This window comes from Eleutherodactylus coqui, chromosome 2, assembly GCF_035609145.1.
Source record: "Eleutherodactylus coqui strain aEleCoq1 chromosome 2, aEleCoq1.hap1, whole genome shotgun sequence".
In the NCBI taxonomy this organism is placed as follows: Eukaryota; Metazoa; Chordata; class Amphibia; order Anura; family Eleutherodactylidae; genus Eleutherodactylus; species Eleutherodactylus coqui.
Window position 1 is genome coordinate 172,578,046 of NC_089838.1, and position 72,089 is coordinate 172,650,134.

Genomic DNA, 72,089 nt, shown 5'->3' on the forward strand with positions numbered 1-72,089 from the left:
GTTATCAATAGCATTTAAGTAAAAAACCCTTTTAAGGGTGTGTCATGAAGACATTGGACACTAACTACTAAAGTTCAGAAACTAAAAGGCATAATAATGTACTGGTAAAGAATATACCAAATTACTGTGGTAACTACATTTTCATTTTATAATCTAAGAATGTTCTAGTATAAAGTATAATAGAACCGCCGATGCTTTTCCTAATGTGCCCCAACCACAACATTTTATATTAGCCCGCCACCTCATTTTATATGGCCCGCCGGCCGTGCAGCAAACCTAACAGGGATTCTACTCACCCAACCTGCAGGTCCGATCCGGTGGTGGCAGTGCAGTCTGTGGCTGCTGACTTGTCCCCCTGGTGTCTGTGTGCACAATCCCGTATGCAGTGCAGACGCCAGAGGGAATGATCAACATCAGAGCTGAAGGTGGGTTGAGCAGAATGCCTGTAGGGGTGGTGCCATGTAGGGGGTCGCTATTACTACTGGGACTACTATGGTGGCCATTGATACTACTAGGGCCAACATAGAGGACACTATTACTACTGGTGCATCTATGGGGGACAATAACTAATAGGGCCTAAGAAACAGCAGAGTGCCTAACGAAGCTGTGGGGGACTGGGAGGCGGGGTTTTAGAATGGAGAGGAAGGAAGCGACCAGGGAGGGGGTTTGGAGTGATAGGAAAGAGAAGGGGAGGAAGAGGAGGAGTCAGTTTGCAGAAGGAGAAGAAGAAGGAAGACGTCTGCAAGCAAGAGGTCTGCAAGCAAGATTGAACATGGAGCAGTTGGTGCAGCAGATTCGAGAAGCGGTGGCCAGCCAGGGTCCCCAGTGGCTCATGAAGATGGCCGAAGAGTTCGGAACGGCGGCGGCGGCGGTACCGGAGGTGAGAGCAGAGGAAGAGCCACCAGCGGAGAGCAGCGGCGCAGAACCACGTGGGAGACCGCAAAGAAGAAGACAACCACCAACAAGATTGAGCCCCAGCCCAGCAGCAAAGAAGGGGGGCAGAAGCAGTCCGAGAGTAGCGGGAGCGTGCGGGAGTGGAGCGGCGCGGACGCAGCCAGGCGGGGGGATTGCAGGAGTGGAGTCGCAATGGGACCGGAGGCCGGAGGTACACTCACCAGGAGCGGAGGAGCGGTGCAGAGGTCGGGTAAGTCCGGCGCGGGCAAGGGGAGGCCCGCGGCTGTGCAGGTGTGCAGGGAGATGGAGACCGGGACACGTGTCTCCCTCAACAGGCGGAGGGATCCGCGAGCCGGAAGTAGTCCCGGCAGGAGGCCTGCACTACTGAAAGAGGCCACAGGGGGCTACGGGAGCGAGCCCCTTTTCAGCCCGGATGAAGTTAGTGGTGGTGAGGGAGAGCAAAGTGGAGGTAGCGCAGGGGGAAGGGGGGGGGTCGCACTACAAAGAGAGTCTTTAGGAGTGTAGGGGGAAGGGAGTGTAGGGACAGTGAAGATTGTGTAGACAGCGGAGCATCTGTAAGGAGTGCGCATGGGGCGTTGGCAACAGCCCCTTTGCCCGAGGGTGGGAGGGTGGGGGAGGGGCGAGGGGTTTTTGTACAGCGGCAGGCGCTAGCAGCAGTAAGGACACCCGGAAGAGGGCAGGGCGAGCGGTACGAGCGGCGCACAGGCGGGCGCTCACCGGGCAGCTCGGCAGCAGAGCGAGCAAGTTGGCGCGGTATGGAGGAACATGCAGCAGGGCGAGGTAAGTATTATGAGACGGGGGAGCGAAGGCGCGAAAAGGGGGCGCAGCGGGTTAGGCCAAGTAGGAGAGCGCGTGTAGCTACTAGCTCTTCGGCATCTCCAGAGGATCGTGGTTGGAAAGGAAGGACCCCCGTATTGGACGCGCAGAGAAGGGCAGAAGCGGCGGTTGCATACGATAGGCGCAGTGGCCGCGAGCGGGGCGCTCGGGTTTCACGTGATACTTCATCTCTCTCGCCGGCTTCTTCCACAGATAATAGGTACGCTGCCCGCAACATCAGGCATAATTTAGCATCTTCGGCCGGTACGGCCTCCAGTGCACAAAGCCAGAGGAGCCGTGGTGTCACCCATGAATTGGGATCGGAACGACACGCAGGCCAGAGGCGGGATCGTACATCAACGCCACCCGGCCCGAGCTTCCTCATGGCGGGACCAGGGAGGAACAAGGCGGGTGAGTCACACTATAAGAATGTCTGGGATGTCTCTTTAACATCAAGTGATAAGAGTAACGAAGAGTTTATGGGTGCGCTTAAAGCGCTGGTACATCGTTTTGATGTGGAAAAAGGTTTGGCTCACGCACCCGAGAGCTCGCAAGGGGCGAGTCGTAGGGGCGAAGAGTCAGGAAGTGATGGTTTGAAGTTCGCAGACACTCTATTCTGCGGGGTAGCCCCTCTGGGGGTGGGTTTGACAGAAGAGTTGACGGAAAAGATTAAGAATGGTTTATATGTTGACATATGGTCACTACTGTCGGTGGAGCATATTGCCGTCGACAAGGAGCGGTTCTCGGAGCGCGGGACCGATAAAAAAGCAAAAGTGGCTAAGACGTTTGGTAATTGGCTACAGGCGTTTTTGATTCTGGCGCACGTAGCGTGTCAAAATAGTCCTCAAAAAGGTCCCGAATTATTGGTGTATATAAACACCATTCACAGTGCGTATAAACTACACGGAGGGTCGGCGTGGTGGCGGTACGACGAGGATTTTCGTCGTCGTATTTCGGGTATGAAGAACATAAGCTGGGCCACGAAGGCAACGGATGTATGGATCCAGCTTATTCTATCGCAAAAGCCGGTGAAGCTGTTTTTTCAGGGGACCGCCACAGGGGCCAGTGGACAGCAGGCACCTGTGGCCCCAAAACCCTCCGGGTCGTGTTGGGCCTTTAACGAAGGTCATTGCCGATTCTACGCCTCGTGCAAATTTCGTCACGAGTGCTCAGTATGCGGAGGAGCGCACTCCGCAGTACGGTGCTTTAGACGACAGAGAGCAACAGCTACACCAGGGGTGCCCGGCGCAGGAGCGAACCCCGGTGAACGTCAGGTACCTGGAGCAGTGGCTCGTCAGGTACCGCAGGACGCAGGAGTCAAAACTAATTAGAGCGGGTTTTACAGAGGGCTTCCGGATACCGCATAACCCGTCTTGTTCCCTTAGGCTCAGCGGCAATCTAAAATCGGCCCGCGAAAATAAAGAATTAGTGATGGAGAAGTTACTGAAGGAGGTGGAATTGGGTCGGATGGCGGGCCCATTTCGGGAACCCCCATTCGGGAACTTGCGGGTTTCGCCTTTGGGTCTGGTCCCGAAGAAGGAACCGGGCAAGTTCCGGCTTATCCATCATTTATCGTTTCCGGCAGGAGATTCAGTCAACGATGGGATTACGAAAGAGCAAGCGGCAGTGTCGTACGCGTCTTTCGATCGGGCTGTGTATCTAGTTCGACGGGCCGGAGCTGGCGCAATGTTAGCCAAGGCTGACATTGAATCAGCGTTCCGTTTGCTGCCGGTACACCCCGATTGTTTCCATCATTTGGGGTGTAGAATAGAAGGTTACTATTTTGTCGACATGTGTTTACCGATGGGATGCTCGATTTCGTGCTATTATTTTGAGGTTTTCAGCTCGTTCTTAGAGTGGATGCTTAGATTCGAGACGGGCATCCCTTCGGTCTTACATTATCTTGATGATTTTTTATTCGTGGGGCCCCCCGAAGCAGGCGTATGTGGTTTTTTGTTGGCATCTTTTCAGAAGCTGATGAGAAGAGCAGGCGTCCCCCTGTCGGCGGAAAAAACGGTCGGGCCAGTGACATCTTTGGAGTTTTTAGGTATCGAGATCGATACGAGGGAAATGGTTTTTCGTTTACCGGAAGAAAAAATCGCGCGGTTGCGTCAAATGGTGGAGACGGTTAGTACGGCGCGGAAAGTCACACTGCATCAAATGCAGGTGCTTCTGGGTCTACTAAATTTTGCGTGTCGGGTCATCCCCATGGGTCGCGCGTTTTCAAGGCGATTGTCTTTGGCAACGAAAGGGGCAAGGGAGCCTCATCATTTTGTCAGGGTGACAAAGGAAATGAAGGCGGATCTGCACATTTGGAAGGTTTTCCTCGAAACTTTCAATGGGCAGGTCATTTGCCAACGGGAGGAAGTGGACAACGAAGAGTTAGGGTTAGTATCTGACGCATCCGGAGCCTGCGGTTTTGGTGTGATCTTTGGTAACAGGTGGTGTAACTCTGGGTGGCCGGAGGCCTGGGTTGAAAGAGGATGGACAAGAGATATAGCACTGCTGGAAATTTTTCCCATCATGGTCGCCATTGAACTATGGGGCCCGGTTTTGGCCAACAGAAGTATATGTTTTTGGTCGGATAACCAGACGGTGGTGAGAGCGGTGAATAAACAGTCTTCGGCTTCCAAACTGGTATTGGCGGCGTTACGCCATTTGGTTTTGTGTTGCTTACAGCATAACATAAAGTTCAAAGCGAACCATGTCCCAGGACACTTGAATACCAAAGCTGACGCTCTTTCTCGATTCCAGATGTCGAAATTCAGGGAGCTTCACCCGACGGCGGACGTCGAGGGGGTATGTTGCCCTGCTTTCTTATGGCAAATAATAGAAAGGAGCTCCTGAATCTGGTTCGTAAGTCGGTAACCGAGGCCACTTGGAGACGGTATAACGCAATTTGGAAACAGTGGTTTGAGGTCGCCGGGGAGGTTTTTCCGAACTCGGAACAGGCTAGAGCGGTAACGTTGGATATATTGGCGAACCTGCGTGGGCTTGGAGCGTCGGCGGATGCGGCGAAAAAACACGTATCGGCGATCGCGTTTTTGTTACGCCTACACGGGAGTCGCGACGTGACAAAAGATTTCGTTTTTACACAGATACTGAAAGGATGGAGAAAAGAGAAGTTTTCTCGGGATGGGAGACGCCCGATCACTTTCGAGCTGCTTTGCGTGATGATGAAAACCATGGGGTCAGTATGCGTGAACGTGGAAGAAGCGACGCTTTTTAGAGCGGCTTTTTCCTTGGCCTTTTTTGCGGCTTTACGGCTGGGGGAACTGGTCTCGGCGAGTAGAAATAAGCCGGGAGGTCTTCAATTTTCGGATGTTTTGGTCGGGAGCGACGATGTTAAAATTCGTATAAGAAAATCGAAAACGGACGTGTACGGAGCGGGGGAATGGTTGCGAATAGGAGCGCTGGGGACAGAGTGGTGCCCAGTAAGGTTAGTAAGGGACTTTATGGTACACCACAGCGGGGACGGCCCGCTGTTGGTGCACGCGGCGGGTGCTCCATTAACAAGGTACCAGTTCACAGCGGTAATGAGGTCATGCCTAAAAAGTCTGGGTTTTGCGCCGAACGATTTTGGTTCTCATTCATTTAGAATTGGGGCGGCCACGTCGGCTTTTGTATGCGGTTTACGGAGTGAGGAAGTAAAAAGGGACGGTAGGTGGAAGTCGGAGGCATACCGGTCCTATGTAAGGCCGGATTTGAGGGTATTGTAAAAAATGGTTATGAGGTTGATGTTGGGGACATTTCTTCCCTGTGTTCTTGATTTATTCTACAGGTTCAAACTGGACAGTGTGGGTATTGGGCCACTCATACATATATTGGGCCGAGAAGAGGGCCAGAGCAAGGCCGATGGGTGCCCATCTGGGACAAATGGACGTATGCGTGCAATGGCACGGCATACGAGGGTTAAAATGGACCGGGCTGCTCCACGAGGTACTGCAAGTCAGCAGGCGGTCTCCGGACAGAGTTGTTTTGGTAATCCACGCGGGTGGAAACGATTTGGGGAAGATGAAAGTGGGAGAATTGTTGACGTTAATGAAAGAAGATTTATGTCGTTTTAAAAAATTTTTTAATAAAGTTATTTTAGTTTGGTCAGATATTGTGGCCAGAAGGTTCTGGAGAGAAGCGCGGGATATGGAAGCGATAGAAAGAGCAAGGAGAAATGTTAATTTTAAAATGTCGAGGTTTGTTCAGTCTATAGGGGGGGTAGCTATTAGACACTGGGAGTTAGAGAAGAGAGAGATAGGTATGTTCAGAGGTGACGGTGTACACCTTAGCGATATTGGCACCGACACATTTCTGTCAGGATTGCAGGACGGGGTAGAGGAGGCGTTGTGGCTGGCATGTGGGGGGCGGAGTGCAGTATAGGGTTATACTGCATCCTTCATGGCGGTAAATTTCTTTCCATGCCAGCAATGGATGGAAGGGCTGTACAGGCCCATTATGGGGCTTTCTTATGCCTGGTTCTTTCGCGTTTAAAGTTAAAAAAGTTACGAAGCAGTTTAAGCGGCATGGAAGAGGGAAAGTTATAAAGTTGTTTGGTTGAAAGAGAAAATCAATAAAGCTGTGGCCTACCCACGTAAAACGCCAGCAAGTTGTTGTGTTGATTTATTTTATAAGATAGTGGGGAGCTAAGGTGGGAAAAGGGGAGTCCTCCCAGTCTAAGAAACAGCAGAGTGCCTAACGAAGCTGTGGGGGACTGGGAGGCGGGGTTTTAGAATGGAGAGGAAGGAAGCGACCAGGGAGGGGGTTTGGAGTGATAGGAAAGAGAAGGGGAGGAAGAGGAGGAGTCAGTTTGCAGAAGGAGAAGAAGAAGGAAGACGCCCACCCACCCGCCCTTTATGACAAAGGGGAGGTGAGACAGGCATTATGGTAGGAGTTAGGTCTGTTATGAAGTTGTCACAGCTTAAGTTTAGGCGGTAAATTTCTTTCCATGCCAGCAATGGATGGAAGGGCTGTACAGGCCCATTATGGGGCTTTCTTATGCCTGGTTCTTTCGCGTTTAAAGTTAAAAAAGTTACGAAGCAGTTTAAGCGGCATGGAAGAGGGAAAGTTATAAAGTTGTTTGGTTGAAAGAGAAAATCAATAAAGCTGTGGCCTACCCACGTAAAACGCCAGCAAGTTGTTGTGTTGATTTATTTTATAAGATAGTGGGGAGCTAAGGTGGGAAAAGGGGAGTCCTCCCAGTCCCTATGGGAATCACTGTTACTACTGCAATCACTATGAGGGTCACTATTACAAATATGTAAGTGCATTTTGTCGTGCAAATACGCTGTATATTTGCGCAACTGCAAATCACTTATGCCCACGTTTTTTGCACAAAAGAACGCAGGTGTGCCCATTGAAATGTTGCACAAATACGCTTTTGCACAGTATCTTCTGTGTATTTGATTTTCTAAATTATTTTTGTGTCTCCATATTTCTTGTGTATGGGATAATGCATTGTGGGATATGTCATGTGGTCCTCCTACCTCCTTTGTCCGCCTGTCAATATTAATTAAATGCTTGCCAAAATTGCTCTTGTTTGCTGCTATAAGTTGAAACCCAATTTTCGGAGGGTTCAAACACGTAAGTTGAAATTTTTCATGTTTTGATTATGACTTTTTAATGCATATCAATAAATTGGAGTTTTAATCTTTATATATTTTTTGGTGCTGGATACTATTGTCTGTAGCTCCTTCTTTGCTATAGATGCTGGAGGAGCCCAGGATGGCATGCCAGTGTGGCACACTTATTAATGCAGGGCAATCCACTGCTTAGTCAGTGTGGGTTGTATGCCTGTATGTGTGGTCCACCCATCTATGGCAGTCATCTTGGTATCAGTTCATATTGTGCAGACTGGGTTTGTTGGCAGTCACCCCTTCCCTACCCTGGGTTGAGTTGAGTGGCTGCCCAATTAGTCTGCACATGAACACTTTTGCTCCTCTATATTGCAATCTGGCTTGCTGCATGCTACCAGGTTAAACAGCCATTGAGCTTTTCCTGTAGTATATATATATCCTGTATCTGGTTTCTTTTTCCTGTGAGTTATATCTGCTCTCCTTAGAAGTGCAATTACAATTGTCGCTGTTGAAATTTATCTGCAAAGCATCTGCAATAAAGAAAGAGTTGACCCCATGGAGTGTTTAGTATATGAAGGGGTACCCAAAAGAAACAGGACTCTCCTTCTGGTGGCTTCTGTTGCTAGGTGAATATCTGCAGAACCCTTCTGAGGCGGTATGCCACCCAATGTTGTTGGGGAAGGTTGTGTTCGGCTCTAGTAATTTTTTTCTTTTCAACATGTTTTTTTATTTTTTATTATTTCATGAAGACTAATCCATACAAATAACATGTAGCTGTGAAATTTGATTTCCTTTACCACTGAGCAAAGCACTCAAAAAAGGTCACACAAAGCAAGATCAGGTGAATACAGGAAGTGAGACAAGGGTGTCATGCCGTTTTCAGCAAAAATTGCTTAACATTCAGACAGTTAACTGGTTCTTTCATTATGAGAATGCGCCTTTCAGAGTATTTCGACATCATAGAGGTGGGTATCCTGCAATGGACCCCCTCTGTGATCAAGAAATGAGAGACCCTTTAGCTCCAGCTCTGGCGGACTTGAAGCAATCAACTAAGCTCCCAGCCAAACTCTTTTAAAAGGCTATAGACATCTTTTTAATAGAAAAAGATTAGTATGTTTCTGTATATGAAGTTGGTGCATCCAGGCTGCTGCATTGTTCACGAGTTTTTTGTATACAAACACAGCTTCATCCCTGTAATGCCTTCCCCTTCTGTAAGATGGCCAAGGTGGCGATACGACACACAGGTGAGTGGTACAGCAGAAATCATCCTGTAGAGAAAAGGTGCAATAATGCATTGGCAGGAGACATTTGACTGAAATGCAAACAATTCAACTTTATTCACAAAGGTCACTGAAGTTTAGTAGTTTGAGAAGGAAGTACAGATGCTTGACAGTTACACACAAGAGTATATAGGTGCTTGGCAGTTATGGCAGGCACATTTCTTAGCTGCAAAATATACAGTAAAGCTTATATACATTTGGACTCAATGGTTGGATCATATGGTGTTAATGGCTTTAAACCTTCCAGGTCACTACAGCTCTTATTAGGCGGTCACATTTTAGTTCTGATGCAATTCCCTCACTAGGTCACAAATGCAAAGAGGCAGCTTCCTGAACCATCCAAGTCCCTCAGTCACCTTGCTGCGTGTTCTACAGCAAGTTCTCAGTCTCTCAGAGACTATTGTCAAACCACTGTCCTACACCGAGACCCTTTAGTGTCTCTCCAATACTACTTCCCTCACTGCAGCCTCTTCAGAGCAATATATTGTCTGTTTTCAACAGCAATCACCACCCACCAAAGTGTGTAACTGTAGAGCATTAACAATATGTATAGTATAGTTCTGGGCATCTCAAAGGGCACCGTACACAGAATAATATATCTTTAAGACATAAATGCAAATTTACAGTGCAACAATGTCGCAATAGCTCACGGACAGCATAGAACGCACCTTCTCACATCAGGATCATCCAGCAGTCTACTGTCGAGGCTTAACACAGGCCTTTTATGTAACCTGCAATAAAGCAGAATATGCACAACTATGCAAATACTTGTATTCCGTGGAACATACAATAACAAAGAAGAATAGATACATTTTGTGTGATTTGAGCACACTCTATAATTCTACAGCTCATAGGGGTTTTACTTTCACTTGCTTTGAGAGAAACTGAAGCTGAGGAGTGTATGATTTTCCCCACAGTGTCCGCTGTGGGTTTTCTTCTTCCTCTCTACATTTATAGTTTGTGTGATCTGTTCCCACTTCCCATGGGTGTACTTTCCTCTATGTCTATATTTCTCAATAAAATACACTTTGTGTGATCTGCCTTCCCCGAATATTTGGATGCTCTTCTCCCTCTCCACACTCTGATCTGCTATGTACTACCCTCTCTACTTCTTTGCTGTTTTCTACAACACTGAGAGAAGGGAGAGAGCAGAGATGACACAGCAAGGATCAATTTGCTGTCAGATTTAGGCCGGCTGCACATGGCCGTGACGGGCTCGGCCGCGAAATTCCATGGCGGAGCCCGTCACGGCGCCCCCCCAGGAGACCCCATACTTACCTGCGGATCCGGCGTCCTCGCTCCCGCATGACGCTTCCCCGCCCACCTCCGCCGCGTCATGTGACACGCCTATCACATGACGCGGCTGGCCGTGTCATATGGCGCGCCGGCCTCGTCATATGATGCGGCGGCGGTGGGCGAGGAAGCGTTTTCACGCTATCTTCCACTGTGCTACAGCGGACGATAGCGTGAACGGACGGCTTCCATTGACTGCAATGGAAGCCGTCCGCGCGTACACCTGCGGCAAATAGAGCATGCTGTGGGTGAGGACGGGTGAATTCACGGTGCAGAATTCCACGGCGGAGCCCGTTACGGCGCCCCCAGGAGACTCCATACTTACCTGCGGATCCGGCGTCCTCGCTCCCGCATGACGCTTCCCCGCCCACCTCCGCAGTGGAATTCTGCACCGTGAGCACTGAGCTATTAGGTTCAATAGAACCTAATAGCTGCGGGCAATGCAGTGGATTTCCGCCGCGAATTACGCGGCAGAAATCCGTTTGTGGGAAGGAGGCCTTATATCAGAAGCAGCAAGACAACCTACTATATGAAGGTATTACGTAGACTCTACAGTAGCAAAATAGTAGGCAACTTTTAGTGAAGGCTATTTAGTAAATTGCTTACATTTTACATTTAGAAAGTAAAGAACAATTAAAAAAATCAGTGCAAAGGTGTACATATTCTTTTAAAGAGAGAATACCCTATAATGACTACGTTTGAGATAATTCAGTTTCTGTTGTTGACCATTTGCTCTGATCTTTTCCTTATTTTGGATCTCAACAGGGGGACATACCTACAGATGAGTAGCAGAAGAATCTGATCAAAGGTAATCCTTTGTAGTTTCCTGGAAAACTGAACATACAGTAGATGATTTAAGCCAATATACTCCCATAAAAATGATTGATAAAATAATGATCATAAAATAATTTTTGCGTCAAGGTTGATACTTAAGTATAGAAGATTGCAGAATATTTTATGACTAAATTACTCACGCAGAATGTAATTAAGATTTCAATTTTATGATCTATAAACAAGTAAAGGGATTGTCTACTTTCTACCGTTTTTATTTCTTTAGTTATAGAATAGGAAATCATACAGTTTTCTAATATGCACGCAGTTAAAATACTGCTCACGTCCCTTTCTTACACCAGCACAGTGGCACCTATTTGCACAGTAGAATCGTATAGTCCATAGTAATGGATGCCAGTCATGTGACCCACCAAACATGTCATGTGACTCCTGCTGTTTAACTGTCACAGATCAGGTATCTAATAGGTAACTACCGTATTTCCCCGAAAATAAGACAGTGTCTTATATTAATTTTTGTTCAGAAAGGTTTAACTTTTTTACATGTATAGCTGCCTGGACACTATTTAAATTGACTTTTTTAAATAACTGTTGGCAGGGCTTAATTTTGGAGTAGGGCTTATATTTCAAGCATCCTCAAAATGCCTGAAAAATCATTTTGCATCCTCAAAAATTCTGGAAAATCATGCTATGTCTTATTTTCAGGGTATGTCTTATTTTCAGGGAAACGGGGTAGTAGTGTAGTAAGGTTCAGACATTTTACAGTATTACTTACTACCGCAGTGTCTTATCATGTCTGTCAGTGTCTGTGTAGAAGCAGCTCTTATATTCTTGCCTCTTTCTCCTCTATTTGGAGTTTTCTTTTCAGTTCATGTTATTAACAACCATGTGGCAACATCACCTGGAAACAGGTGCGTGTGTTTAGTAGTTAACTTTATTAACAACTGTTAAAATGACACACGCAACTGTCTACAGGTGATGTTCTCCACAGAAAAATTTAGAACTTATGTCACTATAATGAACAAATATTTTTCCTTGATATATAAACCATATTGGGTGTTTGCAAATTAACATTCTGCTGATTTACTATTTTTGCACTTATCCCAATGCTCATACTATTTCAGCACAGTTTACAAACTTGCTAGAAATATTCTAACACTATCACAAGCTTCACATATTGCATATTCTGGTAAAACAGTACCGGAAATAGCCACTAGGGCTCTATGATGGTACATGCAGCACAGAAAAAGTGCCTCTGGGCACCAATTAGGAGGCACCTGGCTGAGTTTAGTAAAAGGACATGTAAAAGGCCCTCACATTCACTATTGTCATTAAGTCAGGGCTAAGGAGCAGCCTACACTAAAGCTTGTGTGCTCCTGCGTCTGGGGCACCCAGACTGCATGAAAGAGATGCCCTATTTGCAGTCCAAGAGTGGGCAATAGATTGTGATTCTGTTGAGATGAACTGTTTATGAGAGTTATGTTTAGGCATAAGACATGTTAGTGAGAGACAAATATTATGTATAGTTTGTGGCCAGATGGCCAGGGTTTATTTATGTACCAAACTGATATACAGTGGAAGTGCTGTGATGGAAATAAAACTGTCAGGTGCCAGACTTTATAGAATTTCTGGTTGTAAAGTGTATTCCTGGGAGTTGTGCCAACCATCTTGAGTGAAGAAGATGATGCTCCCACGACTTGACTAATCCCTTATATATAAGGTGTGTGTATTTTTCCTGTACTGTTTGTTGAATTGTGTATTACTTTTAAGACTTTGTTCACCCAGAATTGCTGATGAAAAATTAGCAATAATTCTACAACAAGATCTGCATGGAAAATCTGTATGGGTTTTGATGTAGATTTGACCGGCAATATCACTTTTATGGCAAGTATGACATTCCCCACATATTCTGCAACAGAACAGACTATGCCCTAAATCTATGCTCATTTTTACTACAATCTGTGAACACAATTCACTTGCATTTCACTGTAGTTTTCTGTTCATTTTGATGCAGAGTAGTCTGCACAGAACCTACTTAGCAAATCAACCCAGTGTGAACATTAACATGGGTGGAATGCTCACGGACTTGCGACGCAGATCCCACACCACAAATCTGCAACAATTTACTGTATATATGAATGTAGTTTTCAAAACCCTTTCCACATGTAGTGGAAAAAATATGTATGCAAATATAAACAATCTGCAGCATCCTCATTATATTGTAGAAAAGCGTTGAATTTTGACTGCAGATTTCAGTCTTTCAATGCATAAGGTAAAATCCATGGCAAGTACACAGCACAGTCTATGGTCAAATCCACATGTAAGATGTGGGTGTACTGTGGATTTGAAGGAAAATATACACTATATGTTGATTTACCATTTGAAATGCTAATGTATTTATTGTTTGTTACAATCATAGCTTTCAGTCCATGGACTGCACGTCCAGATTGATACAAAAACTCTTTAATTCTCATGGGATCTTATGCATTATTGACAAATTAAACCATCTTCATTGGCTAAAAACACAAGGCACCATTTTTGGAGATAAAAGGCCACGGTGTTTAATTAAATGGTTCAGTTGGGGAGTTTTCCTGCCATAAACCAAAATCAATTACCATGTAATACTTCAGACCAATACTTGGTCACCACGACACAAGTAACCATATAACTTATGAGGACCTCGTCCTACCAACTCCAGCCCCAATACCACCATTGACTTTGTGATAACTTAAATTAGGTAGTTCTACTAACTCAAGTTAAACCAAAAGGGGAGGGAGGGCGAAGGGGCTTTAACTTGGATTTTTTTAACTGCTGCTGTATCACTGATCTTTAGGGTTCTTATAGAACAGCTCCTTCACACAGTTTTATAGCCAGCCAATAAGTCCTTGTCAATAGGCCAGCAGTTCTGCTCCTCTTCTTGCCTCCATTTGAGAAAGACTGCTTGTCGATCACATTTTTTAATTGATGGAGGAATAAAACTTTACTGATTTTACATGCACCAAATCTTTGCTGCCACTGAATCTAACTTTTTAAAGTACTGTCTTTTTGGAATTTGGGTCCATAACTCTGCAGTGGCTTTGCAATATATGTGGCTCACCAAGGAAGGTTTTTAACTGGAGTGCTGCTGGTAACCTGATTATACTGTGCTTGAAATGAACTCAAGCACAAGGTGAGACACCTAACTCTTACTGAGGGTATATATAGTATACTTACCATTAAATGCGCAGATCCAATTGTGCTTTTCTGCCTAATAGTTATTAAGCTTACATTGATTACTTAGTAGTGTCCTACTAACTGTTTTTGACAATTCTAGATGGTTGTAGTCCTTTTACATTGGCCAAATTCCTGATGTAACAAGTGCCGATCGCCAAGCAGGTTGATCGGCATTTTATACTTTAGCTTAACACAGGCTGAGTATCTCTGGTATGAAGATGATCATTAGCTCAATCATTCGTCCGCTCACACAGGGAGATGTACAGATGACCAGTGAGCAATGTTATGCTTACTGAAAGGCAACGATCAGCTGACAAATGAACATTCACTTGTTTGTTGGCTGATTGTTGTACTTCTTAAGGGCCTTTTAGACGGGACAAGTGTTGGGTAAACGATGCCCGACACTCGTACCCACACATACTAGCTCCTGTGCACCTGAACGGGAGCTAGTATCATTAGCTCTTAGCGGGGAGGCTGCAGGAGATTTCTCTCCTCACGCTCCCCCACCCCTCTCCATTGACATAACACAGCGGACGTTCAATACTGATCGGCCGCTATTTACTCTGAACGATGAGCGATCCGCTCACCGTCTATGCAGCATAAACGATGGCCGAAGAGCTGATCGCTTATCATTCAGTGTATATAGCGGCCATTCAGTATTGTACAGCCGCTGGGTTATGTCAATGGAGAGGGGTTAGGAGCGCGAGGCAAGAAATCTCCTGCAACCTCCTTGCTTCCTTGCTGGCCGCTCTGTGAGCGAGCCAGCACTACTATCTCCTGTGTAGAAGCACGGAGCAAGGACACACAGGGACGAGTGTGGGCATCATTTGCCTGACATTCGTCCCATGTAAATCCACCTTTACATGGCCCAATTGTTAGACAAGTCATGTAAAAGTACTTTAATTGCTTGGAAGGTAAGAATTGCTGTGTGCTCAGCAGTAAGCAGTTGGGTCCTCCTGGAAATGTGAGTATATCTGTGCCAGCATAGATAGCCACTGGAGGACTAACTTTTATACACACACACACGATGTGCTGTGGACAGATATAGTATTGGGGGTTGTGATTGTGAAGACTTTTTGTTTTCTCTTTTAGGTACAAGCTTACAGAATCCCTGCAGACCAATGTACAGAGACTGCAAACTGATCATCTTCCCACGCATATTCACCGCTCCCAAGAAATGTTCTGTTGGTCTGGTTGGTTATAATATACATGTTTGTACCCGCTGCTCTATGGGGCTCATGTAACACCCACTCAAACTGCACTTTATGGCCATAGCAAACAGAGTTCAGATATTTGGTTGCTATAAACAACAAGATCATTTTTTCTGAGACTGATGAGCTAATATGCCGAGGTGGAAGAGTATTGATCCCAGGCCGCTGTCCCAGCTGACTGCTCCAATTCCTTCCAACCCCACTTCTATCTACAGTCAGAGGATTACAACTTTTTCAGAATCTCTGAATAGCTATGATTATTTGTTTGAACCCTTTGAAGCTAATTATCCCCCCCTCCCTATGTGTAGTCTCTACAACACAGCATATACTAACGTATTTCTTTCCTATTCTAGGCTGAAGAGTTGACGATGGCCGCCCAATTTAGGGCCACTGTCATGCGAATTCACTGTGTAAGTGCTTACAATTTTTGCTACATAAAGAAGCCTTCCCAGAAATTTTAATTTTTGGGTCTGTTTGTAATCTCCATCCAGTAAATAGATTTTTAGCTACATTTTCTTACTGATTTGCTTTCTTCTTGAACTATCAGCTTCCTTCCTGTTCCCTCAGTTGTACCATAGGACTACACACCGAATCAAACCATCTCATGACTGTGGACTGGAAGTCACTCCATGTTAGCCTATTAGATTCACGCCAATATAGTAAAGAGGATGCTTGATTAAGGGAGTACCAGAAAATACAACTAAGTTTTGAACTGACATTCATCTTTTTTAGCACGCTTAGCAGAAAAATGTAGGTATCACCTGTCTCACTGCCAGGAGAAAGAACTTAAGAAGCCCTTTCTTGATCGAGGCCATAGGACCTGGTATGATAAAGAGGAGGGCGATCCCTGGGGAAAAAGGGACCTCCACAGCGGTAAGGGTCGAGTACGCACTTGCTCAGTGCCGCAAGGTCCGGGAGCCCCACTCCCCCCCATCTCCTTTCCTTGCGTTAAAATTTTGTAACTCAGTCTGGGTCTCGTTCCTTCCATACATATTTCACCACGGCTCTCCTAAGCCATGTGAAAAAGCTTTTTGGTAGCTGGATTGGTAGGGTCTGGAACAGATAAAGAAACCTGGGAAGGGCGTTCATTTTTATCGCATTAATCCTGCCGAACCACAACAAGGTCAAGGATCACCACCTCTCCAGGTCAGATTCTTATATATTTTATTAATGCACGAAAGATATCAACTGCGATTTTCCACTCGCAGGGAAGAATCACAGCATGTTCTAATTTGTGTGGAAACACGCACGAGCGGCTTCCATTGCAGTCGATGGAAGCCGTCCGTCCCGCGATGCTTCCGCTGTGAGCACAGCAGAAGTATTGCAGGAAATTGTGTCATCGCCTAGTGCGGGCACTTCATACGCTACACTGCGCATGCGTGCCAGCAGAGACTCTCGCCGTGGATCCGGACAGGTTAGTATGGGAGCTCTGGGGGCGCCGGGTCTGATTCCGCTACGATATTCCGCAGTCAGAATCCGAGTTGGCCGTGGGCATTAGGTCTAAGGGCTTATTCAGATGAGGGTGTTTATGTGCATACAATCATGTGTACATAACCACGCATCTATTAAAACCATTGGTTCCCTATGCTGTGTTCACATTTCCGGCTTGCAAACGCGCGTACCTGATAAACATAGAATATGCGTGCACCATAGGTCCGTGCTGCATGTCAATATTCCCCGTGGGGAGTCCCCTTGTCACTGAAGACTGTGACAGCACTGTTACAGGATTCAGTGATAAGGGTTCTCCTTGCAAGAAGTAAAGAATCCTTTGCCATAGCTGTGGCAGAGGTTTGCAATGTTCTCCCATTGCTTTCAATGGGGCTGCCAGCAATTGAAAGCAATGGCATGCAGGCAACCACTTCAGTGATTTTCAAGGAAGGGCTTTAAATATAAGCCCTTCCCTGAAAATCATCTCTGGCTTGTGTAAAAAAAATATATACTCATCTCTCCACTGCTGTCGGGGCTCAGGCACATCTTCTTTGCTTGGCCCCCGGCAGTGTAGTGACGTTCTTTCAACAGGCAGGGAGTTAAAATCCCCACCTACTGAAAGGACTGTATTTGATTGGCTGAGCACTCAACCAATCACAGGCAGCGCTCAGCCATTCATTGAATGACAGCTGAGCACTGCCTGTGATTGGTCACAGCGCTCAAACATTACAGGCAGCGCTAGGCCATTCATTGAACGAGGCCTAAGGCTGTAGATTAGGGACTTCAGAATCTAGTGGAGTTCAAACCATCCACATACAAAGGCAAACACTAAATGTCCCCAGGAGCAATGGATATCACTAGTAGTCCTCATTTTGGATTCAGTCATAAAGAATTGTATTCCTCATTACAATCATCCCATATGAACCATAACCATAAGGATAAAGATTTTTATTTTGTTTCTTAGAACATAATGTAACACTATTTTATCCATATACTTGCTTTACATACTCATAAATAATGCATACAAATCATAAATGTAATGTAATAACCATGCCCCTGTACAAGTGTATATGCCTATACCCCAGAACAGTTGGAAAACACAGCTTAAACTCTATTACGGAGCCTCATAAAACTGCTTTGCTGCTAATCTACTGGTTTATATGCCAAGCAGTGCAGTGCTAAAGGCAAGAAGAGAATCCACCATAGCCAAACTGATGTTTCCAGTAGTAATAATTGCATTAACTGTTGTCACTTTTGGAAAGCAGAAAATAAACAAACTTCTATATAAAACAGTGGAATAATTTTTTCATTACTTGGTGGAAAAGAACAGAGGCGGAATTGATTCTCCAGCTTCAAAATCCCTAGCGAATCAGATTGATTTGTATTTTGCAGAAGCCATGGAGAATAGAATTTCAACTCATTCTGGTTTTATTAACTGGATTTAGTAACTGAAGTACTAATCAAAAGCAGGTGCAAAAAGTTGGTGCTTGATGGAATGGGTTATCAGATCCTATTATTGACTTTCCTTTTGATTTGTTTGTTTTCAGATTATTATGACTATGAAGCAACAAGTCAAAGACATCATAAATCATAGTGTGCAAATTTTTCCGTTTTATACAATCTTTTGGTATCAAATAGGTAATAAAGACACTGTGTCATTAAAAAGAAGTACACTAATTTCCTAAAAAAAAAATACTACCTGATTACTAGTTTAAAGACATTTTTCACGCAATTATTATTGATGACCTCTCCTTGGGACAAGTCATCAATAGTTGCCCAGCTTGGGTCTGCCACTTAGGACCCCAGCTGATCAGCTAATTGTAGGCTTGCTATCAGTGCCACAATATGCAAGACTTGCAGCAGAAGCAGTTAGCCCTGACCCCTGTGTAGTGACCGGCACTTGTAATTACAGGCACAGCTCTCATTTATTTCAATAAGAGCTGTGCCTACAATTTACAAGTGCCCCCCTCCACACAGTGGTTGAAGCCATTAGCTTCTGCTCCGACTTCTCTGTGTTAGGGCACTGACCACGAGCGCCCATTCAGCTGATCGTCTGAGGTCCCAAGAAGCAGACCCAAGTTGGGCAACTATTGATGACTTATCCTGAGGAGAGCTCATCAATATTATCAATAGTATGTGGAAAACCCCTTCAATGCTGGAAAGCAATTTCCATTTATTGCCCACTGATGATTTTCTGTTAAAGCATACCTTAACTTTTCAGATGGTTTTTCAGAGTAAGTTGCAGGGTGTGTAGATGAAGAGTAACACTATTTCTGCTCATTATATGACTTGCATCCTTTATTTTTCCTCATTTTCCCCTTGTGCATATCTGATTAACAGTTCTCTCAGAATTGGTGGGAGGAGTCTACTGTTATGTGGTCTTTTATACATTGCACACAGAAGTGCAGATTCTGCTCCTCCTTTGCAACCTGTATAAGAATAAGAAGAAGAATGTAAATTTGAATGTTTCCATTAACAACCAGGACAAAACACAAAGTATGTTAGAACGTTACTGGGGGGGTGGGGGGTTGTACCAACAAAATAGCTCATATAAAGTGGTTACCAAGTCAAGTGGCATCCTTTTTTAGGGTAGAATCATTTTATAGTGTTGGTAAGTGACTATAGGATTCAGAGTTCTGCTCCCTTTCTACAGAATTCTACTAGCTCTTCTCAAGTCCCATAAATGTTACAGTTTTTGGCCAGTAAGCTGATTTTTTTATATTTAACTACTATTGATATCAAAATGAGGTATGGTAAGTAAGGACAAGTCTTCTTAATGGTATCCTTGAGCAGCTGTGATGTTAACAATTTAGTCAGGAACAGGGGATTGTAGAAAGAGGTAATCTTATTACAGAATTACATGTGTGTTTTTTGTATATGAAGTACTTCACTTCAATTTTAGGACTGTTATAAATAATATATATATATAAATAAATTACCTGAAAGCACTGCAGAATAAGTTGGTGCTATACAAATAACAAGATTTATTTGCTATGATCTTGATTCACAAATTTCATCTGTTTTAGTTTCCTTCAGAAAATGCGGCATGAAAAAGTGAGACAAGATTAGAGTAATTTTGTCTAGAATGTTAAAGGGAACCTGTCATGTCCACACAGCACCATAAACTCAGTTATGGTGCCTCCCATGATCCAACAGTGTCACCCACTCTAGTCCCCGCACAACAATCTGACTCTTACATAGACTTGTAAGATTAGTAGTAGTAATAGTGGTAGTGTCCTTCACACATCATATATAGAGATAATGTTGCAAAATTGTACATTTATTATATCAAGTTTATTTAAATTTTTATATCACCACTATCTCACCCGTAAAGCCACCAGCACTGGCTGACTGATGAAAAGTGACTTCTACTAATGAGCCCATGGACATCCCGAATTCAAATTCAAAAATATCTAGTGCTGTATGCAAATCAGTAGAGTCATCTGGCTGAGAAGATGACTGATGCTGCTATATGACCCGCAGAGCTAACTGCACTCCCTTTCTCTTGATATATAAGATTTCCTATGTAATGGAGGATTCAACAGGAGAAAGCGGGTGTGGCTAGATTGGCAGCTCAAGAATCATGTATGACTCTTCTCTACCAGATGACTCTTGTCTGATGATTTGCATATGAGGTGTGGTAACTTTGGAACCTAAATGTAAAGGTATATGGGTTCATTGTGAAAAGAGAGGGCATTGTAAGTGATCGATTTCTTTCATGTCCTGATGGCCCGTGAAGTTAGTTCTAGGGTACAGTTTTATACCTTTCAGATAATAAATACATATTTCACTTAAAGGAGTATTACCCTCTTAGCCCATTATACCTGAGATGGATATACCACTGCGAACACCTCTGGCATAGTGGTTAGCAATATGGAAACTACGGAGTGGGTTGCACTATGCTGTTTCCGTAACTCCAATAAAAGTGAATGGGACTTGCAGAAACCGTGAAGCTCCCTGTGTTATACTGTTTCCATAACTCAGGAGCTGTGTAAACAACATAGTTCAACATGCTATGCCGTTTCCATAACTCCCATTTAGTTCTATGGCAGTTATGGAAATAGAGAAAAACAGCCCCCTTGGCTATTGCAATAACTCAGAGGCACTGTGGATGTTGCTTACATACAATCCAGTGGTGGTTGGACTGAGATCTCAAGATAGATGTTGATCCCAGTGGTAAGAACCACATATATAAGACTTTTATGGCATATCATGTGGATATGCCATAAAAGTCCGAAATGGAAATACTCTTTTAACTTTATTAAGATAATTCTGTTTTCAATTTTAAGATGACTTTTTTACACTTTCTGGCATTCTTTCATTTTCTATTGATTTTACTGTCAATGGTCAAGGCCATTTGAAATCTAAGAGATCTTGTAAAAGTTAATACATGTTAATTATTACAAAGGGGTGATAAGACGTCCTACTGCCGCATCCTCAGTGAATAAATGTCAAAGATTTCATTCATTTTACGCACTTAAAGAACTAAGACATCACAAAGAATAAAGGGCAAATCCAGACGAAGTAATTCAATACATGGGTAAGTTTTAGAGGAAGAAGTAAATACATAGAAATGTACTATAAGGAAAGAGGCTTTACAATATGGTTTCTTATTAGCATCAGCGCTTAACAATATATGGAGTATGTGTTTTATAAATGCACGTTATAGCAACATATCAATCTAAAAGCATTTTTAAACATTCTTGTAAGTGCATCTGTTAACATGTAACAACTGTGAGAGTCATTTTATAAAAAAAACCAGATTTATTCCCTATCTCATGCTTGTAAGACGTTTAACAAGCTTGCACATTACAATATTGCTATGTTGCACATACTCTTGTGATTCTCTCATCTTTCTGAACGGCAGATTTGAATTATAAGTAAGTTATAGCAGTGAATTTAAGACCTATACATTAATTTCAAAAAATGATTTGTGAACTTCCTCCATCCTTCCCTCAATTAGGATCTGACCCAATTTTTATTATAGTCGTAACTCCTTTTTTTTCCTTTTTAAAAGCAATTTAAATTAATTCAGGAATTCAGTAGTTCAAGCAGGACAATTCTTTAAAATGCACAGCAAACCCCAATGTGCAAACGCTTGGCTATCTCAGGCAGTCCTACAGAAATAAATGGAGCTGTAGTGTGCACATGTTATCACCGTTTCATTCATTTGAAAAACACTTGGTAACACTATTCTTGTGGTTGGGGAGCACCCAGCAGTTAACCACCACTGATCAGACGCTTATTATCTATCCTGTAGATAGGTGGTAGGTTATTTTTATGGGAATATGCCGCAAAAGCTTTTTATGGATTTATTCAAGTTAAATGTAATCACTCTATAATAAAAAGTTATACAAGCTTTTAATATACTTTGTGTTTCAATTTCTCCCCATTTACAAGAAGCTTTTCCAAGAGCCCTACTCTTTTATAAGAAGTGGACCCAATGTTATCCAGTCTAGTGTTCTGTGAGGTTTCCCTGCAGACATAGTATGTCAGCAAACACAGCCTGTTTTACGAGATTATGTAGTTTGAAGTCTACCTATAGTATAAAGCTTAAATGTAATTTTAATAGTCTTCAGATGAGCCTCTCATGAAAGGGAAGTGCCGTGCTTGAGACCCCCATCGTTGAGCCACATTGAAGAGCTACTAGCAAGTTGTGGCTCTGATCCTAGCGGACTAAAGACATGGATGGCAAATCACTTGAATAGCTAGCATTTAATACTGCCGAGTAATTATATAGCCGTGGGCAACTTTCCTTGTTTGCCAGGAGTATGAGAAGCAGAACAGTACACTGGTGATCAGTAGCTTCTATATTCCTTATTCAAAACCTTTAAGTGACTTAGAAATATAAAGTGTTTCTTTAAAAAGTATTACAAAGTTCTTGAGTTGTTTAATACAACATTGCAAACAATCTACAATAATCTAAAAATTGTTATTCTAAGCATTAATAGATTTTGTTTCGTTACTGTTTAGGTAATTTCCTTGTATTTTTATGTTATCTATAATTTACAAATTACTTGGAAGATCAAGTTCAATAATTCACAATGTATGAGGCATTGGGAAACCAGTATGTAGTGTCCAGAACTATATACTCTGAAAATATCTTCAAGGCTGAGAATGAAAAAGTGCACAGACACCATAAAACCTTCCTGGATCATCTCCGTATATTTTTTGGGTAAGTCATATGTCCTTATTTTTTTACAATTGAATTGGAAGCCTAACTAATACATATATGTACAAGGTTGTATATAATTATTGAATTCAGGTAATTTTTAAATGAATTCATATACATATCTCAATGGAAAATTAAAGGCAGAATAAAAGAAATATATTTATTATGAAAATCCATGATTAGGAAGGATTTTTAGCATGGGTCCCTCATCATTGTTCTAATTCAAGTAGACTGTTACTTTGGCGTGGAATGGCTTTACAGCAGCTGTTTCCACAAAATGTACTCATACATCCTCCCAATTCTCACACATACATGCATGTTTAGTTTATTCTCAATACGGAGAAGGGAATAAACCAAGCTTCTGCCAGACACCTTAGAGAGTGGCTTATGTCCCATGAGAAGAAAGATTCAGGTATCTAACATGCCCAATCCTTTGTTCTTCTGACTTCCACCATCAAGGGAGAGGTGGGACATCCCCATATATATTACATGGTCAACTTGTCCTACCAAAATTGCGAGATTTAGTCAAAGAGCATACAGTTTACACACAATCACTGTATTTTGCCTTTATGTTTGTTAGGATCTAATTTAAGTAAGACAATGTTTAAGGTTTTTAGAAACAGACCCCAATAAAATTCCCTAGTAAGAAAACCTCCTTTGGTATATTATAAAGAAAAGAAGGGGCCAAATCTGAAAACATCTTGTTAACCTTATGTATTACAGTGGTTTTAATGGTTGGTGTACATACAATGTAGATACTTCTCATTGGACTTAAGAAGAATATAGCAAATATGCCAATGACGCTACTGTTCTCTTCTGTATGCAAAATCATTGCAACCAACTAGGGAGCTAATAATGGAAATAACATAATTTTTTCCAATGATCAAAGTTACAGGGAGGTAAGAGAGTGGGAAAAAGTAAAAAAGAAGTCAAATTAATTAAAATTAATACGATAAAACCACCATATTGCTATTTATTTTATATATTAACATGTATATTAAAAGTTTATTGACTGTATGCAAATAGTGAAAAGCAGTTAAAGGGAATTTGTAAGGCTGTATTTACACGGGTGAGAATTAGGTGCAAGTTCTGTGCGATTTTGAGATACACTAAACTTGTGTGTCATACTTTCATGCGAGTTTCACACAAGAATAGGACACATCACATAGAACACAGATGGGGGTCCGTGTGCTGTGAAATGCAAGTTGCGCCAGAGAATCTCGGGAACAACTTGTTCTTGGCCATGTAAATACGGCATAAATATCATGTCTATGAATAAGCAGCTTACCTAGACATCTGTGTACTTCCTAGAAATGGGCTGCTTAATTTCACTGTTCATTGCTCTTCTGCACTCATAATCTCTTTAAATCTTATCAGGGTTCTCATTACATGCTAATTATAATACATGTTATAAACATTTGTAACACTCTGTGTGACAGGTCAATAAATCAAAACAGTCAATATTTCTCAATTACTCAACCTAAAATATACTCAATGCAAACAAAGTCATTGATACATTGTTAAAGAGGAGTTCCTATCTTTGACTTTTATGGCATATCCACAGGATCTTCCATAAATGTTTGATAGATGCCGGTTTCCTGCTGGAATCCGTTCTTATCTCTGGAATGAGGGGGTACTCAACCTCATCCCACTTCACCCCGTCTCACTGGTTATTGCATATAGACTGGGAGAGTTAGCCAGGTTTACAGAAACAGCTGAGCATCCTATGTTATGTCTTTCTGTAACTTCCATATAAGTGAATGGAGTTTATGTAAACTGCATGGTACAGCAAGCTGCACTGTTTCTGTAATGTGTGACATGCAGACACAGCTTAGCTAACTGTGCTATGCTTTTTACATAACACCCATTCACTTCTATTACGAGCCATTCAGACGTACAGTAAGTGTCTACGGGCGGGTTGAATTCTGCATGCGGGAGCCCAGAACAGAATTTAACCCTGCCCGCGGCTGAGGACCCTGCTTACCTGTCTTCTTCTTTCTTAACTGCTAATATGCAAGGAAGCGCCGGTCAGCTTGCCGATGCACATGCGCAGTAGAGGGGTTTTTTTTTCAAACTCCTGCTTTCCAACGGAACCTGTGGCCTGTCCGCAATGTCAATTGCAGACGGGCTGCAGATTGGATGGCTTCCATAGAGCTCAATGGAAGCCATCCATGAGGGAACCACAGCAAAATGGAGCATGCTGCAATTTTTTTTATCCACGACCAGAAACTGCAATTGGTTTCCGCTCGTGGACATGAAGGATCGTTTTACAGTAGCATGCTATGGAGGCTTATTGCTGTGGAATCCGGAGCGGAACGCCTGCTCCGGATTCCGCAGCAAAAATCTACCCGTGAACATTGGGCTTAACATGGAGGTCTAAATACATGCATGCGCATAAGTCTTTGATGAATTCAAAAATTATATTTCACATGAGCCTCAAGCCAAGGTAACAGACAAATCATTATTCAGAATTTTGTCATGATAAAGCAATTTTTCAGGTTTGTAGAGGAAACAATTAATGACAGTTAGGATAATCAGTGACATTTCTAGCTACTGCAGTTCATGAAACCTTGATTATTACATGTGTCTAAATCACATGGACAGTAATAAGTTATGCATTCAGTAGTTGCTGTGCTATAAAATTAAGCATGATTATCATCCCTTTCTAGGTGCTCAAAAGAGAAGGCTAAAAAAATAGCATTTACTTTTTTCCCTATTATTTCATGGCTGCCTATGTACCAAGTCAGAGAATGGATTCTTAGCGATATCGTGTCTGGAGTCAGCACTGGCCTGGTAGCAGTCCTACAAGGTAAATTAACCATGTCTAATAGTACCACTAAATTAGGACCTTTCATATATATACAATCAATATTTTGCTCAGCAAGTAAATATTCTCCTTTGTAGTAAGTTTAAAAGAAATGAGAACAAATTGTCACTCACTCAGTTAATGACCATTTACACCATGAGCAGAAAAAAGGGTATCCTAGACCTACAAACCTGAAGGAGTTACACAATGAGTACGCACAACTCTATGTAGCATTTGAATAGCTGCTGCATGAACAAACACTGTAGATATTGCAGAGGTATTAGTGTAGTATGTCTCCACCCAAAGTATGGGTTGGTTGGGCTCAGCTACAGGTAACGCCCAGGTCATGCCCAAAAGCTCCTGATAGGCTTCCGCACACACACCTTCCCAGATTCCACGAGCTGACATGCCCACATGGAGCCCATGCAGCAGCCACAATCCCCTCCAGTGCTCTGCTCCCTGCTGTCCACCGGTGCAGCCACCATCCTCCCCTGTGCTCTACTCCATGCTGTCCGCCCATGCAGCTGCCATCCCCCCCAGTGCTCTGCTCCATGCTGTCCGCCTGTGCAGCTGACGTCCCCCCGCAAAGCTCTGCTCCGTGCTGTCCATGACAAGTCGCAGCTGCAAGGTGACCCTGGACCCTGGCCAGGCACTGCTGTACTGGAGAAAAGTGAGGCCTCGGTGTGGGAAGGATAGCAGCCGAGCGGGTAAGTTCTGCTGGCAGAAATTGCTCAAGAGGAAAGCGTCTCCCTGCACCGGCCGCAGCTTTAATTTTTGTTTTATTACATGTTTGTGTGCCTGGAGAAGGAGAAAAAGATGACAAACCCGGAATATACAAGAGGGGGAGATTAGTGTAGTATGTCTTCACTCAGGAGATTTGGTCAACTGTGGGTGTGACCTGGGCATTACCTATAGGTCAGCCCGCCCAACCCATACTTCCTGTGGAGACATACTACACTAATATCTATTGCAGACCCACATCTTCTGTCCCAGCATTCAGCAGTGCCAACACCAGTCCTGCCATTCTTCGTGCTCTTATGCCTATATTTTGTAGTAATTTAGAACTTGCTATCATTTCAGGTCTTGCATTTGCTCTGCTGGTGAATGTTACCCCAGATTATGGACTGTACGCAGCATTCTTTCCAGTAATTATCTACTTTTTTTTTGGTACATCCAAACACATATCAGTTGGTGAGTTATTTAAAATTCTATAGTTGTTAAGGAATTAACTTTCAGGTTAATCTACTGTTAAAATCTATGTAAAACCTTCACATGCATTTTTTTTATTATTTCAGTGGAAGAAACTTTGCAAATAGTCTTAATTTAAAATATAACTTTTTGTCTACTTGCTTTGGGTGTTTTCATATATGTAATATGTATGGTTTGGCATTACAAGGCGCATACAGCGATAGTTTTGGTTGGCGTCGGCTTTGGGTTATTCTTTTTTATGTATATATTTTTATTTTATTCTGTAATTTAGTTTTACTTATTTATGTAATTATTTTTTTACCATCTATGTTCCCCCTAACATTATATAAGAGCTATAGGGGAGATATTCATATGTTTTTTGTTTTTTTTTAATTTGACACTTTCCCACTGTAGTGGAGCATCCATAGGAGCCCCAGTTACAGGGGGAAACATCGACTGTAGTGACAATAGACACTGGCAGAACTGATCAGGGTCTGCTAGGACCCTGTAGCTCTGCTGTGCCTGGGGATCCCGGCGGTCACATGACATGCATGTAGCAGTACTGTGTGTGTGACATACATGTAGCAGAGCTGTGTGTGACGTGCATGTAGCAGAGCTGTGTGTGTGGCCTGTATGTAGCAGAGCTATCTATTATCTATCAAAGATCCTAGAGGCGCAATGACAGTGGCATCATCACAGGTCCTAAAACAGCAGCCGTGTGCTTACAACTCTAATCCCTTTTACTTTATTATATTAGTAAGTGGCATATTGTGCCACCAGAAACCCTAGTACTATAATTTTCTAATAATTACTATTTATTTATTAAAACAGACATGTCAGCATCTGACCTGGAAAGCTGCTCAATTTTTCATTTTATATGCTTTGGGAAAATTAAAAAAATGATTGTGAAGTTAGACATAGCTTTTATTAGCCTACATCTTTCAACTGTGTGTAGGGGGGAGAATTGGACACCAAGCTGTAAATCAATTGGAAGTACAATATTTTTAATTCTCCCTGCTGCATTAGGGCCCATTCAGAAAGCTGATTTTTACATCCGAGTGCTGTCTGTGTATTTCCCGGACAACACTTGGGCCCAGTATAGCTAATTAGACTATTCACATGAGATTTTTTTTCACGCGGACCAGTGGTCCACAAGGGAAAACTTGTAATATGTCCTATTTACAGACCAGAATTAGATTTGCAATGTCCATTACCCATGGGTATCAGTGTCCATGTGCTGTCTGATACAAGTAGCATCGAAGAGTCTTGGGCACAACTTGCACACGACTGTCAGAATACAACCTTACTGTGCACCACCAGTCATGCTGAGGAGCGAGAATACATAAGTAGCTCATCTCTGTACACAAAGAATAACAAACATAAGATAAAATTAGGCCTCTTTTCACACTTCATTTTTTCTGTATGTCCTAGGTTTCCATTGGGAGAATGTATGATGGGAACCTCAAATGTATGTGTTTAATCCCTAACACCACAGGGCATAACTGTACGTCCTTGCAGGGTGGTACTAAACTAACACGACGTACAGTTATGCCCTGAGGATAGCGCGAGATCAGAAGAGATCCCACGCTATCTGGCAGTGTGAACCAGCTGTTAGCCGGCCTCCCACTGCAACAGCGGGGGTGCATCAAGACAGCGACCCCCGCTGTTAACCCTTACCCAATCTATGTAGCTCGTGGCATGAAAAGGGTTCACAGAGGGAGCGAGCTCTCTTTATGACGTCATCGGACTCTCGCGATGTAATCACAGAGAGACCATCAGGTTACCATGGCAACAAGATGCCAGATACAGGCGTCCTGCATTGTCCATGCCTATAATCGCTATTACAAGCAATAAGGCATTGCAGGAAAGAAGTCCTGCAATACTTTACAATAGCAATCATAGGTGCTATGGTGCCACTCTCCCACAGGGATATAAAAAGTATTAAAAAAAAGATAAAAATAGTGTCAAAATAAAAAAAAAGTTAAAAGAAACCTTTTTTTGTGCTTTTTTCCCTATTTGTATAAAAAAGTTCAAAAAATTAAAATCCAACATATTTGGTATTGTCATATCCGTAACGACTTACACTACAAATTGAACACATTTTTTAACCTGCACTGCAAAAATCGTAGAAGAAAACCTAGCTTACTATTTTACCATTTTGCCTCACAAAAAAGCTATAAAAGTGGTCAAAAAAGCCGTGTGTACCCCAAAAACTACAGCTTGTTATGCAAAAAAAACAAGCCCTCGCAGAGCTACGTCCATGGAAAAATACAAAAAGTTATAGGACTTTGAATGCAGTGATTTAGAAAAACAAATAATTTCCAAAAAAAGAGTGCCGAAAAGTGGAAAAAACAAAATTCTTTTATATATATATATATATATAAATATATATATATAAATTTATTTTTTTTTAGGTATTTTTGTAATCGTACCGACATGCAGAAAAAATGTATTGTGTCATTTATGCTGATGATTAAAACTGTAAAAAAAATAAAACAATGGCAGAATTGACATGTTTTCTCTCCCTGCGACCATAAAAAAATTAATAAAGGTTTTGCAATATAGTCTGTGTAACCAAAAATGGCACCAATAAAAACTACAGCTCGCCACACAAAAAACAAGCCCTTATACAGACATGTCGACAGAAAAATAAAAAAGTTATGGCTTTTGAAAAGTGGAAATGAAAATCCCTCAAAAATCTTGTGTCCTTAACGCCAAAATAGGCCATGTCATTAAGGGGTTAATGGGTGCTCCTCAGTGGAATCCGTCCTATATAGGTTACCATTTTAAACAAACATGTACTGCATGGGAAGTGCCTTAATAAATGAATGCATTCCTAGATGTCTGCGTCCCTGAACATTAATTCTACACTAGTTATCAGCTGGTATAGATTTGCGCTACAGTTTACAACAGTTTCTAGAATAAATTATAGTATATCTGTCAGGCCGTGGATGGAGTCACTACCCAGTGTTAAGCCTCACCTACGTTTTAGAAAAGTGGTGAGAGCACCAAAGAAGGGGCAAAAAGCAAAAAATGCTTACGGAAATAACAACTTGTGCAAAAATTTGCAACTTTCTTAATACCAGAATTTTGACACATGGTCCTTGTTAATTCCCTGCAATGTCTTGTCTATTTCTTTAATTATGATCTTACCATACAGTATATACACATTTAGGCCTTAGTCACACGGGCGTTTTTTCGAGCGATTTGCGGATCGCATGATGGATGCGCATCCGCAAATCGCGTGACCGGTGCCCGAAAATCGCCCAAAAATCTGCTCCTAGCCGAGTTTCATTAGAAACGGGCCGGAGCTGTCCAGCGCATTGCATTCACTGGAGCCGGCTATACAGCCGACTCCATTGAAAGCAATGCGCTGCGGGCGAGTGTGGGATGAATTGTTGGGAAGGGCTTAAATATATAAGCCCTTCCCTGCAATTCATCCAGATATGTGTTAAAATAAAAAAAATATATATACTCACATTTCTGGATGAATTGCAGGGAAGGGCTTATATATTTAAGCCCTTCCCAACAATTCATCCCGCGCACGCCGGCAGCCCATTGCTTTCAATGGAGCCGGCTGTATTGCCGGCTCCATTGAATTCAATGGGCAAACATCGTTCTTCTCTGCCACAGCTGTTAAAGCTGTGGCAGAGAAGAATGATTTGCCTACTATATGTTCTCAATGGGGTCGGCGCTGCTGCCGCCAGCCCCATTGAGCGCATATAGAGAAGAGAACAGGAATCGCAGATCGCAGAAAGGTGCGATCTGCGATTTCTGTTCTATAATTTATCGGACGAGCGCATAAAAAGCGCTCATGTGTCCGATACCATTGCAAAGCAATGGTTTTAAAAAATCGCCGGACGCATGCGCTTGCGCAAATCGCGCAAAAAAAACGCCCGTCTGACTAAGGCCTTACTTGTATAGGTAATTGATTTAACTTAGAATATTGTATTTTTTTGCTGATCCTCTATGAATATCATCAACAGAGGTAAAAGAGAGTCATGAATAAAAAAAAGGTTGTCAGAACAAAAATATTTCCGTATCATATTGTATAGAAGAGATCTGCTGAAGCCAATCAAAAGAGTCAAGGAATGTGCTAATAAGTTATGATATTCAAGTAACGTATCACAGATCTTCTAAAACTGTTTTATTATAGGTCCCTTTCCTGTGCTGAGTTTAATGGTTGGCACAGCCGTGCTGCGATTGGTCCCAGATAATTCAATTGATAATCCAGCCTCCGGTAATTTAACTGATTCAGAAATAAATGAGAAAAGAATTATTGTAGCAGCTTCAGTGACGGTGCTAGCTGGGATCTTCCAGGTCAGTGCTACTAAAACATCTTAGTACTCTGCTACTCAGGGGCGTAACTAAAGGCTCAGGGGCCCTGATGCAAAAGGTGAGCTGGGGCCCCCCTCTATCTGTATCTGTACCCGTACCCATACCTAAACCATGCTGCACAGAGGCATAACTTGAAGCTTCTGGGCCCCAATGTAAAACCTGTAACAGGGCCCCCAACCCCAATGCTTTATTCATAGTACTGGGCTCCCTATATGGAGAAGAGAGGCCTTAAGGGCCCCCTAAGGCTCCTGGGCCCGGGTGCAACCGCATCCCCTGCACCCTCTATAGTTACGCCCCTGCTGCTACTCCACATGTATACTGAGTGCCAATAATGGCCAATGTGCTTTTTCCTGTTTTCCAGTTGGCTCTAGGATTGCTGCAAGTTGGATTCATAGTTATCTACTTGTCGGATGCATTGATTAGTGGTTTTACAACTGCTGCTGCTATTCATGTTTTAGTCTCACAGTTAAAATTTATATTTGGCTTACAAATTGGCTCACCTAGTGGACCTTTGTCCTCGTTTTATGTAAGTACACCTATGCATTTATGATATTTGAGAAAGATATTATCTTGACAACCTGCTGTTCTAAATACAGAAATAGAATTATGAATGTCCATAACTATTACTTAATAACTCTCTTACATGTTCATTTTCTTAATTTTTGTCTAAAAAAATCCCTTAGAGATATTTTATTACATTACACTTGAGCAGATTAACAAAAATTTACATTTTCTGAGGAGACCAATGTACTTGTGTTTATGATAAGATAGTAATTACCCCTACTCTAAATGAAAAGGGTTGTATTATGATGACACCCTTCTTCATTTGCTCTATTAGGGCTAATTGAAGTCATTGAGTTGGGTCCCATGCTAGGGCCACACGTCCGTGAGCCAAAAAGTAGAACCACTAAGGAATACCATCTGCTGCTTTGGTGGATCTGGCTCAATCATGCATGACCATATGCAGCTTCCCGCAGCAATATCACTTGGTCATTGAGAGTTACAGAAGCCTGACCTGCAACAATCATCTGATTTCCATCACAGCTTCTATTTAAAATAGAAAATTTGTTTTCATGAGCCAATCCCTTTAAGAAGAGAAAAAGACATATGTTATTAGAATATGTTGATTTGACTACGTATCATTCATACTCATGCAACATTTTATGAATACTTATTTCTTGTGTCAAATATAAAAAGGTATTTATTTTATCCATGCCTAAAGGGCTTTAGGAATAAATAATTGGGCACTTTAAAGGAGTTGTTCAAGCTTGAAAAAAATAATTAAAAATGGCTGCAAATGTGATAATAAAATAAGCAGTACTCAGCCATTGTCACCCTGGTAATCCAGTGCTACGGCTGCTGTGGTCTTCCCAGCCTTGTTTAGATGCTGCATTAGTCACGTGCTGTTCTCCTGACATGACTCCCATTAAGCGCCAACCGTACTTCTGTAAAATAAACCCATTCCCCACAGATTGGGCTAGCGTTGAGTCTTTCCCTATGTGTATTATTTGAATGAGGAAGTTGGAATCCATTCATAGGTTCCATTTGCTCTCTTCGTCACCATAACACAGTCGCCATGACACTTGATTAATTACTTACAGAGGTTGTATGAAAGTTAAAAATTAGTTTTGTATTTCACTATCATCCATAGTCTGTGTTTGGTATTTTGATGCTGCATTACTAGATACAGTCCATAGACAAGGGTGGAAGAGGTTCTGCAAAAGAAAAGCAGGTCCTTTTTTCTAACCTCAGAAAACCCCTTTAATATGTTAATTTAATGATCAGGATGGTTATTTACTACTTGTCTGCACCTAAGATCTCTCCATTACTATCTACAGTACACATTCAAATAGACGATGGAATCCTCCACAGCACCACCTATTGGAATCAAAGCTTACTCCATGAGTCAATGTGTGACTTCTTAATAGGCCTTGCAATATGACTAGGGCTGTAAATCAAGCCAGAATATCCATGTACGTACAGCTGTTTCAGAGTTATCACCCCTCATCAGTGTACAGAAGGATTTCAGATGGCTAAGTGAGAGTCCCTCCACCATTGCATAGCCTATATAAGACTTCCTACACCCTTTTTGTGCCTCTATTGTGGTGCTTTCTAACTTTACACCACCCCACCCTCCCTTAGGACTACAGTAAAACATACAAGGGCAAATATTTGTTGACATTTTCCAAATGAATACATAGATTTTGGTGTAGTTATTGTTGGCTTTGTTTTACAGGTTCTGAGAGATGTATTTACGAATATTACAAAAACAAATATTGCAGACCTTGTGGCATCAATAATTATAATGGTTGTAGTATTTGTTGTAAAGGAAATCAATGATCGATATAAATCCAAGATTCCTATACCAATCCCTATTGAAGTTATAATGGTAAATAACTTAAATAAAATTGCAATAAAGTGATTAGAAAATGCTTAAAATGCAAAATGTTTATAAACCTGTAGACATCATTTTATAATTTATATATAGAATTGAGCTATATAAAAATCAACTGCTTTGGTCAGGTAGCCGGCTTAAGGTTGACTCAGCCTTCCATCCTTCCGAGGTCGGTAAAATGAGTACCCAGCTTGCTGGGGGGGGGGGGGGGGGTAAAGATGACTGGGGAAGGCAATGGCAAACCACCCCACAGAAACAATCTGCCAAGAAAATGTCACGATGTGACGTCACCCTAAGAGTCGCTCACAACTCGGTGCTTGCACCAGGGGACTTTACCTTTTTTTTTATATAAAAATGCATTCACTGAAGATATAAATAATAATCGGTTGTCTCAAAAAGATTTTATGGTTCACAGAGACTTAAAACGTAACCTTTAATGGTACCTAATTAGAAAAAAAAACAACAAAAAAAGAGCAATTCAGTGTCAAAGCTGCACTGGTTGACTAATGATCTACCATGCTACCTGCGTTCAAGTTGCCATTGGTGTATTCTGAGCCATCTCATCAGAGCTGACACACAAAATTCTGACTATTTTCTAGTATTGACCTGCAGGACAAAATAAGACGTCTAGGGTCCTCTAGTGATTGTATGTGAGATAGTGAGAATTGCTGGGAGAGGAGAGGTCTGAGCCTAGTCATCCCCTGCAAGCATGTCAGTGGACTGTAAGACGGAGGCCAAAGGAGTGACTGAAGCAAGAGTATAGTCTGTGGAACCTCTTAATGAGGACGGCGTGAAAGAGAGAGTGAGATAGGTCCTGGTAGTGGAAGACCTTAGAGAGGTCCCTCAGAAAAAGAGAGAGACGGGGAGGCTAGTGAGTCTGAGAGGCTGCCACAAGGGAGCCAGCAGCTCTTTATTGTCCCTGAGCATCGTTTGAGCTATAACAAATTCAGAATGGTACTAGGGGTGATTGCCCCACAGCTTGATCAGAGGCCAGAGTAAGACGGACTTTGAGAGCACATGTGCTGTGATTGGAGTAAGAAAGGGATAGTGTCTGCAGGTTAACTAAATCAGTCATGACTGAACCAAAGATCAGATAAAGAAAATAGTGACTGGCAGCATTCAGCAATGTAGAAAAATACAAAATTTATTCCCCCATTACAAAAATTTCAGCAACGTTTCGGTCGCAGTGGACCTTCCTCAAGCCACTGACTTGGCTTGAGGAAGGTCCACTGCGACCGAAACGTTGCTGAAATTTTTGTAATGGGGGAATAAATTTTGTATTTTTCTACATTGCTGAATGCTGCCAGTCACTATTTTCTTTATCTGGATTGCACCCCCGGAGCCTTTCTGGTTTAGGCTTCCTGACTGGCGTTTGCATATCGTCTTGCCTGGCTCTATATGAGGATATATGCTGTGCTGCTGAGAACCTCCTTTTTCTATTCAGTGAACCAAAGATCAGAGTCTGTAGTTATCTGTAGTGTAAATAGTAAAATTATAGTCAACTTGAACTGTATGCTGTTGTTCCAAGCTAAAGGTGAAATGGTACTCCTAAGGTAGCAATAGCACTAATATGGACTCTGTGAATTGTGGATTTGAACTGTGCTAGAAGGGTCCACACTATAGATAAATGCAGATGTTGTGGCATTCATGCTATATTATATGCATGTAACTGTCACTGGTTAAGATGATTCTGTACAAGGTAATGATTTAGCAGTCACAGAGACCCAAAGGCAGTTACAACGTTGAGAAAAACACATAATCAGTACAAGCTGTAGTAGGGAGTAGCCTCCCTTAGGCCTCATGTCCACGGGCAAAATAATAATTAAAATCCGCAGCGGATCCGCATCCCATAGGGATGCATCGACCACCCGCCGGTAGATAAATACCCGCGGATGGTAAATAAAAGTGATTTTAAAAAAATATGGAGCATGAAAAAAAATGGACATGCTCCATTTTCATGCGGGTCTCCCACGGGGACGGTTCCCACAGGCTTCTATTGAAGCCTATGGAAGCCGTCCGGATCTGCTGGAGACCTAAAATCAGAATATACTCACCTGCTCCGGATCTTCCCTTCTTCGCGGCTTGATCTTCTCTCCGTCGCGGCCGGATCTTTTTTCTTTGGCCCGGCGCATGCGCGCGGCACGCAACTGGCGTGCCGTGCACATCTGCCGGGCCAGAGAAAGAAGATTTGGCCGCGACGGAGAGAAGATCAAGCCGCGAAGAAGGGAAGATCCGGAGCGTGCGGAGAGGTGAGTAATTGCTATTTTCAGCCCTCATGTCCGCGGGGCAGGAGGGACCCGCTACGAATTCTCCATGGAGAATCCGTAGCGGGCCTCATTTTCCCTGTGGACATGAGGCCTTTAGGCTTCTACCCACAGACGTTTTTTTTTTAACGCTGCGATATCACTGCTTTTTTTTATGCAAATGTTAATGGGACTTTCTAATGTTAAAGTCGCATTGCACAAAAATCGTAAGTTTGTGCTTTAGCGTAAAAAAAAACGCTAGTGGGTAGGAGCACTTAGTCACATAGCAGTGCAGACTTTGAAGTGGATTTTGGTTTCGAAAAAATCCACAACAAATAGGGAACCAAAATCTACATCAAAATTAGCACCAAATGGTGCAGATTTTGACTCGGCTTTTGATGCAGATTTGTTGCGGATTGTTGTGCTGCAGAAAATAACAAGTAAATCAGCTATGTGTGAACACACCCTAACTGAAGCTCACTGTTAGACCTATTGTATTTAACATACATGCAGTACATGAATGTGTAAAAATAGAGGATAAATAAGTAAAAGAAAATATTCCCACTTAAAATGTAACTATTATGGAGCCAGGTGGATATAATTGCAATATTTCTGTGTACTTACTAATTCTCTGTTCACATCTGAGTTCAGGATTTTCATTTGTCTGCTCCACCTTGGAAGCAGGAAAACTGAATCCCTGCAGTAAAGGGATCTGTTCTATGCGCTGGGTGGATTCCATTGACTATAATGATGTCCGCCTGGTCCGCTGGCATTTTACCACATGACATAGCGCATCATGCTGTCAAACAAGATTGTTGGATGATCTCTGCTATAGGCCCTGAACGGTGCCCTTGGCACAAATGTGAACAGAGCCTTACATGTGTTCATTCATTTATTTCTTTGCTTTGCAGACAGTGATTGCAACTGGTGTATCATATGCGTTCGATTTCCAGAACACATATAAAGTTTCAATTGTTGGAAAATTACAGGAAGGGTACGAACATTTGGATGCTTATTTGTATAAAAGTGAAACTTATAATTGTGAGCTGTCTTTTTTTTCTAAAGCCTTTTTCTTAAATAAATTCTGAGGTTTATTGGTCCACTTTATAGGTAGCCTGCAGTGTAATATCCACTGATTACAACTATTATAGTGCCTCTAGATTTTGTCTTTAATTTATCCCAAACCCTGAATGCCATGTAAGAGTGGATTCAGATGACCGTATATTGGCTTGGTTTTCACGCTGAGCCGATATACGGTGTCCTCATCTGTGGGGGGGGGGAGGATGGAAGAGCCAGGAGCAGGAATTTAGCTCTCGCCCCCTCCCTGCCTCCTCGCCACCCCTCTCTGCCCCTCTGCACTATTTGCAATGAAAGGAGGCGGGATGGGGAGGGGCTAAGTTACACGAGTTAGCCCCGCCCCCATCCCGCCTCTCCTCTTTGCAAATAGTGCAGAGGGGCGGAGAGGAGGCAGAGAGGGTACGGGAGCTCAGTTCCTGCTCCTGGCTCTTCCAGCCTCCTCCCCCTGCAGAGAGAGACGAGGTATATCGGCTCGGCGTGAAAACCCAGCCGATATACGTTTGTCTGAATCCAGCCTAAGCCTGTATTCTTGTGGAGGCATCTCACCACCACTCAGCTGCTCTGATTTTATGATTGTTAAAAAATAATCATTACTTCTATGATACTAAAACTGATTTTGATCAGTGACACTCTACTCAATTGGTCACAACACCTATTATGCATGCTTCAATTTTTTTTTCTGTTATTGGTGATAAATCTTACAATCATTGGGGGAAATTTACTAAGCTCAGCACGTCCTGCACTGGCCTAATACAATTTTCCTGGGCGCACAGTGCACTGAATACATGAAGAGGAGCATGCCTCTTCCAGTATAGAGCGCATACACGGCCACTCTATGCGCCTAGATAGAAATGGCTAACCTAGCATACATTTCTGGTATAATTTACATCAGTTTCTGACATAAATTATACATAAATTTGTTGGTCCGGACGGCCACTTCCCTTCCCAACAAGTCCAACCTAGTTTTCAGGAAAGTGCTGGGACTGGCACCCAAAGGGCAAAAGTTGCAAATACGATCTTACAAAGATTTGCAACTTTTGTACTGGTGTAAAACTTTTCATAAATGTGCTTAATGGTGTTTAAAATGATCTTAAATTACATATGGGCATTCCAAAGAAAAGATATTTCCAATATGAACAGTTTGCTGTGGGAAGAATAATCTATGCCACGGGAAAGATATTTTCATGATGAGTTTTCATGATGTAAAAACTTTACAATGATCTTCATATAGGAGTAAAGTCTTGACATTTATGGCAGTTTTATATGTGAGAGTCAACAGTATAGTTCTGGGACTTGTGTAGGAGGGTATAAGAAAATAAGGCCTATACTGGGGATTTTTTGTTTCCTTTAGCTAATGTGTGAATATCATCTGTAAGTAATGCTGCATCTCTGAGGTGACTGCATGAGTCACTGTTGGAAAATTTGTGTTCTTTATGACATAGCAATTATTTGAAGTGTTGTATGCCGTGAGAGTTACCTTTCTGCACTATTTAGAATTTCATCATTATTTTTGTGTTCTGGTATTTGGGTTATCACTTATCTCTGTATGTACTATATGTTCAGTCACCAAATTCGATTCATACAATAATATTAGTCTTTTGTCCAAAGTAAAACATAAAAGTTAAAAAAGTTATTAGAATTCTAAGTTCTAACTTATTTGGCTTTGTCATACATCTCTTTGTATACAGCTTTCAGCCTCCACAGGCACCAAGTCTTTCAGTATTCCAGGAATGTGTAGCTGATGGCTTTTCCATTGGAATTGTTGGATTTGCTGTAGCTTATTCTGTGGCCAAAGTGTATTCCGTAAAGCATGACTATGTGATAAATGGTAATCAGGTATGTTACATAATTCTTCTAATTAGCCATTTTAGATAGGAGCTTTTTAATATGAATACAAATTTAAACATCTTAGGTGGAATGTATCTAGCAGGACCATGTGCACAAAGCTTGTAGAAAGGGGCAAGAAGTTTTTGTAGCTTAGTACTACAGAGCCATTGGCACTATGTGTGTGCTCTTTGGAGCTATGTTCCAGAGATATTCTTACCTAAAAACTATTCTTTTAGCAGAAAATGGTTGCATAATGCAGAATCCTATTGAACTTAGAATAATTTTCCCCAAATCTCTGTATGCAACAATAATTAATCAGAGGGATATAGAGGTACAATAGGGTCTTATAGAAGTCAATGGACACCCTACTAAGGCTCCTTACAGCGTAAGGGTTGTTAACAGCCAATGTAAAGTATGGTTGTTTTCATATAGTTTTTTTTTCAGTCTTTTATATCACCTATTACAATGCAAGACATAGCAGTAATTGCAGGATCTTTTTGTGAAATGAATTTGAAATGCAAAAGATTACATTAAAGGGTTTTTTTAGAACTGGAAAAAAATTACAGATAGATAGTGGTGTAAAATAAAGAAATAAGCCATCCTTATTTCCTTAAGTGATTTTCAGGGAAGGGCTTATTCCCCAAAAATCACTGCGGGGATTGCCTGCATCCCATTGCTTTCAATGGGACCGGCTGCAGCGTCTGAAAGCAATGGGAAAACATGCAATCCTCTGCCACAGCTGTGACAGCTGTAGCAGGGGATTCTTTCGTCCTCGCAGGGAGTCCCATCATCACTGAACACTGCGACAGTGCTGTCACAGCGTTCAGTGATGAGGGAAGTTTCTGCAGGGAATCTTTATGCGCGGCACAGACTTTCCGGCGCACGCATGTCCTATCTTTTGCAGGTGCAAAGATTTTGCGCCTGTAAAAGATGGACATGTGAACACATCATAGGTAATCAATGGTTCTATTAGACGCGCCTTTTTTGTGCACATAGGTGCGCGCAAAAAAAACACTGTCTGACTTCACCCAAATTATGTTTTCAAAGTAAAGATATGTCTTTTTTCTACATTTGAAACCTTACATCAGGCTCAATAAATTAGTTTTCATTCTCTAACCTTAAGGTGGCCAAAATTATCGTTGATTAGCCCAATGATTTATTATGTTCATGGTACTTCTACAAATGTTCCTCCATCCAGAGCAAGTACTAGACGTGTCTCAATTTCTATTGCTCGTTGTTACCAAATGTAATATAATTAAACTTTTAAACCTTCATTGGTGGAGGACTTGGTGCCCACAAGTCACTAAGAAGAAGAGCCAGAAGTGCTCAATTGAGTGGTTTTCCTTTTTGGCTGTGATCAGCAAGCAGTTTACTTAGTGGTAGACTATCTATTTAGCCTGTACATCGTTCTGAGGAGAGCCAAAAACAGCAGATTGGACACAGCCTTTAAATGAGTGCTTTTGCTCCTTCTTTTTAGAGATGGGTAGAGGTCTCAGCATCCCAACCCTCACCAATTAAAACTTCTGACTTATCACTATGAGATCTCAAAAATGTTTTGAAAGTTGAGTTATACTGAGATATTGGATGACGAAATATGTGTAGAAAGATCTATAGTAGGGGGAATTTTCCACATACAAATTATCCTTGTGTTTGCAGCTCATACCAGGAACATATCCTTCTTTTTATGGTCATGTTTAGTAATGTGGCTTGTTTCATACATTTTCAGGAGCTGGTAGCCTTTGGACTAAGCAACATATTTGGTGGTTGTTTTAAAGGCTTTGCTGCAAGTACCTCATTGTCACGATCTGCTGTTCAAGAAAGCACAGGGGGAAAAACACAGGTGAATAATCTATAAATGAACTATATTCTCTTAAAGCCACTGTAGCTATAAGGTGCCCGAGGTTGTTACCCTTTATTCTCCAGCCCTCCCCTCATCTCATTCGCTCTCTTATACATTCTTCTCCACAACTATCCTTAAACTTTTCTCTTCAAAATTCGATTGAGTTGTTGGAGAGAAGGGTTTGAGAGTCTTCTAGCTGAGACATAGCATATGTTTAAGTTTCAGCTGTGTTTATATGTCTGTATTTATGTGTGGGTATGTGTATATCATAAAATACATAATCGCAGCATGCGCTATTCTTGTACAAATTCCGCATGGATGGTTTCCATTAAAGTCCATGGAAGCTGTCTGAACTGCGGCCCTTCTGTAATTGACATTGCAGAAAGGTCGCAGATTCTGCGTCATCGCCTAGCGACAATGCGAGGAAAAAAAAGATTTAAAAAAAAAATTTATACTGCGCACTTCTGACGGTGACCCGTCTCAACCATCCGCATACAGATTTAATCAGTTCTGTGCGGATACCGCGAGTGGTCAGGGCCAGGTTCCGCTGTGGGCTCCTCTAAGCGGAATCCGACCTGTTCATGTGAGACTGGCCTTGCCCATTTTACTTGAGAGAGAGAGAGACTGCTGATGCAAGGCCATCGCTACACTAAGAATGGGCTACAAAGTCTCTCATTCCCAAGTTCAGTCGGTGTCCCATTTGCCAGACTAAAACTAGTCACAAGTTTATTAATTGGAAATCCTCTGAAATGAAACTGAATCACACTTAGAAATTAATATGTTATTTCTCTAATGTACAATTCAGTTTGAACCATAGGACATGTAGCTGTTGTAATATATGTTTTTGGAGCCCACTCATTCCAACTGTTCAGTTTATATGGAATAATTATGTACATATGAAAATGATAATTGAGTTTTATACTGATTGGCAATTAAACACAATATATTGCGATCCATGTTAACGAGTAATAACAGGAATAAAGTTTGCTCAAGTTATATTTGCATTTTTTAGACCTTGATAATATGGCCACTGACAATGACATTGGACAGTGCTGCTTTTCAGTGATGGGGTCCTAAATTATTTTTTGGAGTTAATAAATTGAAAATGTTTTAATGTGGCTATAACTATAAACCATCTTCACATGTTGACTTATTCTTCCCAAAAGTCTCCAAAATCAAGAATATTAGTTCTGATCAGTTAGATATGGTAAAATAGAACCCATATGTTTAAATAAAGGCATTTTCTCAATTAAGGAGTGAAAGACAAAAAATGTATTGAATTATGGCTGCTGGGATCTCCAATAATCCTGTAAGTAGGCCAATTTTGTGTCAGCAGACCGAAAAGAGCAGCTAGGGTGCTTTCAAACACACAAGAAGATTTCGCAACATGCTGTGGAAATTTTCACTGTCTAAATCCATGTGCTTCACATATCCACCAAATGCGCGTGAATGGCTGAGCGCTCTGAACAATCAGAGGCAGTGCTCAGCTGTCATTCAATGAATAGCTGAGCGCTGCCTTTGATTAGACACAGCGCTCAGCCAATGAGAGGCAGTGCTTTCTGGAGGTGGGGATTTTCCAATCCCCGGCCACCAGAATACAGATGAAGACTGACGGGAAGAAGAGCAGGACATCGCTTCTAGGTGAGTATTTTATTTTTTCCACAGCTAGGGATGATTTTCAGGGTAGTGCTTATATTTCAAGCCCTTCCCCAAACATCATCATAGCAGGGGTAGCCTTCATCCCATTTCTTTCAATGGGGTGGCAGCAGCGCCAGCCCCATTGAAAGCAATGGGATAGCAGTGACAGCTGTGAAAGGGGATTCTTTCATCCCCGCAGCAAACCCATCATCACTGAACACAGTGACAGTGCTGTCACAGTGTTCAGTGATGAGGGGATTAACAGAACCCTCTGGGAGTTCCCTCATTGCCCATCACGTCTGTCTTTATGCGCAGCATGCACCTTACCGGCATGCATTTAAGGCACGCATGTCCTATCTTTTGCAGGTGTAAAGATTTTGCGCCTCTAAAAAACGGACATGTGAGCACCTCATATGGAACCAATAGTTCTAATAGACATAGGCGCTCAAAAAAAAATTGCTCGTCTCAACTCGGCCTTATAGAAGGTGCTAAGTGAGAGCCATTCCCATTCAGTTTAATGAAGGTGCTCCACTGTTTTCCAGGATGGAAGGCAATTCTTCGGATAGGTGGGAGGATTCTCAGTGGGTAGAAACCTATTGATCAGTATTTTGTTACATATCATAAAATACTTTAGTGGGAAAACATTTTTTTTAACCATAAACATCTCTGAGTTCTGATTATAATCATCAAAATCATTATCAATTCTCCATTTCAGACATATATTAAATATATATATTGTTGAATTATAGGGTAAAGTATAGAAAAAGAAGGAGCAATTGAAGTTGCACCTAAATGAATGAAACAGTAGTATAATGGCCAGTTTCAGTATAAAGAGTGAATAATGAGCACTTCTATTATTTTTCAATTAAATTCTAATTTTGCAACATAAAGGTATGTGTTTCAGGCTGGATTCACACAACTGTATTCCAAGTTGCGCCATAGAATACATGGACAGCACATGGCCTGAATATACAGATGTGTGAACTGGTCCTTAATGTCAGTATGGAGTAAATTCATTATTAGTTTGGATAAGCTTCTGATACGATTAACTAGCAGTGAGATTTCAGGTTTTAATGAATTATATGTACTGCTATGTCCTCAGATGCAGTTGTGCACATTGCCCTGGATATAATACAGAAAGCAACACAGTGACATGAAGTCCATTTATTTCCTGAGCCTGCATGAGTTGGCTCCTGTTGCCACTTAGCTTGCTAGATACACATGCCATGCACATGTCGTGGAACCTCCTATGATATTTCATTGCCTCAGGTGTTGGACTTTTCAAACATAAATTGAATGAACAGAATAAAGTAATCTACAGTGGTGCCTTGGGTTAAGAGTTTAATTCATTCCGTGACGGAGCTCTTAACCTAAAACACTTGTAAGTCAAATCAATTTTCCACATTGAAATAAATTGAAACACCATTAATGTGTTAAAGACCTCCCTAAAGCCCTAACTACACTACATGTAAAAAAGCAAACATCAATACTCCCCTTCTGCCGGCGTTCTGGTCCTCGCCATGGCCTGTGGCGCTGCTGTAGGCTGCCGCGTCCTCCTATGTCGTCCTTTGCTCTTAAATCAAAAATTCAGGAGAGAGCCTTCTCGCCAGCTGAGGCGCTCGCAAGCCAAGGCACCACTGTATATGGAAAGAAAACCATAGATTTGTGTAGGTTGACACTTTGTAAGTATGGGCCTGAGTTGCACACATATTGTATGTTCTATTGAAAGTGAAGCAAAATGGAAGATTTACTCATTCACCTCAATATAATTTTATTGTATCATCTTTGAGGATTTACATGCTACAATTTTGCAATGTCATGATCCTGCTATTAGAAGGCTTGCAAATGATTGTGCAAAGTGTAAATACATGCAGCTATTTTTTTCATGGAAAACAAATTCGGGCTTACTAACACGGGCCTATGTCACCTGCATATTGTGTGCAGATTAGGGATGAGCGAACGTGTCCGTTACGGACACATCCGCACCCGGACACCGGCTTTGCCGAACACTGCAGTGTTCGCGCGTAAGTGTCCGGGTGCCGCCGGGGGGCGGGGAGATGCGCGGCGGCGCGGGCGGCAGTAGCGGGGAACAGGGGGGAGCCCTCTCTCTCTCCCTCTCCCCCCCACTCCCCGCCGCACCCCCCCGCGCTGCCACGGCGGCCCCCGAACTTTTTCGCCCGAACACTGAAGTGTTCGCAAAGTTCGGTGTTCGGGCGAAAAAGGGGCGGAGCCGAACGTGTTCGCTCATCTCTAGTGCAGATGTTTAATATGCACCAGAATAGGTTATGGGGATTTAATATATGCAGAAAATACGCATGCACATGTGTATTTGCTGTGTACTGCTTATTTTACACGTGGACAAAATACATATGTAATACACATACGCCTGTGTGCGTGAGCCCTTATTCTTTGTAAATCTGAATGAAGTTTGACATTGTAATTCTTTTTCCAAGTCCTTATTGTATTGAAGAGTCCCTGATCTCCCTGCCTACTGTAAATGGGCATTAATAAGTTACAATCATTGTTCGTCATTTCTGAGATATGGAGCTAGGTCTCCTGGTCATCGAGTCATCCTACCGCACATAAACACACACAGACCATTCCCTGCTCTGTCCTTTTTCCTCCCCTCCTCTTTACTATATGTTTGCAAGTTCCCCTGAAGGTATCTACTTGGGTTAGTTCTGTATACAGTACAAGGGGAAGAGGGCACTAATACAATGTAGGAACACTATATGTACACGCCGGAAGGAAGCCATACAATAATAAGAATTATTAGTATTATTATTGAAAACATTGTGTGTCATTGTTTGTATCAACAGGTGGCAGGTCTTCTATCAGCTCTAATTGTCATGATAGTCACTCTGGCTATTGGATTCCTCCTTGAACCATTACAAAAGGTAATGACACAGTATAATTGCTTGACATAATATCATCTTATAAATGTATATTAAGTCAACTACTAAATTTCCCTTTATTTCCCTTGTAGTCTGTTCTGGGAGCCTTAGTCATCATCAATCTGAAGGGCATGCTGATGCAGTTCAATGAAATTCCTATTTTGTTCCGGAAAGATAAATATGATTGTGTAAGTAGTACATCTAAGACGTATATTGAAATATATGGGTTATTGAGAAGCAATCCTCAGAACATAATAGTGCAATGTCCAAGGAGTAGAGCCAATAATTAATGAAAGCTGATAGACTGAATTACCTCGAAGCTCTTTAAACAACTGCCAAAAAGAAAAGAAATGAGAGTTTTTCACAACGGCAAAACACAAGTTATTTGCATAGTATGATTGCTTGTCTAGGTCCAAAGTGTTCCAATAAGTATAGCAATAAAACGGCAGTCAATAGAGTTTCTAAGTCTGTAAATTACCTTTTCCAAGTAATTTAGATAACATAATCTAATAAATTTGCAGTCTCATAACCATACAAAGAGTTGAACTTGTTTTGAAGTATGTTGTTCAGACTGCAAGTGTGAAAAGCATACAACTATTACTTAGATTATAGCACCATGTAATAAAAATGTGCTTATATGTATGGGCAGTCAGTGAATCTGTTGACTAGATACAGTAACTTATTTTGAAATTTAGACAAGAGAATATCATTATGTTATGTAGCTCCAACATGTTCAGCGAGCCTTTACAATTGGGAAAGGCCCTTTCATATATGCGCTACAATTTCTCTTCTTTACAAACCATTAAAATACTGAACCCAAACCGCATCAGATGGAAACTATTGACTATAATGGAGTCTATCCAGCTTCTGAAATGCCAGCTGAAATTTTCTTGGATAGAATAGCACTTCATGCAGCAATGTTTCGGACGGAATTTGATGTCAGATCTGCGCAAGAGGCTTCAAATGGGCCTCTTGTACAGATGTGAATATTGCTTATGGCTTCATGTCCACGGGCGGATCAGATTCCGCATGTGGGAGCCAGCAGTGGAATCCGACCCTGCCTGAGGTCGAGGACACTGCTTACCCGTCCGTGTGTTCTGTGTGCCTGTCCGGGTCTTCTATTTTCTTCACTGTGAATGTGTGGAAGCGTCGGCCGGCGCACATGCACAGTGGAGTCTTTTTACTCTTAAAAAACCCTGCTTTCCTGTGGAATCTGTGGACCGTCCGCAATTGAATTGTGGACGGGCCGCAGATCGGACGGCTTCCATTGACTTCAGGAACCGCACTGAAATGAAGCATGGTGTGATTTTCCGGACCAAAAGGTCTGCAAAACAAATCTGCATGCTTTAATTCATGCACGTCCATGCTTCCCTATGGCCAACTTGATTTGCAAATCAGATCCGCCTGTGGACATTGGGCCTAACTCTTTAGTGATTAAGCCTGTCTTAATGACCAGGTAATTTTTCAGTTTTTTTCATCATCACTTTCCTAGAGCCATAATGTTTTAATTTTTCCATTGACATATGAGGGCTTGTTTTTGCGAGACACATATTTTTCAATGGCATCATTTTTGAGTAAGCATAATATATTGTATAGCTTTTATTTAAAAAAAGAGAAAAGGAAAATAACAAGGATAATAAGTTTTTTATGTTTTGCTATTTTTGTACACAAAAAAAACCCTTTTTTTAAAGGATTTGTTTTTGTATCGCTGTATTCCATGAGCCATAACATTTTTATATTTCCATCAATGGAACTCTATAAGGGCGTGCTTTTTGTAGGGTGAACCCTAGTCTTCAGTTGTCTAATTTTTGGGAACAGATAACATGTTAATAATTTTGTATTCCATTTTTTTCTAGAGGCCAGATTAACAAAATGTGCAATTCTGTTTTTTATTCTTATTTTTACCGGCATTCACAGTGCAGTATAAATATGTTAAATGAATTCTGTAGGTCAGTATGATTACATTGATACCAAATTAATGTTTTAATTTTAATACATTTTTCAACATCAACCCCTTAACGCTATAACAGGACAGGGTGTTACTTAACGCACCAGGACATAAACTTACGTCATGTGGGTGGTGCGGGCTCAGAACCTGAGCCGACACTATCCTGCAGTGGGAGCAAACTGTGACAGATAGCCAGCCTCCCACTTCAACACCAGAGATCGATGAGAACTTTAATCACCTCTGTTAACCCTCTACATGGTGTGATCTGGCTTGCCATTGCCAATGATCGCTATGTTAAGCAATGCATTATCATAACAATCATAGCTGCTATGGTTCAAGTTCCCTACCGGGTCACAAAAGAATGTAAAGAATATATAAAAATAGTATAAAAAAGTTAAAAAATAACAGTGACCAGTTTTTGCGCACTTTCCTCTATTTGTATAGAAAAATATAAAACATTTTAAAAATGCCACATATTTGGTATTATAGTAAAAAAAAAAACTGTAAACCCCCCACCCCCGCAAAAACACAAAGGCTCCCTGCTCTCAAAAACAAAATTATTAAAAGTTTCATAATGCTTTCTATGTACCCAAAAATGCTGCCAATAAAAAACTGTTTGCCATGCAAAAAACAAGCCCTTATATGGCCATGTCGATAGAAAACTAAAAAAGTTATGGCTTTTGAAAAGAGGAGATTAAAATTCCCCCAAATTCTTGCGTCTTTATGGCCAAAATAGGCCATGTCCTTAAGGGGTTAAAAAAAATACATTATTTTATTCATAGACCCCCTTACTTTTTTTGTCAATGGTGCTGTGTGAGGGTTTTTTTGTGAAATGAGTTATATTTTTAATGTTACCATTTGCTGATCTATATAACTTTGTGATCACTTTCTCTTCCATTTTTTCGCCATATTCAAGCCTCCAAGTGCCATAGCAACTTATCGGGACCCCGCAATCATATTGCGGGGGTCCGTTGGTTGACAGAGGGAGCCACCTCCTTCTGTCAGCCTTTTACATGCCGAGGTCGCACTGAGTGCAGCATGTAAAGGGTTAAACAATGCGGATCAGCGGTTTCTCCAATCCCCACTGTTTGAGCCAGTGTTAGGCTGTCCTCCCACAGCCAAACACATGCTCCCCTAGCATGGGGACCCGTGCCAGGCTTCTGATGCAGCACTGTAAAAAGGCACATGCATCAGAATAAAGCCCCTAAAATGCTACAATATAAATATGTATGGGCAGTCAATAAGGAGTTAAAGGCACAAGAAATCTAAAAAAATAGAGTTTTCAACTGAAATGAAATGTAAAAAGTGACACAATAGGTGCAAGAAGCTTATTTTATTCAGGGGATTCTGCAATCGACGTCCGTGCATTTACAGATACATATACATGTTGCTATGAGACAAGTTAACAAATAGTAAAAAGAAAGGAGGAATCTGTGGGCAGACAATGCAGGACAGAGCCTGGGGAGCAACACCGCCATCCAGACTGCTGTCTGCAACCTCTGCTTATTCTTCTGGGCTCTTACTTTACAAAATTAAGTGTTTTTTGTTTTTTTTAAGTGGTTTATACTACTTCCAAAATAAGTAGTATAAAACCAGCCAAGGCAAGGGAGCAGTATCCCATTCTGAAGGCTCTCAGAACATCTCTCACCACAACAGCAAAAGGGTGTTTCCAGGAGGTTGGGCTAATTTCTGATTTCATTGCCTGTTTGCATTCATTCTTCTGAGCAGACTACATGCTGTTCTTAAATGTACATCCACACGAAAAATCGCACACATACGCAATTGACTTCTGCGATCCTCTGCAGGTCATCCGCTGCAGATATGTGCTCACGAAATCCGACCTGTTTGTGTGAGCCCAGCCTAAGTCCATATGAACTTGTCACCGAGCCAGTACTGAGCCAATACAGATATAAAGTGCAGAAATATGCTACACTGATAGCTAGATGAGGACACAGCCAAGCAGAGATATTTGTGACTGTATCAGATTGTGTGTGGGGCATGGACTATGATTATGTGACATTGGCCTCCCAGAAGAAATGAATTTTCAAGGCAGACTTAAAAATGAGATTGATAGGAGAAAGTCTAATTGTGATAAGGCAGTTTCACATATTGATTGTTGTTGTTGCTGTTTAGTCGTTCACGACCTTCGGTGACCCTAAAGGCTCCCTCCCTCCATGTTTTTCGGTTTTGCACTGCTTCTTTCAGTTGTGTGATATCCATGCCATTATCAGCTCTGACAGTATCAGCCTTCGTGTCCTTTGGCGGCCAGGTCTTCTTTTGCCACTGATCTATCTAAAATTTTTCTAGCAGCTTTGCTCGCATTACATGGCCAAAATCCGTGAGTCTGAGACTAGGCATCTTGTCCTCCAGTGATATATCGGGTCTTATACAATTCAGGACTTCTCTGTTTGTTATCCTCGCCATCCAGGGAATACAAGAGTAACAAGCAGAGAAGTCCATACTGATTGTAGTACAACAAAAGTCCTACACATGAAAGTGAGAGGGTGTAATAAGGGAGCATGAGAGTTGGTTGAGCAAAGCATACACATTTTTTAAAGAAAACCCGTCATGGTATACAAGTAGACCAATACACTGTATTTTCCAGACTATTACGGTAGATGCACTTTTTTGCTAAAAATATGCAGTGATCTGCTGGTCATCTAGTCAAAATGTAGCCTATTCCTGCTGAGCAGTACAGTAGTGACATTTCTGAAAATGAATCAATATTATATTTGTCTAAACAAACACTTGACATCCAAATGACCTACATGGTTTATCATTGTTCATTTATTCATTGCAGTTAGTATGGGTGGTGAGCTTTCTTGGTGCGGTCTTACTAGGTCTTGACCTTGGACTGGCAGCAGGAGTAGGATTTGAGCTGCTGACAGTGATATTTCGTGCACAATTGTAAGTACCATAGTGTATTCACATGTAAGTAATGTGTACTTATCGCATAATACAGGAAGAAAGCAGTCAAGACGTAGGGCAACTCCAGGCGCTGCGGCATAGACTATTTTAGTGCAAGTGCAAACTTGGCCTAAATCTTCACAAGAATCAGAACAAGCAGATTATGAAAGGACACCTTTGGTGCCATTAGGCTATTAACTACTTTGAAATGTTCAATATTACTTTTAGCTCTTTTAAAGATTAAATTCTTTGTAATTTTTTTTCAGCCCAAAATGTTCACAGATGGCAAATATTGGAGGAACTGATATTTACAGGAACAGAAAAGATTATAGCAACGTAAGCCACAAACATATATAAAACAACGGAACTATTTTATGAATTTAACGCTACTGAATAAACAATTTAGGTTCACAACGTTCTGGTCTGTATTTTCCACCTGTATGATATTAGCTTTTCTGCCTGAGCCTAGTATTCGGGTCTTAGTCTTCTAGGCACTACCGGTTTTACAAATAGCCCACCAGTAATGTCAATATTTTACCCTTGGATTTTATATTTCTATTGTATCGAACACTTGAATATGTCAGCCTTGTGTTATAACTGCACCCTCGCTTCTTTTCTACAGATCTATGAGCAGCACGGAATCAAGATTTTCAGATGTCCGTCACCCATATTTTTTGCCAATATTGATTTTTTTAAAGATAAACTTGTGGCTGCTGTAAGTTCCGAAGTTCTATATACAATACAGAAGATTTCAATGACCTTATAATACAATATTGTAACATTGTGATATCTATCTATTACAGGCAGATTTTAACCCACTGAGAGTGTTACGAAAACGCAACAAGGCTCTAAGAAAAATAAAGAAGCTAATAAGTAAAGGGGAATTGCAGATCTCGCCAGTGAGTGCTGAGGAATATTGCCACATAAAAAACTCTCTATGTAGCACTTGAAAGGACCTTTCAGATGAGCGGAATATTTCCGCAATACGCACCTAAAGTTGCAGTCTAATCTGCTGCTGCAGATTTCTGCTCCATAACCTGCATGTATACAACGTTAGGCCTGTATTGTGGAAATATTCCACTTATGTGAACGTGCTCCAAAAAGTATTTTGTATAACTGATGGCAAGAAGGCATGTTTGATAAAATGCGCTCAGGGCACTGAAGACCTACAGCAAAGCATTATTAAGCACCTACCTTTGTGAACAGGAACTTCAACAGGAACAGTGAAGGGTCTCCCACAAATCGTTACAGCAAAGTGTAGGCAAAAAGTTCTCTAGGCTATGTTCGCATGGGACAGATGTGATGCAGATTTTCTGTGTGGACTCCCTGCAGGGAAAATCTGCAGCATTTACAGTAGCTGCAAAGTGGGTGAGATTTTCAAAGTTTCATCCACACGATGATAACATATTCTGCACAAAGCTTGTGCGGAAATTGACAAGCTGTACGGATTTTAAATCTACATCATGTCAATTATAGTACCAGATTTTTGGTGTGGATTCGTACCAAATGGATTTTGATGTGAAGTTTCCGCTGCAGATCTGCTGTGGAATGACCGCTATGGAAAATCAGTGGTTCCCATCTAAACCATGAAAAAAAAAGCCCCACAACTTTATTTCCAAAAACTACATATTGTGCAGAACTTTGAAGCAAGATACACAACCCCATGGCCATTATTTTATTGCTACACAATAGTGTGCTTTATACTACTTAAACCAGCACTCGGGAGTACATAGAATGGCAGATTGTGCACGGTGTCATGGGGCGATTGCCTATAACCTCTTCCACTGCAAGTGTTTGTCTCTAAAGATTTGACAGCTCTAGGCTTGCTTTTATCTACTCCTTAGGGCCTGTTCACATTGGCGTTGGCCCCAGTTAACCATTTCCATTTCACAGTTCTGTTTATAGAGCAGAGAAATGGAAAGAAGAATGGAATTAAACGTTTCTGTTTTATCTCCATTGTTTTTAATGAGTTTTAATTACAATGGTAGTATTTCCATTTGGTTCTGTACCATTTTATTTGTGTTTGAATGGAACATGAAGCATAGCTGACTGCGTTATTTGTTCCGTTTGAAAAACGGAAATGAAACGCAATAGAACCAAATAGAAATATTTCCGCTTTTAAAATCAATTGGGAAAAACGGAAATGTTTAATTCCATTTTTATTTCCATTTCTGCTCCACAAATGGAACAGGGAAATGGAAATGGTTCACTGGGGCTAACGCCAGTGTGAACAAGCCTTTAGAAGTGAGTGTAGCTCAGCTGACTCACCTACTTTGGCCATACATTGTACAGTATATTAGATATTTAAATATAGTTATGGAAGTACAAATATCATGAAATTATAAGGAATCCTGCAGTTTTATTAAACTCACCTTGTTTGTAGTTTAATAAATTGGATATCAACTTTGTATTGCAGAAAGGTATCATTTCAACATCAGCAAACCAGTATGAGTCTGAAGAAGAATTGGACAACAACAGCATTGAAGAGTTAGACCAGCCAATAAACATCTCTGATATGCCCTTTGTTATTGACTGGAATTCAGATCTAGCAAACAGATTAAAGGTTCCCAAAATCGATATGCATAGCTTAATCATTGACTTTGGAGCAGTGTCTTTTCTTGACATGTCGGGAATGAAGGGCTTAAAAGCGGTATGTACTACAAATAAGATGGTGATATGAGTTATTGAAGATATTCAGTGCTTTTCTTGCCTTGAGATGTATCATAGTATAGGTACTAAAATCTATCTGAAATGTGCATTACTGAAGGCACCACATAGCTGCTACAATGTACATGACGCAACAGAGCCATCCACACAGTAATAGTGCAATCTTTTGAGCCCCACACAGGACAGTGTCCCCTTTTGTGTCCTACTAATTAATAGTGTGATCACACAATAATAATTCCTACCTAGTGCACATAATAATGCCTCCTTTATGTCCCACATAACAATTATTTCCATTTGTGTTCCCCACAAGATAAATGTCCCCAAAAGCAATGCACCTCAAACTAATTGTACCCCCTCTGTGCCACCAAAGTAACTTTCCCCCACAATGTCACAATGTCCCCTCTGTGTAATTTCACCCCAAAAGTTGCAGTGCCTTTTGTGTACCCCGACAAAGTCACTGCGCTGCCTCTTTACCCTCACGATGCCACCGCAGAATACAGACGACCCCAGCCAGTGTTGGGTGCAGGACAAAGTTTAGCACTCAAGCAGCCACTGCTACCTAACACAGCGTGGCTTCCTGAATAGCCCAAGCATCATACATCCAAAGCATCAGTTTTGAGGGCAGATTCCTCTCTGTGCCAGGCAGAAAAATGTTGCATGCACTTTAGATGCCATAAAGTGCACCAAATTGACATGAGGTGTCCTGCACACACCACTAGCCAGATTTATGCAGCGTCTGAGGAGCGGGCCCACAGCCTAGGGGACAGCGGGGTAGAGTTTGGGCCTTGTCACAGGGCTCTACCAGTCCTAGTTATCTGTACTGTTCTGTTCCCAGTACAAACTCCTTTACACTCGCCAGCTCTCTACTGGTCGGCACTCACATTTGGCAGGCAGGCACTCCACACTGCTTGGCGGTTCCACTCTCTCTCTTTTCAGTGCTCAAGGATACCACTGGCATCACCTGGGTGAAGCAGGCCCAGGGAAGGCTGAGGTTACCTTTCAGCCTTTTCCATTCCGGCCCACACAGAATTGATGGTGTGTGTGTGGCTCACTAACAGTTCCACAAACGCTCCTTACTCTTGCAAGTCCAGAACAGAAGACCTTGCACAATACCTTGCAATCACATATAAGAAGCATGATCACGTGACAAACAAGATACATTTCTCAGACATCTCTCATACCAGACAGTTAACCCATTCAGTGCTGTAGCTATGCAATACACGTCATGTTCACTCAACATAAAAGACACTGACAGCACATACCCTGTTTCTCTGAAAATGAGACAGTGTCTTATATTCATTTTTGCTCCAAAAGATTTCACTTTTTTACATGTATATCTGCCTGGACACTATTTACATTTACTTTTTTATTAACTGTAACTAAGGCTTAATTTTGGAGTATGGCTAATAGTTCAAGAATCCTCAAAAATCATGCTAGGGCTTATTTTCAGGGAAACGGCTAGGCATGAGACAACTGCATTCATACATTACGGAGGGGCCCCGTTTACTCCGGGCCACTACAGGTACACAAGTACATGAGGGGGCTGCTTAAGGGGGCGATTGATCAACACAAAAGATCTTTCTCCAGTCTATGGAGACAAGCTGCTTGCACCAGTAGAGACCCAAACTATTCAGTTCCAATAACCTTTTTTAAACATTTCCCAATCCAGTTTTGGTGCTATCTTGTATTGGTTAAGGGTACATTTAAATGGGCAGGGGCAATATTAGTCTGAGGAACTCAGAGCGATATAGTACTTGTAAAACTTGCAATTTTTATATGAGTGTAATATATTTTATGAGAAAACCACATTGCACTCACATTATTGCACTTGCAATCTTCATGAAAAAAAACATTATTCCCTATGGGAGCACAACGCATCGCGCTGGCATGAAACTTGCATGTACATCTTTACTTCTGCTCCCTTAGGCTAATTTCTCACGGGTGATGCGATATTGGGTCATGAAACTCAGCTCAATATCGCATTTGGGAATGTGTGATTTCCCTACAGATGCAAGGCGTTTTTGTGTCAAAACTGCCTTGCATCACTTCAGGGAAGTAGCGATTCTCCGCCGCGGCTAATGATTGTTGTTTTCTTTTTTTTTTTCCAAACATCTTTTTTATTTTAAACTTTTGCAAATATTTTCCAAGATTGTTGTTTTCAATGACAAACCTCACATCACACTTGCATGCATATTGAACGCCGTGCGATGCTTTGCCAGCCTCATTGAAAACAATTCTGGAAGAACGCCCAAAGATAGGACATGCCACAATTTTTTCCCATGATGCAATGCAGGAAAAAAAAAATCACTCATGCATATGACCCCATTCAGAAGAATGTGATTCATATTCGTGCAAGATTTGTGCACCTCGCCACATACAGATCTCATGCATTTTTCTCAGCCGTGTGAAAATAGCCTTAGGGAGGCATGCATGATTCAGTGGTGGGCATGTAGGCTTTGTTTGCTCTATTTTACATCATTATCTGCTGCCTATATGTTTTTTTATGCCGATACCAAGCTTGTATCGTTCTTTATTTTTTTTTCGGACTACGTTCACCGTGTGGGACAAATAACGCACTATTTTGATAGATTGGACTTTTACGGACGCGGCGATACCAAATATGTATTTTTCTTTTAGGATTTAGATTTTTTTATTATAGATATGGCAAAAGGAGGGTGATTCAAACTTTTTTTTAAAACTGTGAAAAAGTTGCGAAAAAGAAAAAACTATTACAATTTGGTATGGGCATAATCGTACCGGCCTGTAGAATTATTTTAATATAGGTCCCGCTTGTCTTCTGCATCCATCGCTTGGAGTGCTAAGCTGTATACCAGCTGAGCACTCTGAGAAGAGAACAGCTGGCTGCAGAAGACAAGCGGCCCCGCTTGTCTTCTGCTTTCCCCGCTTGGAGGGCTCAGCTGTATAAACAGCTGTGTGCTCCGTGAACACAGCAGAAGTATACAGAAGACAGCGCTCAAGCTGTCTTCTGTATACCCCGCTCGGAGCACAAAGTGATCAAAAACTGTCAAACTGCCGTTTGAGCAATCACCTTGCCCTGTAAATGCACACGATTGTTGCTCAAAAGACGTCTTTTGAGCAAATTTTGAGCGAGAATCGTTGTGTGCATTAGTTATACCCATTTAGATATCAATCTAAATTTTACAACACTTTAGATATTTAAGCCATCTTTGCAGAAACAATGCAAGGAGACAAGCAAGCATAGAATTCTTAGACTGTTCTTTTTACTGCAGGATAACAAAGAATTCCAAAATGCTTTTAAGAATTGTATGTAAAAAAAAAACCCTTTGTTTTTTTCTTTAGATTTTCAAAGATTTTATTAAGATTGATGTGGATGTGTATATCGCTGGAATAGACGGTAATTTTAATACTTAATATATAATTAATGCTAAAAAGGTACAGGGAAACTGTGGGGTATATTTAGAGACTAGTAAAAGAAGTTCTCTCCAAAATGAAGAGCATGGGCCAAATTAAGATTTCCTGGCTCCCTGCCACACCAGTACCTGTAAGTATGTAGCTGATCGTACTATGCAATGCTATGGTCTATGGACAAAATCTTTGGTGCTTTATGCTAAACCATATATAGGGTAATTCTCCCCTACAAGCAATACTTCGATGAGACAATAGCTCTGTAATAAGTCATCCAATAGTGCATGCAACGATTTATTTCTGTTTTGGGGAAGTATCGCTGTGGAAGGCTTTAAGATATTTCACATAAATATAATCATACTTGATAAATGCTCTATACAATATATTTTTTATTTTGGATTTTCCATTTTCAGATAATCTTTTGGAAAAACTTGAAAAATGTGGATTTTTTGATGATGATATTACAACATCAATAATTTTCCTCACCATCCATGATGCAGTCTTAAGTATACTAGAAAAGAAGAATCTGGATACCTTTGTTAAATTAAAAGAGGATAAGGTAAGCGGTTGCAGAACAGCTTTTATTACAAACCTATGTGGTATGTTCCAGGGCATAGCATACATGTAAGGAAGTACATCTACTTGTTTATTCAACTAGCATGCATTCAAAAATGGAACCTGCCTGGAAAAGGTGCTTTACTGCTAACAGCAACCACAGATTACCAGATTATGCAGTTTAGAAAATGAACATTCAATTCTGATGACCTGCTATTTGCAACCTCTTTTTTCATAAAAAAAGGAGCCTCCTTTTTATCGCAGACCAGGAACTTGCGATTTTCGTGCAAGGCTTTTTTTTAACATTAGCAATTCCAATTGACTCTCGCGTGATAAAACGGGGGGCAGGAAAAGGTGGTTTCTATTTTAGAGGGGCCTTGTGTGGTGCAGAGTGTTAAGGCAGTGTGAGAATGTTAAGGTTGTGAGCTCAATCCCCGCCTGGTTCAGGTAGCCAGCTTAAAATGCTGAGGTCGGTAAAATGGGTACCCAGCTTGCTGGGGGGTAATAAGTTACCTGAAAGTGCTGCAGGAATAAGTTGGTGCTATACAAGCAACAAGTCCCCCTCCCCCCTAGAGGTATTGTCATCACAGGTCAGGCTTTTGAAACACCTGTTATGACTGGGAGAAGTTTTAGACAATACAGGGAAAATAATGGTACTCGTTGACCCTCTGCTCCTCCGTCATAGAGACTGCTTCTGTGTAGGGGGACCGCCCTCTATGACAGCCATATGCCCCAATGGAGCTCATGGATATGGGTTGTCTTAGTGAGACAACGTTTTGCTATGCATATGCTATAATCACAGTCAGCAGAACTGGAGACCTATGTCAAGGTCTTATAAGTTTTAAACATTATAAAACAGAGGGAGAAAATACAAGCAGACGATATTAAACATATAGGAGGTTTCTCTCCAAGGTTTTACCCAATGATAACTTTTAATCAAATGACCATTTGTATACAATTTATACTGATAGGTGCAAACATTTATCTTTCTGAAGTTGGTTACAACTCGAAAAGCTATTATCAATGAGGTGGTTTTTGCACAGAATCACACATCTACTGTTCGTTAATTCATCCTCGTACACAGTGGGCATTGGATGTGACTCACGGTAATTTATTAAGGCAGCTAGGAAGTCTGATGTGAAGACAAGACAACCTAGAACAAATCAGCTATCTCTGCTATGAAATACTACTGCACATTACCAGTTATAGGTCCTAAAAGTGCACAGACTATGGGTCACATGAGTCTTTAAAGCACAATCAATGTTGTTAGCCCAGTTCTATTTTCAAAAACGTTTTCTACAGTCCATTCTAATGCAGCAAGCAATGCGCCAGTAGTCCATGTCACATGACTTGTAAATTATTTTATATTGATTAGGAGGAAATGAAAGAAACAAAGTTTGACGCAATAGAAAGCTCCCACAGACCAATAATCATGAATAATGAATATAGTGTGAGTATATTTCTACTACTGTTCATGTATTGATGCATTTACATTCTTTGGTCATCCCCTCTCACAAGAAACTGCATTAAGCAAATGAAAGTACAGTACTCTTTAAGGCTCTATTCACCACACATTTGGGGCAGGTGAGGTATATAATATATATATATATATTTTTTAATTCTATAAAAGTATGCAACAGCGTGCAAATAGTGCCACACATTTTCACAGAGGTTTTCTTGCAGCACTGACTAGCATGGTAGACCATAGTTTTTAGCACTGTCAAGAAACTGTCCAGAAAATATTAAACATATTGAAAGAGGACACTGAATGGGTCACATGATACATTTCAATACAGTTTTTTAGTTGACCAAACATTGATTTGAATAGAGTGAATAGCGCCTAACCACCACCAATCATCAATTTGATATGTTTTAGAATACATGAAAACCAGATTTGGATTGGTGGCTATTGGTTGTGTCGGTGTGTAGACCTTCTTCTTCATATTACATGGAAAACTGTGACTATATACTACACATTTGAAGTTCTTAATGTACTTTTTTCCAGACCAACACTGCGGTACGGCTGTGATCACATGAAGCCACAAAGCACATTACATTCGATGGGTTCTTGAAGAGCTCTCCACTTGAATGATTAACGGATGTAATAAATATGTGAAACAGAAATCTTCAAAAGACTGCAGGCGCTGCCGCAACTCTGCTTATTTATGGAACATTTTATAAAAATATATTCATCTCCTCATATATATTTTATCTGTCATCCCACACCTCCTTCCTTTCCAACCTGAGCCAGCCCTTTAGGACCGTTTTCCTGCTTCATGAAAAGAAAAACTGGGCTAAAGTGGACTAACACAAGGAACCACTGATAGAGGAGCAGCAGCTTAGGAATGTAACTTAAGGCCTCGTTCACATAAGCGAATTAATTTTAGACACGCTAAATCCTCGCACCTCACAAAGATAGGACATGTGAGTGCAAGGTCGCATCTAAGCTCCATGGTGCGAGAAAAGTTGGGACCTGACCGATCTTTGGTGCATGTCTCCATAGACACCTATGGGAGCTAGGTAACACGCACCTCGGATCATGTGAAAGGGGTAATTCATATAACTGGGATTCACTACTTCACACGATCTTTAGTGCAGTATAGGTGCGATCTCACACGCCTATACTGCGTGCCCACAGCGCTTGTGCGCACGAGCCCCAATAGTGAGGATTTAAAAGCCCTTGAAGATTATTTGTTTGACTTGTTGGATCAATGTTTCTATTACCCATGTAATAAAAACTGACTAACAGCCAGCTCATAACTGTATATATCTTGTGCATACTTCCTATCCCAAGAAAACATATCAGTTACAGATTATTGAGATATTGCAATTACTGACATTGTTTGCATTCATGTTTTTAAAGAAATAACCACACATACAATGTATATATTTAATGTGTAGAATTATATATTCTATATATAATATGTATAGCACTTGGCTAAACATGAAATTGTATATAAAGAGTAAATGTATTATATTAATGCATCCAGACGGTGATGATAATGTAAGCAATTAACATGCAATTCTGTAAATAAATATGATCAGGAAAAAACTAACTCATTAGAATACCGCCTTGAAAAGTGTGCTGATGATGTATAACATGTACTGAAAATAAACTATAGTACAGTGGTGATTTGTATTGTTGTACATCAAGACCAGCTTGTGCCAGTAGAGGTGCGAGTTATTTCCCATGGGCTCATGCACACGGCTGTATAGCTATATAACCAGTTGCCATACAAAATCTGGGCATTGCTAGACTCGATATATATGAAGATATTCTCACCTGGAAGCAATGCTCCAAATGTACAGCAATCGATGGTGCATGACAATACTTTCTGTCAAATTGGTGCAGAATCCAAGAAGAACCTCTGTGTGCCTAGGTATCGAATCGAAGGCAGAAGAAATACAATACAGACCTCACTAATAGAGATGAGCGAGCATGCTCGGAAATGGCAGTTACTCGGGTGAGAGCAACGCTATTTTCGAGTAACTGCCTGCCCGTCTGAGAAAATTGAGGGGGGGGATAGATCCCCCCCCACCCCCCACCCCCTCGCACATCTCTACTCACTAACAAACCCTTTTTCGCAGCTGTGTTCCTGCGATTTTTATGAGTTATCAATGAGTTTTCTCACGGCAACATTGCTGCTGCTCGCCATTTTCTCACGTGACTTTTAAGCATGATTTTGCTGTGATTTTTTCGGGTGAATGAGGACTTTCTAAAGTTAAATGCACATTGCATGAAAACTGTGATTTTGTGCGTTGCGATTGACAAAAAACAAAGCTCCACTAGGGGGAAAGAAAAAAATTGTAAATCGTAGATCGCTGTAATATAGAGCATATCCCGATTTTTTTTTCCCCCGCGTAAGATAGCATCAGAGAAAACATCGCTAATGTGATGGAACCCATTGGAAAGCATGGACTTCATATGCATGCTTTTGTTTTCGCTATCGCATTGCAGCAACATTGCGCGACTTTGTGAACTCAAATACTGACAGAGTTGGCTAATCAAGGACTCATGTGACAGTTGGTATGAAGATTGTAGAGCATTCAGAGATGGTAGCAATAGCTTAAAAGGGTTATTACCAACTTAGCAAGTTCTCCCCTATCTCCAGGGAGTCAAACTGTTGGGACACCCATCGATCCCAAGATTTTACCCCCAGCACGTACCCAATGTGGGCAGGAGAGGCCGCACATATGTGCCTCCACTCCATTTACTTCAGTGGGAGCTATGGAGATAGGCAAATTCAAGGGTCAGAGAGGTTGTACTGCTGCCGATCAGCAAATTATTCCCCATCTACAGGACAGGAAAAAACATGCTGAGCGGGGAACAATCTTTTAAATTCTACAAATCTGTATTTTATACTCAGTAAATTGACAATTCTTCTCTCAAGGCAGGTAGGTACATGTCAGAGATTTGTTTTTATATGGCTGTAAAAATACATCCATTTCAGCCTATTATCCTGCAATACGGATCCAGCAGGCGGCATTAAAAAAACAAAACACACACATGGAGGTAGAAGCTAAATTTTCCTCATTTTAGGGAAAACATTCCTTGCGGTCTCCAAACCGGGCAATCAAAATAAATTCCTGCATCAACAGCACAGCTCCAGTCATTTAGTAATCACAACTTGTAACATTGTCACAAAAGTTTAAGAAATTCATCCAGGCGCCTCTTAGGCCCATTGTCCACAAAAAAAAATGAAATCGCAGAATCCGCGTAGGGGGCACCCGCTCGGACGATCTGCAATTCAATAGGAAGACATGGGTGCCCACAGCTGAATTTAAGCATTCAGATTTGATTTGTGGACCTTTCAGTTCAGAAAACAAAATCGCACCATGCTCCATTTCCCTGCGGTTCCCGAGCAGACAGATTCCATTGGAGTCAACAGAAGTTGTCCAATTTGCGGACACCATGGGAAAGCAGGAGATCAAAAAAATATATATACTGTACCTGCACGCATCCACAGTAAAAAAAAAAAAAAAAAATGTCCTCAGCTGCGGGCAGGGTCGGATCCCACTGTGGGCAGAATCCAACCCGCCCGCAGTGGGCATGAAGCCTTAATGAATTCACAGTGACAACTTCCTCAGGCAGAGAGTTCCGCAAATAGCCTACATGTGGCTCATAACTGGGACCAAAATGACTCAATTATAGGGCATGGTCTCTATACATGAATGTATAAACCTGTGTCTATTGAGCACCTCCAGCACGCTAGAAATTTTAGGATACCACCTGTGTTTTATTTGGGGTTGCGTACCAATGAAAGAGGAGTGTGAAATAGTTTTGGTATCTGTTTTAGCGAATTGGAAATCTAAGTCTTTTTCCAAAAGGGAAAATTACACTTTTTTTTTTCATAGGACCTTGTTTGGTGATGGGTAAACTAAGACTCCTATCCCACCTGGCTTATGTACAAACTAGTGACAATGAATTAAACATTTTTACATCAGCAAAGTTCAAGAGAATTGATCGTGAGCAAGTACATAGCAGAACAATAGATTATTCTTTCACTAATGAATTCCAGAACATAGAGTAATTATTTTCTGATTTTGACCTTTTCCCTGTCTAATATTATCTTCTAAGATATAGATTGGGGTTTAGCAAATAATTAACTATATGGCAGGCAATGACACAAGTAATCACTTAAAGGAGATGTCTCGAGGAAGCAGTTAATTTTTTTTTTTGCCCAGTCCCCCCCATTAAACACACATTACTAAGCCCCCCTGTAAATGACATTTCTAGCTGGTTCGTACTTACCGTTCCAGCGTTTCAGCAAGTTATAAAAGTTTCCTCAAGATGGCCGCCGGCTCTTTCCCAGTCGCTCGCTGCAGCCCGACGTGCGCGCTCCCGAGACGCCGCCAGCTGTGTCTCCATGGCAACCGGACGCATCGCAGCCGCCGACCAGACGCCCCGCAGCCGCCGACCAGACAGCAGGTAACCGGCGCTAGCCCCCGGCTCCCCAGCGCTAGCTCCCCCGGCGCAGCGACAGCCCCCCCCATCGCAGCGACAGCCCCCCCGGCCTAGCGCTAGCTCCCCCGGCGCAGCGACAGCCCCCCCGGCCTAGCGCTAGCTCCCCCGGCCTAGCGACAGCCCCCCCGGCCTAGCGACAGCCCCCCCGGCCTAGCGCTAGCTCCCCCGGCGCAGCGACAGCCCCCCCGGCCTAGCGACAGCCCCCCCGGCGCAGCGACAGCCCCCCCGGCCTAGCGACAGCCCCCCCCATCGCAGCGACAGCCCCCCCGGCCTAGCGCTAGCTCCCCCGGCGCAGCGGCAGCCCCCCCCGACCCATCACTTACCTGGGAGGCTGCTGGGCTGGGCTGGGCTGGTCTTCTCCGCTGGGCAGCTCCAGTTTCTGCACCTTCCTCTAACAGAGGATGGTGCAGAATGGCCGCTTCAGCGCGCTCCCGAGCAGTGACAGCTCGTCTGCGCATGCGCAGAAGAGCTGTAGCGGGGAGCACACTGAAGCGGCTCGTGCTGAATGGAGAAGACCGGACTGCGCAAGCGCGTCTAAAAAAGCAAGCTGCCAGCGAATTTAGACGGAACCATGGAGACGAGGACGCTAGCAACGGAGCAGGTAAGTGGAATAACTTCTGTATGGCTCATATTTAATGCACAATGTACATTACAAAGTGCATTAATATGGCCATACAGAAGTGTATAACCCCACTTGGTTTCGCGAGACCACCCCTTTAAAGGTAAACTAGCCATCTAGTTCGTGCATTTGGGTAGCGAAAATGCTTGCAAGTATTTGTCTAAGATCATAGATTTAGTAATGGCCCTTTTACACAAGACGATTACGTTCAGAATCTTTCAAGTTCCTGCAGAAATTTCTGAACGATAATCGTCCTGGGTAAATGCATGGAGGCCACTCAACAAGGAGAGGTCAGTCATTTGGCTTCTGTATGCAAAAAACTGAATGACGAGCCGTTCAGTGTAAACAGAAGTCGGTCACTTCTTAACGGCTGTCTACTTACTGTGAATGAAGGCGATTGGAAAACGAACGCTCCCCGGCCCGCTCCGAGCGATGCTCACTCCAGTATAAGAGGAAAGGAGCGAGCATCCCTCGTGTACCCGACAGCTCGGCCTCTAAGAGGACCTTTAGCCCCATGGCGAGTCAGTATAACAGTTTGTGTTCCAAATAAAATGGTTCCCCCCCTTCCATATCTGTTGAACCTGTTTACATAAAGTGTACAGACCTGTAGGAGTTAATTGCTCTCCAGAGCCTGTAATTCATTTGTTTGTGTAAAAATGCACATTATTAATTTAGGGAATGAAATACAGTACATACAGCATGGCTGTAATCTGTTCCTGGTTTTAATGGAAATATATCACTGCACTTCGGGCATTCTGTCCTTTTAGTTCCAGTAGTAACAAAGATATAGTTAACCAATAAGAGCCCAAAATTTAGGATCCTAGGAAATCGATATGATTTGTGTACATGGAGAGAGCAGTCATTCTGCATGCATACAGAAGTACTTCAATGCATTATCAGAGTGATCACAGCTTTTATGGTTCAAGGGACCTACAGGGGCATTAAAAAAAAATGTATTAACCCCTTAATGACGCGGCCCCTTTTTCTTTTTCCATTTTCGTGTTTCCCCCCCCCCCCTTTTTTTTCAAAAACATTTAATTTTTTTCTGCCACAATCTTCTGCACACAATAACTTTATTTTTCCGTCAATGTAGTTGTGCGAGGGTTTATTTTTTTCGGGATGTCCTGTGGTTTACGTTAGTACCAATTTGGAATACTGCGACTTTTTGATCGCTTTTGATTGTGTTTTTTCTGGGAGACAGGGTAACTGAAAAAGTGCATTTCTGGCATTATTTTTATTGAAGAATAAATGTTATGGAACTTCAAATGCAATGATAAAAATCCCCCCCCCCCCCCCACCCCCCACCCCCAATAAAATAAAAAAAAAAAATCTGCAAAAGTGGAAAAACCTAATAATTTTGGGATCCTCATAATTGTACCAGCTTGCAGGAAAAAAAATGAATCATGTCATTTATCCTGCATGATTAACACTGAAGAATGGCAGCATTGATTATTTCTCTGCCTACCCTACAGAAAAAAATGTTTTATAATACGTTCCCAAAAATAGCACCAATTAAAAAAAAAAAAAAAAAAAAGCCTCATATGGCGATACTGACGGAAAAACAAAACCAAAAAAAAAAAATAAAAGGTTATGGATTTTGAATAGTGGAGATTAAAATTCCCCCCAAATCACATCTTTAAGGGGTTAAGCCCTTACTGCAGCTTAAAGGGGTTGTCTCGTGAAAGCAAGTGGGGTTAAGCACTTCTGTATGGCCATATTAATGCACTTTGTAATATACATCATGCATTAAATATGAGCCATACAGAAGTTATTCACTTACCTTCCCTGCGCTGGCGTCCCCATCTCCATGGCTCCGTCTAACTTCAGCGCCTAATCGCCCGATTAGACGCGCTTGCGCAGAAGGGTCTTCTGCCTTCGGGTCTGTCCGGCAGCAGCGGCGTTCTGGCTCTGTCCCCCTTCTACGCGTCATCGCGTAGCTCCGCCCCATCACGTGTGCCGATTCCAGCCAATCAGGAGGCTGGAATAGGCACACGTGACGGGGCGGAGCTACACGATGACGCGTAGAAGGGCGGGGCCAGAACGCCGCTGCTGCCGGACAGACCCGAAGGCAGAAGACCCTTCTGCGCAAGCGCGTCTAATCGGGCGATTAGACGCTGAAGTTAGATGGAGCAATGGAGACGGGGGACGCGAGCGCAGGGAAGGTAAGTGAATAACTTCTGTATGGCTCATATTTAATGCACGATGTATATTACAAAGTGCATTAATATGGCCATACAGAAGTGCTTAACCCCACTTGCTTTCGCAAGACAACCCCTTTAATGGTTATGATCGCTCAAAACAGTCATTCGGTGAGCAATTATCTTTTAGTGTAAATGGGGCTTTAAACTGCTGTTCCTCAGGTTCCGCTTCAATAGTGCGGCGCTATTCTTTCCGTTAGATGTGATTGAATCTGTAACATCACAAGTATGACCATAGCACAAGTCTTTTGCAGCTTCACATTAGAATTTGAAAATTTTTATAGGGGAACTGCATAATTCTCAATGTTGTCATTGAATCTGAGCACTTTACAAGGAAGCGTAATCCAATCTTTAATGTGTATCAGAGTTTTCTAAAATACAGATTCTTCTTATCCTCTTATTTGCACCATTGTATGTTCATAAGTTCTGATTTTCAAGTGGTTTTTCCTATTTTTCTGTTTTGCTGCTTGCAATCCACTTCCAGTAAGGCGATGTGTAGCAAGCCTAGCATTCATGTCCTGATTGTCTCTGGTCTACTCAGCGGGAAGCCAGTATCTGTATACCCACCCGTCCACTTTCCCAGCGTGATCAGGCATTTTACAGACATTATGGCCAAATGGTTAGCAAACCCACTATGTTTGCGTGTGATGTCTGCACATATACACAAGCTATGACAGCAGGAGACGCAGAGACTGTGGAGATCCTTATCACAATGGCTGCAGATCTGTCAGCCTGTAAGTGTGGTAGGGGTGGAGCCACCTGTGAAGACAGCCCCTTCCCCTGTTGCTGTGGAGACATCCATCTTCTAACTAAAGGCCCTTTTACACAGGCCAAGAGTCTTTTAAACGACTACACAAGCACTGATGTCACTACTAAGGTAGTAAATGTTTGTGTAGAGCATTCAACCAGAAAGACTTACCGCTGGCTCGCGGGCTTCTTGCTTCACCTATGGGAAGTGCTACGCAGGAAGCATTTACATGGAACCACAAGCCAGCGAGCTAACATGGTTTTTTAAGCCCACTAAATAGTCATCTTAACGACCGCTAACAAGTGAGCGATTTTTTTTCGCATTCACACTGAGTAATTTTTGTAAATCTGCTTTTTTAAACAAATTTTGAACTATAATTGTTACGTGTAAATGGGCCTTCAGGAAGCTCTGTACCCAACAGTGGATTGCAGTGAAGATGGAAGGAAAACCCTAGTCGCGTCACTTCAAACGTTATTTACAGGGGTAAAGACACAATTTTCTAATGCAAGTGCATTACAGAAATTAGACCATCACAAGCTAGTAGATGAGCACAAGTTGTCTGAAAACTTAGTGCCCCTTTAAATGATGCCTGTAATCTATGATGCAGCCAGTAGTGCATCTTGTTTTATAGAGCCTCTTATATTCAATATATAGTTTGTTGAGATACACTGAAAGATCATAGCAACCTGGGTATATAATACATTGATGAAATGCTGATGGCACCTACAGGCCTAGTACAAAGACTTTGATGTATCCTGCATGGTACATTTGGATTACTCCCTCTTCTAAAGAAAGATCGGGCTGGATAACATTAGTGATGCTACTCCATAAGCAGCCTTAGAGATACTCCCCAAACTATTGCTTCAACTGTCCAATATAGCAGCTTACTGCACAGGGTGAATCATTTGCAAACAAGGGATGCACATGCTTAATCAGTTATATGCCCAGATTTATATGTCTGTTCATCTATAAGAGTGGGGTTTTTTTCACCATTTTAATTAGAGGCTACAATTAATAGTATGGCCCAGTTAGAATGTATTTTCTTTCCCTACACTGCATAAAGTTAGCCCCCTAGTGGACAGCCGGGTTGTCTTCACTGCAATATGCACAAGATAGAGTTACTGCACAACATAAAATGAACAGTAATGTCTAATAGTACTAGCAAAGCATATTTATTTAACCACTGGTAAGAGTACCAGACTACAGCAAAGCAGTTGTTACTGCATTATAACGGATGCCATTTAAAGGGCGAGAGATACATCTAAATATACATCCATTTTGAACAGTTTTATATAACCATCACAACAGGTACCTAAAAATGTGCTGCAACAGAAAAAAAAAAGCAAAGTGGTAAAGACTTAAAACTGTTAGTGCTATGCATTCGGGGGACACAAGTCACTCTATATTGTGTTTACATGATTACATAATGATGCTGCTGGTTAAAGGGTAGTGATTAAGGAGTAAACCTGTATGCACACACCAGAACCCAAAAGAGTACAGTCTATAAACAGTAATGCAAGTTCAAAAAGTGTTAAAATAAAATTTAGAAGGCATTGAAAAGAAATCATTGATAATATGGTCTGTATCTAGCCTGATCAGGGTGATGAGGCCCAGGAATAGGGGCTTGGTTTGGAGGACCCTGCATCCGTGGAGGTGGTGGAGGTCCCCTTGGTGCAGGCCAAATTCCTGGGCTTATTCCCCCAGGTTGTGTAAATGGTGGGCTAAGAGTTCCTTGCTCTTCATTAAATTGTGGTAAAGAGTTAGGATTATAATGATGTGGAGGGGGGGCATTTACAGGTGGACCACCGTGTTGTGGTGGTGGAGGTCCTGGAGGAGGATGATTCATATAGGGTGGCATTTGAGCAATTATATGTCCAGGTGGAGGGGTAATTGGTGGCGGAGCAGTTGTCAAAGGTGGTGGGGGTCCTTGGCTGTACACCATGTGGGGTGTACCAGCTCCTTGAGGTGGGTGTTGCATTGGATGACTTATCGGGGGTGGTGGAGGAGGGGGTGGAGCATAATGTTGCTGTGGAGGCATAATATGATGAGGATGAGTTACTACAGGCTGACCAGGATACTCAGGGTGGTGAAGAGATGGACCAGGTGCTTGAGGAGCTTCCCGAGCCCCAGAACCGGAATCATCTTGTATAGGTACTGTTATTAAGTTGCTGTGTGTTCTAGTATTGATTCTGAAAGCATCTTGAGGAACAGTGCGAGGTGGTGGTGGAGCCATGGACATTTCAGCAGGAGAAGCACGCATATCTTCATGTTGCTGATTAAAATGCTCATGAGGTACATGTTGAATAGGGGGCGGGGGCATCAGTATGTGCTGCTTTGGTGGCATGTGACTCAAAAGGTGCTTGTCTGGGGGCATTATGAAACGATCAGCCAAATCAGCAGGTGGCGGAGCCATAGGAGGATGGATTGGTTCAGGCGGAGGCCGAGTGGCTGGCTTAGCTGCTCTCATATGCCGATGATTAATATGCGCCTGCAAGTCTCTCTGGGACAGATACGTTCTCTTGCATCCTTGCACAATACTGCACATGAAGAGTGACCCCCGTAAACACTGCTCGATTCTCTGAACTGGATCATTACAGCTGAAAAAAAACACAACATCTTATTTTAGAATCTAGTTGACAGATTGCCAGTTCTCCAACAATACTGTTATATTAGTTACAATTCTAAAGAGGAATTACAGAACTCAAAATGGGTCGTCCAGTTGTAAACTATTGATGGATCTATTCTCAGGATACATCATCGATTGTAGATTGGCGAGGTCTATTGCATAGCGCCATCACCAAAAAGCTGTTTCCTGGCCTGGTGTGTCTGGACACAGACGATTCCTGCAGGAAGCAGACAGCTCTATTCTTACTGCAGTGGCCAAGTTTGGTATTACAGGCATTGAAGCGAATGGGAACTATACCAAGCATGACCACTGCAGTGTGAAAATGAGTACACCAGCCCAGAAAACAGCAGATCGGATGTCTGCCACCTGGCGCACCGTATGATCTACTATTGATGGCCTATCCTGGGGCTAGACCATCAATAGTTTACAGCTGGCCAACCCCCTTCAACTGTAATATCCCATAAAGAAGAATCCTTCCTTAAAAAGTTTATAAAGTCTGTTACCAAGACTATCCCCTTTAACCCCTTGAGTGGCACGCCCGGAAAATTTCCGGGGACGAGCTCCACTGCTCATAGCAACATAGCCCGGAAGATTTCCGGGCTATGTATTACTATGGGAGCTGCAGAGCACAATGCCACAAGCTGTGACATTGTGCTCTGCCTGCACAGACCCACACAGAGCAGTGCAAGGGCTTTGAAAAACCAGCAGAAGATATTGCCGACATGTCGGCAATGTCCTGCTTTGTTTACAAGTTGCCATAGAGACCATCGGCTTGTCAGAAGCAAGCCGATGGTCTCTGTGGCAGGGAGAGCTGGTTGTTAGCTGTCAGAGGACAGCTAGGTACTAGCTCTTACAGCAGAGATCAGAGAAAACCTCCGATCTCTGCTGTGTTAACCCTTTACATGCTGCCGTCTATGTGACTGCAGCATGTAAAGGGCTGTCACTGCAGCATGTAAAGGGCTATCACCATCGGACCCACGGAATGTGATCAGGGGTCCTGATGGGTCCCTGTGGAAGTCCCCTAAAGGGACAAAAAAAAAAAAAAAAAATTAAAAAAAAAAAAAAAAAAAAAAGTTAAAAAATTCTTAAAAAAATAAAAAAAACACTTGTCTCCCTTTACTTTGTAAAAAATCAAAAATACAATCACACATGTGGTATCCATGCGTCGTAATGACCCAGAGAAGGAAGTTAATACATTATTTAACCCCTTAATGACATGGCCCCTTTTTTTCTTTTTTCCCCATTTCTTTTTTTCCTCCCCCCTGTTTAAAAAATCACAACTTGTCCCGCAAAAAACAAGCCCTCATATGGCCATGTCAATGGAAAAATGAAAAAGTTATGGCATTTGAGACGCAACTGCAAAACTAGTTGAAATTCAATGATTAGACCATTTTAAAAAACCTGCCCTGGTGGGCACGACAGGGTGGTAGGAAACCCGCCACTCAAGGGGTTAATTTAGGAAACCATGCTGTACAGATGGTACCTCAAATGAGAGATCAAGGGAGTGCTCAGTAGTCCTGGTGACAGATTCACTTTAATACAACATGGGCTTTATATAAGTTTCATGGTTTACTTTCTTCTCATGTCAAATAGGCAGCATCTAAAGTAAAGAGTCTGCTTGCTGGTGTGTAGCCAATACACTACTTTCACTCATGTTCACAGTATTAATGAAAACACACTTTTTTTAGCTTTAAAATTCCATACAGGAGAGGTTACCAGGTCAATTAAGATATTTTAGGCTAGAGCTACACAGGAAGAATTAGTTGACTGTGATATGTAAGGGGCAAAAAAAATAGATCACAGCATTGCTGCAATTGGGCTGTCATTTTTGCAATGCTCGCAAAGTCACCCATCATGAAAACACTGGTGTGCAACTGGTAACCAGCAGCACCCAATTATACCTTCTCAAGGTGAGGGAATGCAAGCCACAAATAGAGCCTGAACCTGTAGACGCCACAGACAGTCCAAAAATAGTAAAACGAAGTGGCAGCTTAGATGGTAGACTTCCAATGAATAAATTCTTTATTTCTCCATGCTTTTTTTTTAATGTTTTTTTTTTTTTTAAAAGCAAGCAACGTTTCAGCCAGCATTGGACTTTTTCAAGCTTGAAAAAGGCCACTGCTGGCCGAAATGTAGCTTTCTTTTTCTTTTTTTAATGAACATGGAGAAATAAAGAACTTATTTTATTGGAAGTCTACCATCTATGCTGCCACTTTTACTATTTTTGGCCCATCATGAAAGCAAAGCTCACCAACACTTTACATGTAGCCCTAGGCCTATAGGGAACCTGCCACCTCCTATAAGCACTATAAACTAAGTTATGGTGCTTATAGGGTAGGTACCGCTGAGTTAGAGGGTGTCATATTTATACTTACCGGGCTGTCATACTTTTCTCTGAACGTATTTTCACTCCATCGCAGCAAGCCAGCAAATAACCCTTGCCCTCCATTGTATTGTATATAAATACACTGTGCAATCTGTCTCATCAGCTATCCACACAACAGTAATTCTGCAATGCTCTTCATGGTGAAAAAAGTCTCCTTAAGGTGTCACTATAACATCATTGTCTCAAATAGTTTTACATTGGCCATCGAAAGACCAAGTAGCATACTGGGTAGTACAGTTGCCAGTAATCAGTTTGATGCCTGGGGACAGTTACTAATCTAAGAAAGCTGGAGGGTAAAGTTACAGTGACACTAAACACATAGGAGCACATTTATTAAGACTGGTGCTTCGCTAGTCTTAATAAACAGGGGGGGGGGGGGGGTAGAGTAAAGGTGTGCATGTCTCTAAACAAATGAGGCACATCTCTGGCTCCCTGTGAATCTGAATGGGAATCTATGCCAACTTCGGCTGGCTTACATTTCCACTGTAACTTCAGTTTCTTTTCAAAAGTGCCAAAAAAGGGTCAAAGTTGCACATTTTGCTGCAGAACATAACATCCACCAAAGTTATTATAATGCACCAGTTTCTGGCATAAATGGTTTGCTAAATCTTCCCCATAATCTGTTAATGGACACAATCTAAAAACATCAAGCAATAATGTTTTTGACAGGCCAATAATTAAAATCCTTAAAATGGACACCCAACGGTATTGGTGCATCTTTTCTCCATCGCAAAAATGGGTGGAGACCTGGTATTGTTCTGTGGGAGGTATAGGGTACGCTCACAGCTGCTGATTGGCTGGGCTGTGTGATACCCTCCTGTCTCAGCTTCAAGCGACTTCCCCGCAATGCCCCCAGCTGTAAGTGTGTACCCTGCATTATAGCATGCAGTCCCAGCGACCCAAAAGAAGGTGGTCCCACTCTCTGTCTTAGCGCAGTTGCCGGAGAGGAGACCGACAGTGGGCGACAGCTGAAGTACAGAGCGTAGGAGGAGAGTGAGGGAGCACAGGCACCTGGCGAGGAGACAGACAGCGGCCGGGAAGGACACTGACAGCGCAGCTACAAGCAAAGGGGAGGACAGCGCCAGGGGGAGTGTAGGTCCGTCACATGGCACAGCGACAGTGGGGCCGTGAGCGGAGGATGGCGAGGGGATTG

At 42.0% G+C, this 72,089-nt stretch overlaps 2 protein-coding genes across 5 annotated transcripts in view; one reads left to right on the forward strand and one right to left on the reverse strand.

The window, feature by feature from the left end:
- Window positions 1-22,556: 22,556 nt before the first annotated feature.
- On the forward strand, window positions 22,557-57,461 carry SLC26A3 (solute carrier family 26 member 3). Its single transcript, XM_066589312.1, has 19 exons — window positions 22,557-22,687; window positions 25,354-25,493; window positions 26,571-26,681; window positions 30,835-30,998; window positions 31,378-31,542; window positions 33,253-33,405; window positions 36,566-36,648; window positions 38,420-38,567; window positions 40,285-40,398; window positions 44,856-44,933; window positions 45,023-45,118; window positions 49,679-49,785; window positions 50,052-50,121; window positions 50,408-50,504; window positions 50,593-50,684; window positions 52,202-52,435; window positions 55,774-55,828; window positions 56,253-56,398; window positions 57,366-57,461. Exons 1-19 carry the CDS (start codon window positions 22,557-22,559, stop codon window positions 57,459-57,461), a joined length of 2,280 nt encoding a protein of 759 aa, XP_066445409.1.
- A 9,619-nt stretch (window positions 57,462-67,080) lies between these two features.
- CBLL1 (Cbl proto-oncogene like 1) overlaps window positions 67,081-72,089 on the reverse strand; it is a 14,026-nt gene continuing 9,017 nt past the window's right edge. For all 4 annotated transcript variants that reach the window (XM_066591924.1, XM_066591923.1, XM_066591922.1 and 1 more), the window contains exon 7: window positions 67,081-68,521. In XM_066591924.1, coding sequence (XP_066448021.1) covers window positions 67,489-68,521 — 1,033 coding nt within the window. In that variant the 3' untranslated portion in view covers window positions 67,081-67,488. The remainder of the gene's footprint in view (window positions 68,522-72,089) is intronic.

Excerpts from the sequence above, each read along its gene's own strand:
- SLC26A3 (XM_066589312.1), top strand. The coding sequence starts at position 22,557 with ATGTATGAGGCATTGGGAAACCAGTATGTAGTGTCCAGAACTATATAC. Across the intron at positions 22,688-25,353 it reads CATCTCCGTATATTTTTTGG|GTGCTCAAAAGAGAAGGCTA; the intron begins GTAAGTCATATG and ends ATCCCTTTCTAG. Across the intron at positions 25,494-26,570 it reads CCTGGTAGCAGTCCTACAAG|GTCTTGCATTTGCTCTGCTG; the intron begins GTAAATTAACCA and ends CTATCATTTCAG.